Source organism: Mus caroli, unplaced genomic scaffold (genome assembly GCF_978045245.1).
Source record: "Mus caroli unplaced genomic scaffold, Mus_caroli_1 scaffold_15, whole genome shotgun sequence".
NCBI classification, from domain to species: Eukaryota; Metazoa; Chordata; class Mammalia; order Rodentia; family Muridae; genus Mus; species Mus caroli.
The window spans coordinates 82198627-82270715 of NW_028227270.1; the positions used below are offsets into that span (position 1 = coordinate 82198627).

General features: G+C 42.4%; 1 protein-coding gene across 9 annotated transcripts; it reads left to right on the plus strand.

The window, feature by feature from the left end:
- The first annotated feature begins 5058 nt into the window (after positions 1 to 5058).
- Positions 5059 to 34270, plus strand: Slc35b3 (solute carrier family 35 member B3). 9 transcript variants are annotated; one of them, XR_015045439.1, is made up of 10 exons: positions 5059 to 5205; positions 9823 to 10110; positions 11513 to 11634; positions 21287 to 21441; positions 22781 to 22888; positions 25988 to 26113; positions 28106 to 28198; positions 28590 to 28701; positions 31209 to 31278; positions 33659 to 33754. XR_015045439.1 is itself a non-coding variant. In XM_021180884.3 (10 exons), exons 1-10 carry the CDS (start codon positions 5161 to 5163, stop codon positions 33807 to 33809), a joined length of 1242 nt encoding a protein of 413 aa, XP_021036543.1. In that variant the 5' UTR covers positions 5059 to 5160; the 3' UTR covers positions 33810 to 34270. The 9 variants fall into 9 exon arrangements, 8 of the variants coding, with proteins under 8 accessions (XP_021036543.1, XP_085687285.1, XP_085687288.1 ...); XM_021180884.3 differs by having other exon boundaries at positions 25988 to 26085; positions 33659 to 34270; XM_085831162.1 differs by lacking the exon at positions 5059 to 5205 and adding an exon at positions 5287 to 5448 and having other exon boundaries at positions 25988 to 26085; positions 33659 to 34270.
- Positions 34271 to 72089: the final 37819 nt, after the last annotated feature.

Sequence of the window (72089 nt, forward strand, 5' to 3'; positions counted from 1 at the left end):
CACACCCGATGCTGCCATTCCTGTTTACTCCAAGCTATGTTGGTCCTAACAGCCTTTCTTTTCCCTAGAGGAATCCAACAGACTGATGTTATAAGAAGGCACATGAAGTAATATTTTCATGCAGTATCACAGAACCTAAGTGCCTAATGAGTACACACCATCCATAGCATTTCTAACATACACACTGGCTTGTGTTGTCACTAAGACCTAAAGCATATGAAAGTAATCACAACGTGGAGAGACAAATATACACATATACATACATATACATAAACTCATATATAGTTATACATACACATGCATACATGCACATAAACACACATATATATACACACACATAGATATACATAAACACATATACATACATATGCATAAACAAACATTCACACATATGCACATATACATAAACATATGTATACATATGCATATACATACACATAAACACACATATACATGCATACACATGTACATACACAAGTGTGTCTATATGCTTTCAGTGAGTGAGCTTTTGTTAAGGCGCTTAGCATTTCCCTTGCACTGAAGGTCTTGGCTTGACTAAGCATGGCTGGAGAGCCTTGTGTTGATTTGTGGATGGAGCAGCTGTAGCTGATCTTCTGGATTACTTGGGAGACAGGGCCTATGAACTCATAAGCCACAATCACTGCAGTGAGTGCACTGGTGCTGTGCATCTTCTAACCTCAAGGACTGAGGCTCATTAAGTGTTGGAGAAGCATTTGTAGAGGCCGGGATCATGTTTCCTCTAACGATGAGCCAGGGGGGTTGAAGAGTGTGGTGCAATGTGTGTCAAGTATGGGTGGGTTTTGTCTCTTCACTTGCTCAGTGGGGAGTGCACACAGTGGTAGGGATGTGCACTGGAGGAAAAAGAGGTGTTTCCCTAACTGGGGTGTAGGAAATGGTGGTTGGTGCTGGATACCCTGAAACCTCCAACATGCTTGTCCAGAATTAGTATATTGAGAAGCAGAAATGCATAGTAGAGAGGAGGGTTGGGAAACTTCAACCTATCCAGTCAGGACAAGTGCTGAGTGCCAAAAGTTTGCACAGGAGGAGGACGGACCACGGTCTTTTAACCTGTGTGTTGGGGGATGGGGGGTGGAGGGCACTGCACTTGTGCAGGAGAAGAATGAAGAACTCTAACCTGGCCAGCAGAGGTGAGCAGGGTTCAGCAGAACATGCAGCAGGGACTTGTCCAGGCAGGATGCTCATAGGGTGGAATATATGCTTGAGAGCTGGAGGGTCTGGAGACCTCTAACCTATCCAGGCGAGGGGCTTTGTGGGCAGCCTGATATGTTTCTGTTTCTCTGGTAGAACTGTTCTTCTCCAGAGTCCAGAACTTCCAATCTAGAGAAAGAGGCAACACAAATTCTGTTATTGTTGAGTTGCTGGAACTCACAATGCATGAGAAGGGCCATTCCTTTTCTAAGTTTTGAATCTCAGGCTGTGACTATTCTAGCTACTAGAGAGTACATGCTTCTGGCTCTCCAGGTATCTCAGACAACAGCATCTCCATCATGCTGAGATCTTTGTTCATGGTGAAGGGAGCATTGCTGGTGCTCTAAGAGGATGCTCATGAAGACCAATAACCTTCAGGTGTTACTGTATGGCAGAGCCAGTGCATCCCTCAGTCATATATGCCCCATTGTGTCATCTTCTTACCATGAATGTTTTCTGTGGTCAGTGGCGATCTGTCAGATAAGTGTGTAAGTCTATCAGATTGGAGCACAAGCAGAGGAACTGTGAACAGAGCAACTTCATTTCGAGAGTGCTAACAATTTCCTTTAAGGCAAACTACTGATCTTTATGGGAAATCCATTTGAGATTTCAGCCCTGATAAAATTGCACCCACTTCAAAGGGCAACAGCCTCTGTAATGAGATCTGGAATATCTTTCTTCCTATTGGTCTCGCCCTTATCTACCTTCTGTTAGCCTGCACACTTCTGTTTCAAGTCATTGGTTGAGATAAACCAAAGTAAGAATATGTCACAAGCACTCTCCACATCAGATGTCCACAATACTGGCAGACTCCAAACTCCAAGGTGGGTTTTCTTGCCCACCCTACTTCACATATACATCACATATACCTAGGCACATAGGTCTTGCCTCTTCTCTAGATCTAATTAGCATGTTGAGACTACAGAGAAACAAGGTGAGCTGCAACCCTTTATGTCAGGCAGGATTCCTGCAGGACTGGATCATACTCCAGTTATTTTCATGAAGGAGCCAACTGGTCTTGTTCTACCTCACCAATGGGGCATCTGCCAGACCAATAATCACATAAAAACATGCATTTTCATAAAAACTCACGTATTTGACAGTAGCTACCGTTGGAGTTACCTGGATAGGTTGACTAGAGCCCAGCAACTGCACATCGCGGTATGCCTGACTACTGCAGAGGACCAAACAACTCATGGCAACATCCCCTATATTTTTCAAGTCTTTGGTAGTAATGCTACCTCTGAAATTCTGAAGTGCAATTAGCATCTGATCTCAGAGTCTTATTTTGGGGACTTGGTAAAAGATTGACCAAAGGCGAACAATGCCTTCGGGAACTGTGAAAGAAGTTCCAGGGGAAAAAAGGCAGAAAGCCTTTTACAGCAGGTGAACTTTGACCCCTGGATTGTTACTGAACACAGTTTGGTGCCTCCTGTGACAAACATTTACATTCGATTTTTAAGACATGTTTATTCTTGTTGGATGTCAGATCATAGCTATAGAACCCAAGCTGGTCAGTGTACCCTGAATCTGGATATGGCTTCTGCCTTGCTTTCATGCTTTCCCAGATATAATCTATAATACATGCCAGGGAATTGTGTCTCAATTGCTCTCTGTCCTGAGAAAGGGCTGCTCTGTTAATATTTAGTATGTGCTTACTGGCATTGATTTACATGTTTTTCTGAACTGAAACAAACCTTACTTGGATTATTGCTTTCTTTGGTTACACTCATGTGCTTTTGTGCACTGAAACTGGTATATAAGATTGTCTGCAGCATTACACCATAGTCTGCCCCATCCTTTCAGGACCTCGGATCCCAGGTCCATCAGTCAAAATCTGCGCAGGTTGGTCAAAAAGTTGACAGGAGAAGAGAACACCTTCTGAACATTTTTCAAGTCTGTCTAGTAATGAAATCTCAGTTTCCTTGTATGTGCAATTAGTCTCTAATTTCCCACGTTGGACCCTAAAAGGTAGATTTTTTTTTTCAAGAGCTTCCATCAGCCCCTTCCTAGCATCAACAGCACAGATCAGAGAAGACCTTGTCTGTTGTTAAATACTCATTCTCTGAAGGACTTTACAGACTTCGGGGATGTCCTTGTGAGATAGATTATGGCCAGCATGCCTTTCACCACTAGGCCTCCATTTTGAGTCTTCAACATCAGTATCCACTCAGCATTTATGCGCAATGGCCCTTGGTGACTTGGTAATTTACTTTCCACGGAGTAAGTCCTTGTGCAAATGGCTTCAAGTGCTTTGGGAGATGGCCACTTAACTGAAACACAATGTTCTTCATCAAGAGTCAAGGGATCTGTTTCCCTCTCAAGGAAGGAGTTTGGGCATGAGGTTATCTTTTGTGGGAATAGTTCCTTGGTTCTTCTGTTTGTTCTGTGGTTAGTCAAAGCGATCAACATGCTGAGACTGCACTTGCGTCTTCACATTAAGAATATGCATTTCTCATGAGTCCACAGGCAATGGTAACCCTGTTTCTGCTCTAGCTTTGTGGCTGGCCATAACTGCAGTCTCCCTTGCTCCTATTGGCAAACAGGGCTGCTCTTACCTGCAACTCTCTCACTCACCTCATCCCTAATTCCATGGTAACAGTTGGTAAATGCTTCGTTTTCATTCCCAGTGGACATATCTGAGGGCAATGTGCCACACCAAAAGAATAGGAAAAGCAAAGCAAAGTGAGGCATGTCGTGCCTGATGGGGGTTAGATGAACTCTAAAATGCTGTCTGGATATGACCCATCAAGAACAAGTTGCAAACCACGGAGAGGGTTTTAGGTTTCAGTGAGATGGTAAAAGCCATTAAAGCATTATGAGCAAAACAGCATCAGATCCTGCTCTTGGGCAGAATTAGGCTGCAAGGAAGTAAAAGATAATAGAAGCTAGCTAGGCTACTGCGATTGCCTAGGCAAGAGTGGGTGGACCTTAACCCCTCTTGTATTCCAGATTTATATTACCATTTACCTTCTCACCTATGTCCTATAACTCCTTAAGGGCTGGAAGTCCATATAAGCTACTTATAAATTATGCATATGACCCTACACATATGCACATTCAACAGGTGTTTGATAAATAATGTTCCTTCTTGGCTAACAGTTGTTTTACTGCTACTATTTGCTATTGTTTAGCCATAGAATGACATCTCTAAAAGTCTAAATGGGCTTTGTTATTCTCTTTAGGATTTTTTTTCTTTCCTCCCCCCTTTTTTTAGGTTTCAACTTTCATACAAAACTGGCTTAGCAAGGCTGGTATTTTTAAAATGTCTAGCTGAACCTTTTCCCTCACCACTTCAAAGCTTCACTCCTAAGGCATAAATGCTTCCCTTTCTGCATAATTCTTGTGAAATTTTAAAACTTACACACAACTGATCGTATTGTAACGTTTCTGTTGACACTATTCACCCCTTTTCAAAGCAGACACTTGAATACTATTTCGGTTATGGTAATCGTAATAATCCTTATCGCCAAGCCCATCTTGGCATTTTCTTCATTGTATCTCAGTAACTGTAAGTGTAGTTCTCAATGTGGAATAGTTTATGATATTTGGTGATCAAATATCAGAGATTTTATAACATTTGTCAGACTCCAAGCCAGGGATTTACGTTTCAAGTAGTGAGTTGGCATGTCAACACAATCCTGGTTCATTTCTGGCCAATTACAAACCATCATCACTGTAAGGGCATGTGACGCAGGCTTCCTGTTTCTTCAGTCCACCTTGGCCAGAAGGGCAGGAGTGAGTCCGGAGAACTGGGACAGGAAAGTAGTTGAGAAGCAACTTCATCCCTTTGAATCAAAAGGCGGAGGCTGGGGAAAGGGAACCTCAGGCTGCTGAGATCCGGCTCAAGCATTCTAAACCTTGGCCTCCTTCACACGCCCCGGCTCACGATCGCAGATGTGAAGTCAACTGGGTCGTAGAAGCCACGAGATGGACAGGACCCATGCTCAGAGCACGCAGGAGCAGGGTAGAGAGGTAGAAACAGCCGAGGGGGTGGGGAAGGCGAAGGGGCGGGGCCGCGCGCCGGCGCACGCGCACAAAGACGCCTAGGCGGAAGTGGCGCGCAGGGTCCAGCGTGTGAAGACCTTCCGGGGAGGTGGCGGCCGAGGCGGCCGTCGCGGGAGCAGACCCGGAGGCGGAGACGGAGGAGGTGACAGCGGCGGAGCTGGGAGGTGGGGGGTCTTGCTGCGCGGCCAGGCGTTGTCAGGCAGGACTCAGGTGGGCGCCCACACCGTGTCGACAGAGAAGGTGGACGCAGCCGCCGTCGGGGTGGTCGGGGCGCGCGCTTCCGGGAAGAGCATCCTTCCCTGCTGGCCTGAGAACCTCCAGCCGGACCCCTCCTATACCCTGCTCTCTGTGCTCAGAGACTTGGTCTCTCGGATTCCCTTGGCTTGTTTTTGCAGTTCAGAGTCATTTCCGGGTCTGTGTCCGCTCTCTCCGTTACCCGGTGCCTGTTTGCCTTGCAGCGAGTTGGCTGTTCTTGCTGGGCTGCTAAGTTTATGTCAGCTGAAATCCCTGTACGTTCTTTCGGGCTTTACAGCTGAATTCTCTTCTCCTTTCTTTCTTCCTACCTTGTCTGCCTATCTTTTCGTGTCTTCCTTCTTTCCTCCTTCCTTTTCTCTTCTTTGGGAAAAACACTGAAAGATTTTGTTAGTTTCTATCACGAGTTGTTTGTTTTGAGTTTTTTTGTTTGGTTGTTTTTTTTGTGTTTGAATGAATTACATCTGAGTTACTTCTACAGTAGATTATCAGAATCCCGAATTTTAGTTAAACGTTTCTCTTACAAGTGAGTTGAGATAGTTTGAGACTTGGAGGGGAAAGACACTGACAACGTTTGAAAAATATTTTAGATAGCATTACTTCTGCTTAAAGTCTACTTTAAATTCTAATGTTAGCCCTTGAGGGGAATAGAGTTTCCGAAATCACCAGTCTCTCACCCTTTTGTGTGATAAGGTATGGGAGAAATCACAATCTTGTTTTTCTGCTCTTTAATCTTATCCCACACCTCGAACCCAGTTGTGAAGACATGGTTGTTACTAGAGCATTGCAAATTTCTGGCGAAGCTGGGACTTTTCCATGCTGTGCACATGATAAGTTTTCTTCGCATTCCAGCTTTGTAATAGAAAGCTTTCCTCCTTCACATTAAAAAAAGACTAGGTTAAGAGATAAGGTGAGGCCAGCAAGCTGGCGAGACAGGTAAGAGCACCTGAGGCCAAGCCTGTGGCCAAGCTCAGAACCAATAAGGTGAAATGACAGAGAACCAGTTCCCAGGAGTTGTCTTCTGACCCTCGATTGCCATCTGTGGCATAGACACACAGACTTGTATAAAGAAATAAGCTTTTATTTCAGTGTGTCATTGAAGGCAACATCACCTGTTTCTGATTGTGTGTGTGCACACACAGTGTGTGTTTACTCTAAGCACTTCTTTGACCTCCATTTTAGCGGTTATGTCTCCCTGCAATGTGCCAAGTGTCTGTTGAGCTTTAAGAAGAAACCCAAGGCAGCAGTCCACTTCCACAACTTCTTTCTGTTCTAGTTTCAGAGGGTATTGTGAATTTCTAAAGCAAAGCAAGATGTTGGCTATTTGATTTGAAAACTTTTAATCCTGTTCTTGAGCATTTGTTTGTTTGTTTGGAGACAAGATCTCTGTAGCCCAGCCTTGTGTTAAATTCTCTATGTAGTTCAGGCTTTCCCTCCCTGTACCATAAGGACTTTGTCCCTGTTTGTTTGTTCGTTTGTATAAGATTTATTTGCATTATTTGTGTGTGTGTGTGTGTGTACATGAATGTACTTGTGGATATATGCATGAGAGGGTTCTGATGGGAATCTGAGGGTAGAGTTATAGTCAATTGCAAACCTTCTAACACCAGTGCTGGGAACTAAACTTCGGTCTTCTGCAAGAGGAATAAACATTCTTAACCACCACGCCATCTCTGCAGTCCTGGCTCTGATTCTTTAGATAACAATATCAATTATTAACAATAGAAACAGAAGTGAGACTGCAAGCATCGGAGATCAGAGTTTGAGAGTAGCAGAGGCCTTCCTCAACCTTGCTTTCTGACCAGCGATACTCTGATCAGGAGTGTAGTGTAAAGCTGCACACTGAATGCCAGACTTTTACAGGGCAGGTTTGGTGGTAATGAGATGTCATGTTAGCAGTGACAGTGGCTCCATTTCCTTGTTAGCACAAGTGCTCTTGGGAGAGAACTCAGGAGAGCTGAGTGTTCTGTTGAGCTTTAAGCCAAGAGGGCTTTAAAGAGGGTAGTGCTGAAGGTCTTTACCTACACATGCAGCCTAGAGCTGCGTCTCATAAGGCTTCCAGGAAGTGTGTAGGAGAGTTAAAGTGGAGGAGAGTGGAGTGGAGTAATGTTGGTCACATGTTTAACAGAGCACAAGAGAATCTCTTTTTCTAATAGTGGATGACGGAAGGGACATTTGTAGTGAAGGCTAGGTGGGAAATCCAGATCCCGGTGTCCTACTCCATGTCAGGAGGATGAGTCAGCTAAAGCACACCAGTCCTCTTCAGCAGTGTTTCTGAAAAGCTGGATAATAAAAACTACCACACTTGGGATGCCATACTGTGTGCTGTGCTCTTTTGTCTCACAGATTCCGCAAAGATTCTTTAATCCTTACATTTTACTTTGCCCAGTAGAGATACAGAACCCGAGACTCGGAGAGATTACTTTGCCCAAGCTTCCTCAGGTGGTTCCATAGCTCAGACCTCAAAGTTCCAAGTCATGGGGTGCTTTCTTCCACTGTTGGCTGTAGTTAAGTTGGCATTTTATTTAACTCTAAACATCTCAGAAGAGAGCAACGTTAGGAAAGAGTTGCCTTCTGGATCAATACTCCGATGCCAGTAAAAGTGGGGAAGGGATTTTATGAGGCTCGCTCTGTGTGTGCGTTTGCCTACCTGGAGCATCAGTATCTCATTCTCCTCCCTGTTCGTATCTACTGTGCATTCTCATTCTTGCTAAACAAGTTTGCCAACATCATGGTCCTTTCAAAACCGTGTCCGAGCGACTGGTGCTGTGAGCTGGACTTTGAGAGTGGCTGTCATAGGTGTGCCAGTTTATTTGTTCTCTGGTATGGATAAAAAATATATGTCAGATACCAAGGAGCAGCAACTAGTAAGGTTTGCTCTTGGCTGTGTCTTCTTCTAACCAGAGGCATTAATGCTTGATGTCACAGCAGAGAGGGGGTGTCGACACTGAACTTAAATCTGACCCAAAGAAAGAAGACATCAAACAGAAGGGATAGCATGAGCAGGGGGCTTTTGGAAATCTGCTGTACTCAGGAGCAGATGAGTAATGTAGGCCTTTCATTGAAAGAACTCAGGGAAGAGCAGCTCAGAACCTGTGCTCTGTCGAGGTGGACGTAGAAAGCAGCCCAGAGCATTTCCCCCCCTCAGTATTGAAACACAGGACAATGGGAGGTGGGCAATTTAAAACATAGCTTATCATGAAAATTCTACTTCAGGGATGTCCTACAATATGACATATAAAAACAGTTACAGAAATACAAATGATTGAGACACAGCAAGGGAAGGCAGAATAAAGAATAAAAAGACATAGGAAATAAAAGTATTTATAAAGTTCAGACATAGGGCATGTGTCCCACAGATAAATGTTTTGGTGTTTATATATTACTAGTTTGATTGTACACAGAACCTTGCCCCCATTGGTATGACTAATGAGTTCTCCTTAATGTCAGCAGCTCAGCTAACTAGAAGCAACCACCAAGAGGTGGCTCTAGTTCTTGTCACTTCAAACTATCACATGACAGTTTCTTTTATATTTTTTAAGTGAAGCCTCCTGCCAAAATTGTTCTCTCCTCCCCTCAGATTTGTGCTCCTGAAATGCCAGCAGTGAGTCCTTCCTTCCAGTGTGTGCTCTATGATTCCGCACTTCCCTTAGTGTTTACATAGAAGTCATTATTTTTCCACTTATATAAATGCAGAGAGAACTGACAGTCATCGGTGGTGCCTTCACAATTTTTTTTGTGTGTGTGACAAAAAAAGTGACACATTTTCTGTCTTTTACATTCCAAAGGTGTTATAGTAGAATAAATTCCTTCATAGGGTAAGACTTCTTAGTCATGATGATGGCTCGTGCTTTTAATCATAGTGCTCAAGACACTAAGACAGGAGGACTGTCACTCTCTCACCAGCCTGGGCTATGCACATTTTTTTTTCTTTCAGCCTAAGGAATGTTGTTGCTGAATCTCACACTTTATTTTAAAACTTCAATAGCAAATATACTGTAAGTCAGCCCTTAAACATCACTCTTTATTCTCTTACAAGGTTGGCTATAATTTAAAAGTATGTTACATTTTATTAGAATTAGATATATACTAGATGATATAGGCATGCTACCACATATGCTAGTCCCAGTTTTGGTTGCTATGGAGATGAATGTGATGCTGTCCAGTGCTGCATGAGTGTATGGAATGGGGTCTTGTATTCGTTTGTTTGGGAGCTGGGGTGTGGGTGGTAACAGTAGATACCAGAAAGTAAATTTTAAATCCGTAAATTTTAAAGTGTGCTTTGGATTATTGTTTGAATCTTCTTACCATAACTGCTATTCCCTTCTCTAGGCCCAGCCAGCAGAGGAAAGACAGGACGAAGCATTGGAAAAGAGCAGAGACCAGGTTGCAGGCCTTGAATGTGGCAGAGCAGAAACAATGGACCTCAAGTTCAACAACTCCAGGAAGTATGTCTCCATCTCTGTGCCCTCCAAAACGCAGGCCATGTCGCCGCACATCAAGTCAGTTGAGGACGTCGTGGTGCTGGGCGTGAACCTCAGCAAGTTTAGCAAGCTCACACAGTTTCTCATCTGTGTGGCTGGAGTTTTTGTATTTTACCTAATTTATGGATACTTACAGGTAAAAAGTAGTCATTTGTTAATGGAAATGTTCGCAATTTTAGCACTTAATGTGCATGTTGGTTTTGAGTACTTCACCGTGATATGGTTATTTACGAGCTACCGGGTGACCCTTGGCTTGAGATGTTTACAGAACAACAGCCTCCTAAGAGGAAAGATCAGAATCTGCAAATTAAATATCTTAAGTAGGAAAGAAATTTTATGAAGTTAAAATTAGGAAAGTAAACTTGTAAATATTTAAGGAAACATGCATAATTGTAGCTGTGTGTTCATATCTTTAAAAACGTATTCATTTACTTTATGTGTCTGAGTATTTTACTTGCGTATATGTAAGTGTACCACAGTTGTGTTTGTTGCCCTAGGAACCCAGAGGAGGGCCTTGCATGCTCTGGAATTGGGATGAAAGGAGGTTTTGAGCTGCATAGGTGATAGGAAGTGCACCTGGACAGCTGCAGGAGCAGCAGGCACTTTTAACCTCTGAGCCACCTCTCTCCGTCTCTGTGTGTGTGTGTGTGTGTGTGTGTGTGTGTGTGTATCTGTCTCTGTGTCTGTGTCTGTCTCTCTCTCTCTCTCTCTCACACACACATACGCACACACACACATTGATTTTTAAAAAGACAATGAGTTAGGCATTGGTTAATGACTGCTTATTGACTTGGTCAAATGGCCAATTAGTAACTAACATGCATGTTTTTTCACAATATGATATTGTATTTAAGAGCTGGGAATTTAGCTCTTTTCATAGAGTGTTTGCCTAGTGTTCACTAAGCCCTGAGCTCATTTCTCAACTCTTCATAAACAGAATGGTGGCGCACACTTAGAATCTTAATGCTGTGGACATAGAGGCAGGCAGATCAGAAGGTCAGGACCATTGTAGGTTAAGTAGTGAGTTTGAGGTTAGCCTGCGTACATGAGCCCCTGCCTCAAAAAAGAAAAGGAAAGGAAAGAAAGAAATGCACACACATTGTTTAGGGAAATTAAACATCTCCTATGCAAGGAAGATTTTTATAAAATCTGATACATAATTTTGAAAATGCTAAAGTGTGAGCCGTGTTCCTATAGAAAAGCAGCGCGTAGATCCCTGGCTTTAGGGAAATGAGCTTTCCTGTGGGTTCTTGAATTGGCCCAGTTTTGTTTGAGGGAACTTTAATTTTGTTTTATTTATTTTTTTTTATTTATTTTAAACATTTATTTTTATTTAAAAACACTTTTTAATGTAGAGGCATGAGGAAATGTTACGTTGTAGTTACTTCTCTGTTGTTTTTTATGCACGTGCTATCTTATGAAGCCTTGTGATTTGGTGGGAGTTGGGAGTATGGCTTAGTTTCTTTTAAATTGAGCTTCTAATAATTGATTGGAAGTCCTCTCGGCCTCAGACCTAACAAACGCATTGTCTTCAACAGGAGCTGATCTTTTCAGTGGAAGGCTTTAAGCCTTATGGCTGGTACCTTACCTTAGTGCAGTTTGCCTTTTACTCCGTATTTGGCCTAATCGAGCTGCAGCTCACTCAGGACAGAAGGAGAAGGTATGCGGTGGGCTTGGCACTCTGGGGAGTGAGCAGTACTCTCATCAGTTGAATCTGGAAAAACTAAGTCAGCTTGCTAAACGTGCATGAACTCTGTTTTCTGCTAACATCTAATCCAGAGTCTTTATCACTATCAACTACTACTGACTTAAAATCATAAATCTGTTTATTTTGTGCACTGGATAAAAAGTTTGAAGTGCAGTGTCACATTAGCGCTCAGGTCAATTCATGGTTGAGCACACTCCCTCAGACACAGTGCTCAGATCCAGATTGTCATAACTTGACCAAAGAAGGTGTATGCTTAGTGAAAGGTTTAAAATGTCCTAGCATCACAGTGGTTAATGAAAGCCAGGACTGAGTTTTCCAGTAGTTTTTGAAGTGTGAAGGTAATGTTTTATGGGCTGTGTCCTGCTGACATTGTGGTGAAGTGCCTAGTCATTGAAATCTGTGTTCTTCTTTTCATTTTTTAATTAGCTAATAGTAAGGGTTTCATTCTGGCTTTCTCATGTACATGTGTCCTCATGTGTTGTTCTCGTCCATCCCATCCCCCACTGCGTCCCACATCTTCCTGTCCCGCTCTTGCCCCTCCCTCCCTTCCTCTCCTTCCTTTCTGTCACGGGTGTTTGATGACCCTGTCAGTGTCCTCCTCGCCCCACCTAAGATCTCTTCCTCCATCCTCATTGTCCCTGTCTACTCTCAGGTGCCCCCTTCCCCTGTACATCAACTCAGGTACCTGTGTGGGGGAGAGCATATGGCTGTGTCCTCGTGAGTCCCCTACATGAATTCTAGCTCCATCCATTCTAGCAGATGTCACTCTGTAGACACACCTGACTTGTTTTCTGGTCTTGTAGGGTGGTCGGTGTCTAGGCTAGCTCTCCTAGCTGGCTGTGAGGTTAGCCAGGATGACATGGGTGTGCACATGACATGGAGACCAAGGACTTGTGTAGCATGGCATCCTTTGAGTACATTAGGAGCGGCAGAGCTGGGTGGGATATTATTCTTAGGTTTTCTGTTTTTAGAAAACCCTTTACTGATTACCATCGTGGTGGCCCCAGTTCATATTCCCATCAACAGTGTATAAACATTCCTCTTTCCCCGCATCTTCTCCAGCACTTAGTGCCCTGTGTTTTCTTTCCCATTCTGACTGGGTTGAGGGTGACTCTCAGAGCAGATTGAATTTTCATTTCTTTGATGGCTAAGGATAGTGACCTGTTTTCAGATATCTCCTGGCCATTTGCATTGTCTTGAGGATCGTGTATGCAGTGTCTTAGCCCACTTCCTGACTGTGTGATTTGTCTCACGGTGCTTAGGGTTTATGGTGCTTAACTGAGGGGGAGGAAAGAGTAATGTGTTCTCAGTATTAATCCCCTATCTGGTACATAGTTAACACAGATTCCGCCCCCCCCCCCCACCCCTCTCCTCTCTTTCTCTGTAGGCTGTCTCTTTACTCTGGTGGCTGTTGTCTTTGCTGGGCAAAAAGGTTTTTAATTTTATGTGATACAGTTTATCTGCTCGTGAGAGTCTGTCCTGCATGGCTAATGTCACTGCCCACACTTGTATCTTGAAGTGCTTTCCCTTAACAGTTCTTATATTAATATAAGCACCAGGTCTTAGGTCTTCGATCTACTTTTAATTCATTTGTATGCACTGTGAGTGTATGGTTAAGGGGTCCAAGTCTGCCCCGGCTCAGCTGCTCAGGGAGGCAAGACTTGAGAGTTTTGAGCACGCTTACCCCACGCTGTCGCTGGGCGGGTGTCTGGCTGTAGGGCAGCCCCTGGACAACGCTCGGGGGTGGGGAAGCGCAATCTGAGGTGCAGGACCACTGGAGCTGGCTCTGGGGTCCCAGGGCTGCAAGGAGGCTGGGGCTGTCTGGTTCTCAGACTCTCAGACACCCCGGCTAGATGCCGCAGAAGAGCTGAGAATGGAGTGAGGGCCCATAGGCTGGATGTGACCCCGGGCATGGGGGCACGGGGGAGCTCCAGCTAGTCCCATAGGGAGAATCTTTGGCTTGTCTGCAGTAGGCTTGAGCTTGGCTTGGTGGCTGCCATGGCTGGAAGCACAGAGAGGCCTTCTACAGGATTGTGACTCTGTAGGTGAAGGCCTTCTCTGTGACTCCCCACCGCGGATCCTGATGAAAAGAGGCAGTCCATGCTTTTAAGACATTTATTGCCATGGCAGAAAGTGGATGTGAGTAAAACCATACCCCACTTCTCAGGGCGGGCCTGAGGGTAAATACCTTTTACAGGGAATAGTGTCTGAGAAGGAAAGCTAAAATATTGGCTAAGCCCTCCAGGCCTTTAAGTACCTCATTAAAATGGAGATCTGCTTTGAGCCTAGTGACCACAGGACATGTCCTCTACTTCTGGAGGGGTTTAGGGTGTTCCCCTTACATAACTGATGTCCACAAATCTATGGAGAGTTGCAGCTAGTAACGGGCCTGGTGCCCGGGAATCAGGCAAAGTGCCTACTATCACTTTCAGGGTCACCGAGGCCTTAGCTTATCCAGTTTCCTAGCACCATTTGTTGCAAGGGGTTGTCTTTTTCCCATTGTGTGTTTGACACCTTTGTCAAAAATGAGTTGGTGTAGTTGTGTGTTTCTTTTCATCTCTCCTGTTCTGTGTTCTATATCTGGTTGGGGATCTACTGTCATCCCTTTTTATCAATAAGGCCTTATAATACAACTTACTGTGATGCCTTCTGCATTGTATTTTCTGTTAGAAGGAGTGCTTTGAGGTCTGTTACACCGATGAATGATTTTTAGGATTATCTTAACTAATTGTGTAAAAAAATGCATTTGAATTATAATAGGACCATGTTGAATCTGTAGATCAGTTTTAATAATGCACTTATTTTCTCATTAATTTTGCCAATCCAGTGTCACCTTCAGTGTCTTTCTTTGGTGTCTACAAGTATCGTTGGAGCAGTCTTTCAGGAACTCCTTGGGTTATTACATTTATTCCTAGGCTAGTTGTTTCTTTTTGTTGTTTTCGTTTGTTTTTTCTAAACAGTTGTTAAGTAGGATTTTCTTCATTTCTTCCTTAGCATAGTTGGTTTGGGTTTATAAAATTCATATGAAGAATCATCTGGTGGAGTCTTTAAGTTCTTTAAATCTAGGATCATGTTTTATACAAATGAGGATGGTTTGACTTCTCTTCTTTGTGTTGTCAGCCCTTGCAGCAGGTGACTTTATCCACTCAGCCATCTTGCTGGCCCTCTAGCTAAGATTTTGAGAACTTTGAGTATAACATTGGCCATACGTTTGTCATATAGAGCCTTGGTTTTGTTGATGGGTCTTCTGTTCTTATCATCTTAAAGGGTTTTAATCAGGAAGGACTATTGAATTTTGTCCATGATCTTTTCTATTTTCTACATCTTTTGAAATAATCTTGTGATTTCTGTTCTTAAGGTTATTTATATGGTATATTACATTAATTTGTGTCTACTGAGCCGGCTTCATCTCTGAAATAAAGCTAATATATCTGCTAAATCCATTTGAGCAGTGGTATAGCTTAAAGTTTCCTTGTAGATTTTTAATTTGAATGACTTGTGTAGAGATGAAAACTGACAATAGAATCTCCCACTATGTTGCACTTACACCCATGTGACTTGTAAATGCCTGTTCATGTCTGTATGAAGTCATGAGCCACAGTGTTTGCTGCATGTTTATTCACAGTAGTTGCAGCTGCTCTTCAGTTGTTCCCTTTATTACAATATGCTGACCTTCTTTTTGTTTGTTCTAATTTAATTTCAGGTTATCAGCTATCAAAATACTATGCCTTGTATTTGGTTTCCATTTGTTTGGCATGCTGACTTCCATCTTTTGACTCTCAGTGTGGGTATCCTCTAGAGAGATGCTTCTTGGATACATTAGTTTGAGGTCATCTGTTCCTAGAAACTGTGTACTAACCACTATAATTCTGTTGCTTAGACTCTTGTTCTTTTCCCTCCTGCCAGGGGTTTTCTGGTGTATTGCATCAGACATGATGGATTCCTTCTGAGCTCACCTTTGTTTGCTACTCTGTGAAAGTCTTACTCCCTTATTCTCTCATGATTGAGAGTGTTTTTGCATCTTCCTCTGTGTATAATATTCCTTTAACTATCTTCTGTAATGCTAAGTTGGTGGTCATGAACTGCCTTAATTTGTGCTTATCTTCAAATATTCGTATTTCTTTATCAGTTTTGAAAGATAATACTGCTGAGTATAGCAACTGGGTCAGCACACTTGAGCTCTCTCGTTCCATGATTTCCCAACTGAAGTGACGGATGAGAGGCTGATGTTCCTCTGATGGTTATGTCTCTGTAGGTAAGCTGATGGGTTCCTCTCATGGCTTTTAACCTTGTTTCTTTGTATTCCTGTTGTCCTGGCTGTTATGTGCCATGGACACATTGTTATCTGCTCATGTCTGTTTGGCATTCTGTGCCATGGACACATTGTTATCCACTCTTGTCTGCTTGGCATTCTGTGCCATGGAGACATTGTTATCCGCTCATGTCTGTCTGGCATTCTGCATGAGCTTTTGTGTTTTGATGTCCATTTCATTCTCTAGATCTGTGAAATTTTCTGCTAAGGTTTTATGGGCTGCATGCCTGCCATTCTTACCTAAGTTTCTACCCACGGTTCTTAGGTTGGATTGCAGAGTTCTTGGGCTTTAAGGTAAAAACCCTTTATTGTTTTCTTTATGGGTATTGGAATGCAGGGTTTGTCTTTTGTGCTCTCCAGCCCTGAAACTCTTTCTTCCTCTTGGTCAGATTTCTTGGCAATTGGATTGCCAAAAAGTGGATTGCTTTCCACTGTTTCTTTATTTGATTCGTTGAGTTTATTTCTAAGTTTCTTTTTTTCAAAACCTCAATTTCCTTATTGATTTTCCCCCTTACCCATATTTTTCATCCATATTACTGAGAGTCAGTCTCTCTCTCTCACACACACACACATGCACACTTTTTTCAATTTTTTTTTACATTTCTGACTTCATTCCAAGTCCTGCTTTTTAATCCTACAGCTTGTTTGCATATTCTTTAAGGTCACTTATTATTTTGACTAATACACTCTTGAAGTCTCATCTGACACTTTACCATTTCAGTAATATCATTGAATTCAATAATTGAGTTGGGGTCTTTTGAAATCACACTGTGTGCTCACTCTTTCTCTCCCTCTGTCTCTGTCTCTGTCTCTGTGCGTGTGTGTGTGTGTGTTTTCTTTGAAGCAGTTTAACACGTCTCTTGGTTTGACTATTCCTTCACTCCTATCATCTTATTGAGCAGCCTTTTCTTGAAGGCTCCGTCCCTACCTAGTTCCACTCAGAAAGGGGAACAAGCAAACCGCATCACAGAGGATAGAACACACTTAAAATCAGTACAGCTCACACTTCACCAAGGACATAAAACAGAAAATGGCAAAACCCAGTGGCGGATTGCTGTCGTGTTAGGAAGGATTGTGCTAAATGTGGAAATAGTGAATGAATGAGATGAAAAGGAAGGACAATAGAAAGAAGCAAGGGTAAATAGAGGAAAGGCAAGAGGAGGAGAGGGTTACAGAACAAAAGAGAAAAAGGCAAAAGATTTCAAAACCAATAAACAAAAGATTTTCCAATAATGAGAAACTTCAAAAGCAAAATTAGATAAATGTTAGGAAAGAGACTTTTTAAAAAGGATAGGTTTATTTGTTTCCTAAAATAAGGGTAAAGTGTTGCTAAAAGGATTGGAAGAAAAACATAGGAAGTATAAAGAGAAAAAGAAAATAGAAATGCTTGCTTAGTAATGAAAAATGGCTAAATAGAATTAGATGAGTGTAAGAAAGAAAAACATGTAACTATTTTAAATACAGTAAAATAAAAATACTACTAAGTGTTCCCAAGAAAGAAAAGCTTGGGGGTCAGAAGGATGCAGCCATAGCCACCTCTCTGTAGGTCCTGCGGTTTCTTGTCGGCAAAGGCAGGTGGCCTTGTGGCCTTTTGTCTTTGCTGTGGTTTGTGTGGTGGTGAACAAGTGCCTATGTTCAGTTTAGATCTTGTCTTTGTAGCAGAATCCCTGTAGTTTGTGGAGTAGTCAGACCCTCACCCCCTGTGACTCCTTACCTAGAGCCTCTTGGTGTCACTGAAATTCTGCTTGGAAGGAGTCATCTCTTGTGTGTGCTGGGAGTGCGGCACACACAGAGCTTTGAGATCTGTGCAGACAAAGCAATCTGTTTATCCTTTGCAGCCCTCTTGAGTGTTGATCTCCCTCTTGGAGGAATACAGCTGTGAATGTCAAGCAGCAGGGTTCTCGGCTCCCACAGCAGGCTCTCTTACTTGTTCCCTGTTTTAAGGCCACCCCATATAGATAAGGTTTGAATAGTGGGCTTCCTCAGGGCAGTGCCAAGCCCCTGCCCTCTGGGTGGGATTCCTCTCCAACACTGACCTGTCTGCCTGAAACACCAATCTCATCAAAACCCACCACTGAATCAGAGTTTTTTTCCTGGCCTGTCTCCAGGATAGAGCTGCCTGCATCTTCACCAGGACTGACTTCCTTTTGGATGAGGCTCCTCTACCACCCCAACTCCCAACAGTAGTCAGAGCTGTTTGGCTTGGCCTCATGCTTGGTATACCCACTATGTTGAAATAGAAACTTTTTTATACTGCTGTTTCTTCACCAAGTCAGGAAGAGCTGGCAGCTAGGACTGAAAGTCCAAGATTTCTATCCTTTTCACTGCTGTTTGTCCTTTGGCACGTGTGTGTGTGTGTGTGTGTGTGTGTGTGTCCCTCCCTCTTTTCCCTCCCATCCCTATGAGCATCCCTTCTCCCTACAAGCCCATTTCCCACATTCTTGTCTTGGTTTAGAGACCTGTATTCCTAAATACTAAAGAGACACATTTCTTTTTGTTAAATCCAGAACTCTTATTTGAAAATATTTTCAATCAGTAATCATATAGATTTGAAAAACTACTTTGGTTTATCTTTAATGGCATATAAAACAAAGAACAGTAATCCTGTGACCATAAACAGAAGGTGGTTAGGAATGTGGGCATGCAATCTGGGAGGTAATGAAGCGTGTTCATCCTTTCATCGAGTCTAGGATGCGTATATTCATGTGTCTGTGGGACAGTTAAAAGATAATAAAGACAGTACTGACATCCCATCTTTTCTATAAATGTTTAGTGCCTTAAAAACATCGTAGCTTTTTTAATTTCCTACATGTAATTGTTTTGAAGTATATACTTAGGTAACTATTTAATTTTAGCATTTATTCAAGATTCTTACTGGAAGAATCTAACAAATTTCTTTATAGATTTTATTTCCCAAATTGTATTGCTGGTAAATTGTTACAGCAGCTGTAGTTAGGTCCTCAAGTGCGAGAATATCTGTACTGCTTTCATGCTCTAAAACTCCAAGATAACACTCGGTGATAGACTAGAAAGGAAATAAATAGAATTCCCAGAACTACTAGTGAGGGGCTGATGATGCATTAGCTCTTGGAAAGACGGCTCCTGCCTGCTGAGGGTGAGAAGGAAGTGCCTCCCTATAAAGCCAGCCAGATGAGATATGGTGAGGGCTAGATTTACCTCAGCTTTCTAGCCATGTGACCATAAAGTATCTGAAAATAGAATAACTTGCATTTGACTTGAACATAGACAGACTTTGTGGGATACATTTCTAGACTTGAAGCCAATACGGTTGTGAACTGAGGCTGTTTCTTCAGAGGCCTGTTGTCTTGTCTTGTCTCTTGTAAAGCAGAGGTGCTTTACAGCCTCTCTCTCAGCCTCAGGGCTCCTTGTCTTTGGTGTCCTTGTTTCTGCACTTCCTTGCCTGTTGCTCTTTAGCCTTTGACCCACACTCTGCTTGCTTGTTTCCTCTTCCTAGGTCTGTAAGGTCATGAATGAGACATTAGCAGAGAACAGGATCTAAAATGTAAGGATCGTGGGTTTGCCCACTGCCTCTCCTCAGCTCTGTCAAGGCCTGTGGAGTCTCTGAGCTCTGCGCCTGCCTGAGTGTTTTAGGAGGAGCATCACAGCTCCCCGTGTTTGAGACATGGTGCTGCCATTGCTTACCAAATAACTTTTTAGCCATTGCCTTTCCTCATCACCTGGAGCAGGGCTGACAGTTTTATAAGGTCATGTAGCAAGTTCATCTGGGGCTTAGAGCTTCTGCCTGAGCCCCTGAGCCTTAGGCAACCCCTTTCTACCTGTAGTCTACTTTTGTAACCTTTCCTCATAAGATTGCTGACTGGAATTTTTGCTTTCTGACCACCATTGTTCACAGTTTATCTTGGAGGAAATGTATGGGTTTTTTTTGTTTTGTTTTGTTTTGTTTTGTTTTCTGGTTTTTATCCTTAGCTGGGAGAGTGATGTTTCCTCCTTTGCTGATAAGGACAGCAATTGGCCAGACTCCAGGGTCTGAGGAAATACAGTTGTAGAAACCGAAGGTTACCCTATGGGTGGGCCAATTCTTTGCACTGGATTTTTAATGTTTACTCCTGCAGGAGTACTTAAATGTGAAAAAGTCAAAGTTCAAAGGGTAAATAATATGTTTCACTTGAATTTTTCTAATACACTATTTTAGTGTGTGTGTACCCATATAAAGATGAGTAGCGTTTGGGTCTGGCTCACTGGGTGCAGTTTTTGCTTGCCATGCTTAAAGCTCTGGGTTCAGTCACTGGCACCATAAAAGCCAGGCTGCGGGGCATACACCTGGTATCCCGGAGCACAGGCAGTCCATCAGAAGAAGCGAAGGTTCTCCTCTTACATAAGGAATTTGAGGCCAACCTGGGTTAGAGAACCTGTCTCAAAAAAGGAGGAAGAGAAAAAATGGAGGAAGTATGACTTTGTGTTTGATTTAAATGCCAGTGTAAATGCCTAAATATAGGTTACCTCACAGCATAAGCAAATTACGTGAATAATTCTTTTTTATGTTCACCACACCAGTATGCCAGATTATTATTTTAAACTATTAATAAGTATTCAGAGTGAGCATATGCCCATACCAATGACTTAAAGTTCTAAAGATGGCAAATTCAGATTCTCCTTCAGGAAACCCTGGTAGAGCCAACGCTAAAAAAAGTAGAGGTTACAAAAACAGCATCAGAAACTTTATCTGAAGCTGATTACTGTAATGCGGAAAATAGAAGAGTGATTTGTAAGACACTGGAGCAGCCTCGTGCATGGAGCTGTCAGGCCAGGACCTTGTCCTTGAGAAGGCCTCTGACTTTCCTGGTGGTCAGGGTTTTCCTAATGCTGGATGGAAGAGTTAGGAAACAGCAGCAGTTTAAACGTTAGTTTACAACAGTAGTGACTGGTGACTTTCACCACTGTAGAGGCCTATATGTTTTAAATCATCTTTGTTTTTATGAATTGAATCAAGATAGTTTTTATCTATACCTAGAGCTACTATAAAAACAAAATCTTTGATCAACATTTATCCATGAGTTAGAATCTCAGGAAATATCTTACTATTACAACACATGGTTGAGATTCCTCAGTGATGATTCAATAAAAGTTTATCGTGATTTTTATCAATATCATGACAAATAAGCAGTGTTACAACTTGAAAAGAATGACATTTTAAACGTATACTTCCAGAAACATTAGCCAGAGATCAGGGAAGCGCATTGTAAGCCATCATCTTTAAAGTACTATGAAACTGGGTCCCACAATGAAGGTTTTAAAAATTGTCTCTTCCAGAATACCAGGAAAAACCTACATGATAATAGCTTTTCTAACTGTGGGTACTATGGGCTTATCAAACACTTCCTTGGGCTACCTGAATTATCCAACCCAAGTCATCTTCAAGTGCTGCAAACTGATTCCTGTTATGCTAGGAGGAGTTTTTATTCAAGGTACAGTAATAATGCATTTTATACTGTTTGAAGCACACAACAATGTTGTGGCATCTGGCATTAGGAAAAACAATTAAATGTCCACAGCTGAGTTCTTGAGCATTCTAGATATTGTAATAGTACAATATCTGGTAAAAATATGGTGTCATAAAAACATTGATATTTCTCTGAATATTGATTTGAGGTTCATAATTTGGATGTAAGAGAGAATAGCCAGCATTTTGTTTTTTTTTTTTATCTTGGAATTTAGTGCATCCACACAGTGCTATATTTGCATAGTGAGGCATGTCTGAATGGACCCACTTCTTCCCTGACTGACTGTACCAGCTCTCTGATGACTTAGAACCCATCTGGGTCAAGCTGGATAGAAAGAGGAGGCAGTTAGAGCAGCAAGCGTTGGGCCAAGTTGTTGCCTGGTCCCTGTCTTGAAGCTGTTCCCATCACTGAAGGGCTTAGGCAGCCTGCTCTCAGTTTGTGCATCAAGATGCCTTCCCAGAGACCACCTTTTACAGTGGAAATGTACCAGCCACCTCCCTGGACATTAAAGATAGTGGTTTGTTCATATGGAACAAATACCTCAGTCTCTACTAAAACTTCTGACTAGGCACATACATTTCCTTAGAATCTTTACCAAAGGTTAGAATACGTGTCATTTTGTAAAGAGAGGCAAAGGAAAATGAGTAAATTCTCCCCTGTCTAATGGTCTTCACATTGGTATTTATAAGCTGAAACAGTGTTTAAAATAGCCAGACCCATTACTTTCTTCCCTCAGTAGACTTAAGCTTACAAACTGCAAGAACATACACAGCCTTTTAATAAATAAAAGATATACTCATTTCTATCAATAGTTAAAATTGAGGGGTATCCTTTATTTTTTCCAGTCTTCCCAAATTGCAGTCATGCACTGTATAAGGAAACCTGTTCACCAGTAGACTGGGATTATGAAAGTACTCCCCTGAGATAAATTTGCCCAATGACATCACGTCCATCTCAGTCTGTGTGAGTGCCCTGACGATGTCACAACAAAATCCCCTCAGGTGCATTCTCAGGCCATATACTCTGAATAAGCGGTCGGTGCATGTGAGTGGTTTTGATTCTTGTTTTCCTGTCATAATAACTAAAATAGGATCCCATTTCTGTCTTACAAGAACACGCAGTGCCTGGTTGAAACTAAAACCTCCTAGGATTGTTGTACGCTCTATCTGAGTGTTCCTTATGCTTTGGGCATTAGGCATGAACAGCACAACGATCCATATTCTGCTTGGTGAGGCACTGTGAGTGGACGGCAGGCCAGGCAACTATTTGCATAATGAGCCCATCTTCCTCTTGTCTCACATAGGAAAGCGGTACAACCTTGCAGATGTGTCTGCCGCAGTGTGCATGAGCCTTGGCCTGATCTGGTTTACCCTCGCTGACAGCACAATTGTACCAAACTTTAATCTGACAGGTGAGGAATGGATTTGTATCCCTAAGTTGAATTTTATTTTGAATAAGAATTTGTAAGATTTCTTGAGGACTCTAAATGATGTTATAATGTCCGTGCGTCCCACACTTAACAAGGCTCTCACTCGGACTTTCCAATGATAGTAAAAGTATCACAGCTCTAGCGCTGTGACGTGGAGGTGCGTGACTAGCGGTTCCAGGTACATCAATAGCTGCCAGACATGAGAGTCGGCATGTGTGTGCTGACCTGTACCTGCATACAGAAGTTGTGGGGAAATCACGATGATATAAATTAGAATTATTTGTGTGTGATTTAAGTTTCCTCCAAGGTGTGCTATACTAACTTTTGTCAATTAAAATTTATATTTTTCAAAAGCCAAATAAGTCTTTCAATATGTCCAGGGATAAAAATAAATACTAGAATCTTGTCTTTATTTTAATAATCATTCAGATAAGTTGTTTGTGGGTATGTGGGACATTTATTGCATGTACAGAATACTTACTAAGTTTTACTAAGAACACAGTGTCATACCATCATTTATCTTGACTAAAATTACACTTAAAGTTTCCACATCAGAAAAACAAAAACAAAAAAACACAAGAGACCAAGCAGAAAGGCAGTATTGGAATACCAGCAAGCTCACTGTGTAAGCTAATTATCTCCATAATGAAAATACCGGTTACATTAGAGCCACACTTGTTTTCACCAATCAGACCAGTTATCAGTCAGTCTTCCTAGCCTTAGTTACCAGCCTGTGCTCCAAGTTTAAATAGAATGAGTTGGGCCTGGGGGCAGCCCTCTAGCAGCCACAGTCCTGGGGGCTTGGGGTCTCATCTTTCATCGGAACCTCCCTGCATATACAGAGAGTTCTCACAGTCACACCTCTCGCCATCAAGAGTCAAGAATTTTCAAGAAATCTTTATTTTTACATCACAGACTTTCATTTCAAGAGGTTGCCTGAAACAGACACCATCGGCTCTTCTAGTTGAAAAACAAAGTTAGAAAAGGCACGAATTTGCAGTGAGTGAAATTAAATTTAGTAAAAATATAACCAAGAATTTCTGGGTGGCTTGCAGTCCCTTTATTAATCTCCTTCTGTAGCATGGAGAGAACACTGCCTCCTACGGAGCTGGTGGGCGGAGAGGAGGAGATGGCAGAAGGTGTGGAAACCATTTTTCATGCTGTTTGAAGCTTGTAAATAACACACTCTCCTAACCTGTGACCAGGCTAACGGTGTGCTTGAGGTGACTGATAACTGCGTACTCGTTCTGTGTATAAACTGTATCCTAGTCCTGTTTAAATTTAACCTTTACGAAAAACAGTGAAATCAACCTCTCTATGTTTTGGACTCTGCTGTACAGTATTCACTACTTCTTGGTGACCCATTTATGCTCCTGACTCTACAGTGTGTGTGTGTGTGTGTGTGTGTGCATAAGGTTGAGTGTGACTAGATGGAAAATGATTCTCTGGAAACTAGGAAGTGTTTAAAGCAACACTTGGCTATAGAATGATAACATCTGGGTGTGGCAGGGTGTGCTGTTCCAAGTCAATAGAGTCAGAAAAGCACTCTCCAAAAGATTAAGACAAACCTTACCCACTCTGTGTACTCACTCCCTTTCAATAGTCCATTTGCTGTGCTCTTTAGTAATTAAGAACGATGGTCTTGGTTTGAAAGAAGAGATTGTATCAACAGATATCAGAACTCTCCAGAACAAATCAGGCCCACTCTTCGGGCAAAGAGCACCAAGGGTCAGTCGATTTTGTCTTGACTTTATGTGGCATCACCTCAGGGCTGAGAAAACACAAACACACACACAGCAGTGAGAGGGCAGCAGAGGGGCGGACGGGACAGCCAAGGAAGGTGTACTTCAGGCACAGAGAGCTTCTGGGTCCTGAGTTCCATGGCTACATTTGGGAGAAATACAACCCAGCACACTTCATGAAAGAAAGTGGTGGGCACTGGTGCCCTCTGTTTTTAGAGCAGCGGTTCACAGCTGACCTTTTGGGGATTGAATGGCCCTTCCACAGGAGTCACGTCGCAGATACCTTGCATGTCAGAGATTTGCATTGCCATTCATAACATCAAAATTACACTTAGGAAGTAGAAATGAAAATAATTGTATGCTTGGGGGTCACTACGAATGAGAACTTGTATTAAAGGGTCACAGCTTTAGGAAGGTGAGAGCCACTGGCTTACACATTCAGCCTGTGAGGCCCATGAAACCCACAGAGAGAACTGTGACTCCCTTTCCTTCCTATGCCAGGCTCAGGGATGACCAGGTTGTTCGTTCTCATGCACACCTGCGTGCTGCTTCCTAGGAGTGAGTGCTATCACCCAAACTATGCTATTCAGTGCGTGATAACTTAATACTGTTCACATTCTCCTCAGGGACATGAAAGAAAGGGACGCTTGCTTATGTGACCAGCTACTGGGACAGTTTGACTGGCAGGCTAACAAAGTCACTGTTGCATTAGATGCAGCTGAGACACCTGCGGAATCGAGGGCAGATCCTGAGCTGTAGCTGCACTTGTCAACTGCGCTCCCTGGAAAGCGTGGGTCAGGGAACATGAGAACGACTTCTAGAGGAGACAGTGTAGAGTTCCAGGCAGGAGCCATGCCCCAGAAGTGACCTTGGCAAATGCCTGTGTGTTCCTTTTAAATTGAATGTTTTAGAAAGACACTGTGTGTGTGTGTGTGTGTGTGTGTGTGTGTGTGTGTGTGTGTGTGTGTGAGAGAGAGATTTTCCTCTAAATATTTGGTGTTTCTTTTTTCCCCTTCTGATCTTTTGTGCAGCTCCCAGTCCCAGTAGATCGAAGAGTTTCTCCTATACTTGTTCTTCCATCACACCATCCTTGCTAAAAGGAGAACTGTGATGAGTGTGGTCCTGATGGCAGTATTAATCAGTTTGGTAGTGTCCGTCTTTTTTATGTTACTATCATCACTGTGTGCCTACCAAAGCAAGCTACAGATCAGAGTAGGCAGCATTCCAGCCAAATGGGAGTGACAGCATGCTTTTGATTTTTTTTAGCCCAGTTAGATTTCTGGTCGACCTTGCTTCCCGTCCGTGTGTTTAAAGAGGATCGTTCTCTTATTCCTTGAAGGTGTGATGCTCATCTCCCTGGCGCTGTGTGCAGATGCTGTCATTGGGAACGTTCAGGAGAAAGCTATGAAACTGCACAATGCTTCCAACTCGGAGATGGTGAGGACCCCAGCACTTCCGCGAGTCTGTAAGGCGCACTGCTGCTTTTATGAAATAGCTACAGTGCCAAAGACTTAATGTGCATTTTAATCTACTTGATCACTGATGTGAACATAACGCTAAGAATACTGTGGAAGGTCAGAAAAAAGCCTGTCACTGCTAGGAGCTCATTGTATAACTAATCAATATTTTTCTCATTAATTTCTGTAATCTTTTATCTGTTTACAAAAACCTCTGTGACATTGTTTTTCTTCTGTTTGTGTTCCTCTTTGGGTTATACTCAGTGTGGAAGTTTATAATTCTTATTGATGGTTTCTGGCTACATGTCAAAGCCTTTTCCAACTCAAGATTTTAAATTTTTCATCTATGTTACTTACTAGTTTTATATTTTCCAATTTTTATTACAGTTTCTGCTAAAACCCAATTCTGTATATTACACATCCCACCCTTCCCACTTGTTTTAGATGCCTTTTAAAAAAAGATCTCACATCCTCACAGAAGCGTCTGAACTGAATTCTCTAACCTTGATATCTGCCTCCACCCACAGAAACATGAGCAGCTTCATTCATTCCCCATCATTAGGATGAGTTACTAGAAGCCTCCCATAAACTAGAGATTCCACTGAGATTGTGATTGGTGGGACATTGACTTCTAAGTTAATTTAGGGACATGACATCTGTACGTAATTCAGTATAAGACCAAGGTCTTTCCTTCTATTCACATGTCTTTTAAAAATATTTTTATTTTTAACTGTATAATATTAGAGGGAGCAAGTGTGTGTGTGTGTGTGTGTGTGTGTGTGTGTGTGTGTGTGTGTGTGTGTGTGCATGCTAGTGCGTGAAGGTAGATACCAGCAGAGGTCAGCTCCCCTTAGAGTTGGAGTGTGGGCCGCCCAACGTGAACACTAACAACCTGACCTCGCAGTCCACACTCTTAATCCCTAAGCTGTTTCCCCAGGCTTCTAAACTGCGTCCTTTAGATGTCTGCTGGACTTTACAGTATTCTAAAGATAAAAACATCTTCTGCTTTTGTCTTTATATAGGAAAATGTGTTTGTGTGTGTTGGTTTGTGTGTGTGTGTCTGTGTGTGTGTGTGTGAGAGAGAGACAGAGAGAGACAGAGAGAGACGGACACACAGAGAGAGACAGACACAGAGAGAGAGAGACAGACAGCAAGAGCACACTTGCTTTGCTGTTCAGATGGAACACACTACATTAAAGCAGCTCTGTTTCCTGTTGCTGTCTGGGGCATCATAAGTGACATCTCCAGAACAGGAACCTGAGCTTTGGTAGGCATTTTCGTGATCACTGTCACTAATCCTCATGGCTGGGGTAAAGATGGCCTCACAAGTAAGACCAGGCAGGTCACCTGGAAACTCAAGGTAGCCAAGAGGTCCACAGGCTTTAAACTGAAGTCTTGGTTCCTATCCTAGGATACTTCTGGCTCTCCTTTGGGGCGGTTACAATCTGAAGCTTCAGTGTGTTCATTTGAAAGTCAAAGTTTTACTCGTGAGAAGTCCACACATGTGGGGTAGCATAGCTGACCTGTAGCAGGCATATCAGTTACACGGTGTTTGACACACCGCTCGGTGAGGAGGCTAAGAAGCTGGAGTGAGAGTGGCTGGGGAAATTACAGTGATGATTCTCATATCTTTTACACCCTCCAATGTTCAGGGTATTTTTTCATATCTTATAAGTGGCTTTAAGGATTTTGTTGTGTTTATGCTTTTAGAATGATAAAATCTGCTTCAATAAGTAAAATGTAAGAGTATATGGAAGGGTTCATATGCCATGGATTTTTCATTATGTAATGCTATATATGCATTTAGATATTGGTTCATGGGCCACTAGAATCAGCCATTATTTCTAGAAACTTAAGCCATAGGGCAGTGATAATAATGTTGCTGTAGAAATGTTTTATTCGTAGCACGGATTTTGAGTAGGTTAACTATGCTGTGTGTGCATACCCCTGCATTTCCCGTTTCAGTGTGGTAGTCATTTTCCTGCTTGTGCCTCTGCCAGGTTTTGTATTCCTACTCAATCGGGTTTGTGTACATTTTGCTGGGACTGTCATGCACTAGTGGATTGGGCCCTGCAGTGGCATTTTGTTCAAAGGTAAGCACTCCTTGCATTTTAAAAAATAAACATCTTACATTTAATAATTTTCTCTGTCCTGTTTTTTTGCCTAGTTCAAAAATGGCTACTGTTGATATAAATTGGTAACCCTTTGAATACAACATTACAGATTCTCAGAAATGATTGATATTTAATTTTTTATTCATTCTCTACCCTGTAAGTTAATTTTTAAGAAATTTGTAATGTACCAGTCAAGGATTTCTCATATCGTCAATATTTTCCCATTAAATACAAACTAAATATTGTTTGCTTGACTGCATTGTGCAGTGACTTATTGCCACTCAGGAGGCTGATTAAAATCTGTGCTTGACTGTGTGTGATACCTCAGGGTTTGCATTGTACTTTTCTAACAGGCCATCTTTCCTTGCAGAACCCTGTTCGGACTTATGGCTATGCCTTCCTGTTTTCCCTCACTGGATACTTTGGAATCTCCTTTGTTCTGGCCCTCATTAAAATCTTTGGTGCTCTTCTGGCTGTAACAGGTAGGAGACTGGCTTAGACTGTGAAGTAAATGTTTCCATTGAAGTAAAAGTTAACATTGCTTCTGATACTGTTTTGTGAATGGAAGAGCAGGATCTGGTCCCTAGAAATAGTGCTTGTCTCCAGCTTAAACTCCAGTAGCTTGTGTGGAGTTCTAAAGGAAATGGGTTTTGGTCTTGATTTCCTGTTTTGAAGACTTCATCTTTCTCCCCATTTCTGCATTACTGGGGAAAACCCTGGGCCCTCAGCATGCTGGGCACACATTCTGCCACTGAGCTGCATCCCTGGCCCTGAAGGCTTCATTTTTATGTCATGTATATACATTTTCATGAAAAACATTAAGTACACTAGAAAAAAAATTCTGTAAAACTATAATGGAATGAAACCCCTTAAGGGAAATACTACTTTCATATACTTTTAATTGATCACTGAAATTCCAGTCTTCCTTACACTTAAAGTATGGCGGATGCATTTTACATTTTTCAAGCCTTTGACGTGGATGTTTCCTGACACCACCCCCAGATCTGTGTCTTTCTTCAGCAGTGATGAGTGTGTCCATGTCCACACTGTAGAGGACTGAAGGTTGCCTTTGAGATATTTGGAGAAATGGGGGGCTGAGTGAGGGGAGCCAGTGGCCACTGCATCATTTTCCAGAGCTCTTAATGCACACCTGTCCATGATAGAGGCAGAAAGTTTTTACTGTCAAAAGGCAAAGGAAGGACTAGTAACAGCTAACATGGAGCCCTTCCTGTGTACTAGACACCATTTTGAGTGAGTCCCAACCAGCAGGCACTATAAACTCAGATAATGTGAGTGTGAGAGGTTAAGTGGCTCACGTGACAGCCTGCTAGAGTCAGGACTCCAGCAAAGCCCTGGCTCCCCAGCTGCTGCCTTCACCATGGTTGGTCCTCAGTACCCTCCCTACCATCGGCTTCTTGCAAGGCGGCTGCCTGGAGGCTGAGAATTTACAAGACGTATGGTCCTCTAGAAATAACACATCTACCCACATTTTCCTCCGCCACAGCCTGTCACACAACCACACCTAAGTTAGGGAAGACAGGAACACATGCCCAGCTAAAATAGATGCCCTAAAAACCAGCCATTGATGCTTGGGCCTTGACATGTGTTCCCAAAGCAAGGTCTTGAGTCACTCACCACTCACGCTTGAATGTCAAGTGCCAGGAACAGGACTCTGAGACAAGATCTGGGACAGAGAGCAGCAGTGTGAGGGCAGAATGCCAACAAGGAGAACTCTGTGCCCCCTTTTCTGCTTGCGCTTAGTCGGACAGTCTCGGGCCTTCAGCAGAGGCTGATGAGGAATACCCAGAGTGGGAAGCGGTGTTAATACATATGTGTAGACACGAGGACTGTCGGAACTACTGTCCCAGCCACAGAGGTCTCCAGGCCTAAGTAAGCCATTGTGCATGCAGTGCATGCCTTGAATCCAGTGGGTTGGAGGCTGGAGCAGGATGAACAAGACATGGCAGGACCTGTCTCAAAAACAAACAATGCCCAATACTGATGAACCTTACACTATGTTAGGAGGATAACTGTAGACAGAATTTTTGCAACCTATTTTTAATAAGGATCAGCCTCTCCTCTAGCCCATCACCCAGCGGAGGTAGTGGAAGAGAGAAGTTAGTAGGATGAGGGAACTGGACCTGCTCAGTAGTTCCTGGGGGTGAGCTCAGTCATCTTGGGCAGCAGTGCAGTCCTGTAAGAAACACCAAATAAGATCCAGCAGCTGCAGAGCAGTCTGTTCAGCACGCCAACACTGGTATGAACCGGCCTGTACAGTCCAGTCCTTTAAGTAAGCAGACACCAGGCAGCTATAGTTCAATTCTTAAGAAACCACCAGGCTCGCCAACCTGCCTGAGGTGGGCTGCAGCAGCGGCAAGCTGCCACAAGAACCTTATGAGCAGTTCTTGGGCGAGTTTCTCCCAATGGTAGCGTTATCACAGTTTGAGCTCAACAATGCTATGGAAGGCAAACCAATACATGTGTGTCCTTAGTGAAGAGAGGCGGGACAAAGAAAACCAAGCTCAGTGCTCATCTCCCACTGTCTGCGGGGTTATATCTGTACTCCCTCATCAAGGGTCCTTCCACCTGTGTCTGCTTCAGGAAAACAGTCTCTCACGTGTTTGCTCTAGCAAGACATCCTTTCACATGAGTGCCCCAGCAAACTATTGTTTGACCTAACTCGCTTTCCAATGAAACTAGAAGTTTCCACTTCAGATAACCCTTGCTCTACCCAATACTTTCTTACACTGAAAGCCTCTCATTATGGCTCCAGTGTGCTGTGGCAGCTGATGAACAGTTATGACAGTTGTACTTAGACATTGGATTTGATCAGTGCCATGGCTCCAGACCTTTACCTCTGTATGAAGTTGGTTGTGTTGTTTCTGGGATCTTAGTGATTCTGGCAGACACAGACCTATAAATATTTGTACAGAAATGAGTTCCAAATATTACCATGACAGTAAGATGCATCTAACTCTTTTCCCTACAGTGACAACAGGAAGGAAAGCAATGACTATTGTCCTGTCCTTCCTGTTCTTTGCTAAGCCGTTCACTTTTCAGTAAGTACTTTATGTATAAGGGTTTCAAAGTTAGATACTGGACTTCATATTTCACCTTAAACAGCAGTGTTTTTCTAACTTTTACTTTGTAAAATTTATGTTAACATGTGTTAGCCTGTTGTCCTCCACAAAGAATTCTTTTCATCCCAGTCTCTTATCTATTAAGTGCTTTTTCCTATTTTAGGAATCTGTGCATGTCATTTTATATATTTTAGTTACCCAGCTAAGCCCAGTGGAAATGTGGTCTCCTTACCATGGGACTGCATGAAAGGGGAGTGTATGACGGACACAGAGTGACTGACTGGGTGAAGGGTACACACCAGTGTAACTGACTGTTACTGGGGTGTGCGCACCAGTGTGACAGAGTGGGAGCAAGATATATGTTCCAGTCTGGCCAACTGTTTGTGGCGTGTCAGTGTGCCGATGAGAGTGGAGTATGCCATGCACAATGACTGAGTGCATATTTCTCAGGATAGCACGAGTGTAACACATGTGCTGAGTAAGCGACTGTTCTTTCCCACTTGTATATATGTAAAGGATATGTTTAAAATTCATGTGTGTCAAATTTTTTTTAGTGCAATTTTTCTTTTTCTCTTTCTTTATTTTTTCTTTTTTTTAATTGGGTATTTATTTCATTTACATTTCCAATACTACCCCAAAAGTCCCCCACACGCTCCCCCACCCACCCACTCCCACTTCTTGGCCCTGTCGTTCCCCTGTACTGGGGCATATAAAGTTTGCAAGTCCAATGAGCCTCTCTTTCCACTGATGGCCGACTAGGCCATCTTCTGATTCATATGCAGCTAGAGTCAAGAGCTCCGGGAGTTCTGGTTAGTTCATATTGTTGTTCCACCTATAGGGTTGCAGATCCCTTTAGCTCCTTGGGTACTTTCTCTAGCTCCTCCATTGGGGGCCCTGTGATCCATCCACTAGCTGACTGTGAGCATCCACTTCTGTGTTTGCTAGGCCCCGGCATAGCTTCACAAGAGACAGCTATATCAGGGTTCTTTCATCAGTTACAGAGACAAAGTGTAAAATTTTTATTTATAGCTTTCTTGCACAACAATAAGTGATAGAAAAATATTCTGTAAATTGTATCCTAATGATTTTGTTGTGGGTTTTGTGAAAGTGTTCAGCAGTCTTTTTACTATCATGTGTTTGAAAGTAATTCATGTGAATATTATAGGTCATTAATACAAACCTAGTTTACAAATAGGTAATTTTAAATAAAATTGTAAAATAAATACCCATCAATATATTACAAGTTGTATGTTGTTTATAGATAACCTTTCTTTATATGCTATCATACTTTAGTAATTAAATTACAGTGAGCCTTTGCTTCCTGCAGACTGTGTCCTTTTTTGTGATCTATGTTCCACTTTACTGGGACAACCAGTTGAGTATTGGGTTGAATATACAGTGTAGCCTTTGATAGACAGGAAGCTGGTATTTTAAATATAGTCTTAAGTCTTTTGGTAAGTGTTAGACTTTGAATATGCCAATAACCTCAAAGTTTAAATTACTCTCACTTTGTAAAACTTTTCCTGTATGTAATCAACCTAGTTTTTAAGGCTTCTTCTGTACATGTAGACAATGAATTTTGAATCAAATCCACCTCCTACTCTCTCCTCTTTAAACTGCTCCTGGCCTCCCCTCCTGACGTTTCTGTCACAACTGAATTATTGTATCTTTCATTAACTACTGAGTCTAATTGGTGCTGCTAGTCTGTGAGTGGATGTAGGGTAACACACAGCATATGTGACCAACCTGGGGCTGCATCCCTGAAGAAAATTGATACTCCCTCCCTTGGCATCCATCATCTGCTAGTACCGTCGCTAGGGGGAGGCTTCTTGGTGTTTATATTTTATGTCAACTGGACACAGTCAGGAGTCTGCTTATAAGAGGGAACCTAAATTAAGAAAGTCTCCATCAGATTTGCCTGTAGGCAAGCCTATGGGCGTTTTCTTATGACGAATATGTGAGGACTCACCTCACTGTGCACAGTGCCATCCCTGGGCAGGTGCTCCTGGGGTCTATGCGAAAGCTACCTATGCAGGCCAGAAAGATGAAACGGGTAAGCCATGTTCCTCCATGGTCTCTGCTTCTGTCCTACCTTAACCTCCCTCTGTAGAAAGGGACTTGGGATGGGTAAGCCAGACAAAGCCATTCTTCCTTGAGTTGCTTTTGGTTATGGTCGTTAGCCAAACAGTGGGAACCAAACTGGACCAGGCTTCATGAACCCCTCCCGTCTCTATCCAACATACGATTCTAATACAATTATTTAGACCTCTAATATCGAGTTTTTATGTGATTAAAGTAATTATGGGCTAACCACTCTATGCCTTAATTGCTAATATCCACTTTTTCATTTCTTTTTTAGGTATATATGGTCTGGCTTGTTAGTTGTCCTTGGCATATTTCTCAATGTTTACAGCAAAAATATGGATAAAATAAGATTGCCATCGGTGTACAACATGATAAAGAAAGCTATGGACATGAAAAAGTCAAGGACGTTGGCACAGACTGTGTAGAACTGCGTTCTCCTATTTAAAATAAAGCTCTGTGGGAACAACCATTAATCAATTCACTTTCCAAAAGCTTGTGATACAAACCAAAGGATCTGAAGGCTGCTGTCAGATGAGCAGATTGTACACCCGGTGGTTCCTTGGCATCTGCCTCTACAGAATACAGGCTTTTGATCAACTCCAAATGATCAAGAGCCCACACCTAGGACATGTTGCAATAAAGTCAGTATGAAGGAAAGTGCTTCCTAGCAATGTTCTGAACATTTCACTGGAAATGGACCGTGTTGTAAGACTGATTGGAAATCCTCCCAGCCTGCAGTGCGGTACTGTGAGTGCCACTGTGTCTCCATTCCGTTTTGCTGGTGTTATTTAAATTCTTCTCTGTTATAAGAGTGAACTGATGATTTGAAGTGTAGAGAAAATACCATTCATTTATAAATAAAATTATCCTGTGATTTTTTTTTAAATGGTGTTTTAATAGAATTTGTTATGGTGGAGAATGGAGATGGGATGAAGGGCTAATGTATACTTTAAAACTTGGGTTTTTAAAGTTTTGAGAAAATAACATTCACTTAAATAAAATTATCCTGTCATTTTTTTAAAAAAAACAATGTGCTAATAAAATTTGTTATTGAAGAAAATCAAGGTGGGAAGAAGACTTACATACACTTTAAAACTTGGGTTTTCACTCAGAATGTAAAAATATTGTGAAAGCGTCCTCATCTCTCCACAGGAGGAAGCGCTTCAAGGAAATGCGCTGGGTTTTAGAATGCCACGGTGGCCAGCTTTACCTTGGGTTTTTTAATTGGAGGACTGAAGTGAACATCTTAAGTTATATGGAATTATCCTAGCTCTTTGTATAAGGGTGAAATTTGATTTCAAGGTTCAGATGAAGTGGGATAGTTTAAGAAACACAGGTATATTTCTTAACCTAAGCAGCACTGCTTCTCAGATGCTAATGAAATCTCACAGTCTAGCTGGGCAGTGGTGGTGCACGCCTTTAATCCCAGCACTCGGGAGGCAGAGGCAGGCGGATTTCTGAGTTCGAGGCAAGCCTGGTCTACAGAGTGAGTTCCAGGACTGAGGCTACACAGAGAAACCCTATCCTGAAAGAGAGAGAGAGAGAGAGAGGGAGAGAGGGAGGGAGAGAGAGAGAGAGAGAGAGAGAGAGAGAGAGAGAGAGAGAGAGAGGAGAGAGAAAAAGAAAGAAAGAAAGAAAGAAAGAAAGAAAGAAAGAAAGAAAGAAAGAAAGAAAGAAAGAAAGAAAGAAAAAGAAAGAAAGCAAGCTAGATAGCTTTCTTTCCAACAGTTCTGGATGCTAGGAACCCCACACTGAAGGTGCTAACAAACCTGCAAGGGCGGCCTCCTGCTTTCTAGATGGCTTTTCTTGCTGTGTCCACAGGTATTGAGTTCTAATCCCATTATGAGGACCGCGCCCTCCTAACTCCGTCTCCTAATGCTGCCTCTGGGAAGGTGGGACTTTACAGGTGAATATGGGGTACATAGACATAGCCTGTTACTTCAGAACATGACCATACTACTTGGGTAGGTTTGAGTCTAAACTTCTGAGGTTTGGTGCCTTTCAGTAGGAATTTGTATAATTGCTGTATGCATCTGCTCACTGTGTGTGTGTGTTACATTCACACATAGCTGAATGTGTGTATAAGAGCTGTTACTCCTTATTTGCTATAATCAATATGATTAAATAAATCCCTTAGTGTTTATGCTAACAGTGACCGTCACATTTTGTGATGGTTACTCTTAAGACTCCATTATACCTAATGGATACTTAAGCTGTTCTCTGCTGTGTGGGTCCTGCCGAGCCTGCGGTAAGGAGTTCTTGGATTTCCTTCATCGGATACTCTGCTGGTTGTTTTATAGTTCCCTTATCCTATATGGGAAGCATTTCCAATCAGTTTCATTGTGCTGCCTTGAGATGCTAAGCAGTTGTGCTCATTAGCTTTCCCCAGTCCTCGAGAACCCAAGCATCCTTCTGCCCTCGTACTTTCCTTGGATTGTTCCCTTGGCCTGTTGCCTGCTCATCATCCCAGCCTTGGTTTTAAGTCGCCACTTGTCACCTGTCACTATCACATCGCTTTGCTTCCTCACCCGTCAGATGGAGACACACTTCACCATCTCTATGCATAACAGTGAAGTAATCGAACAAGTCTTGTTAAGATGATATTGAGTGTATATTTTGAGCCAGGTTTTGTAGCATCTTTCAGTTACACTGTTTTATTCCGAACACTGAAATCAGAATTAAAAATACAATTGTAGAGGTTTCTGTGTGTATCAGGTGCCGGGGACTATTACATGTGATAGTTTATGTTCTCTCAACTACATCACTGAGCATAAATACCATCCTTCTCCAAGTGAGGAAGCTGTGCTGGGATGCTTGATGCTCCTGAACATGGCAGGTTAGTATAACAGCTGTCTTCAAGGCAGTCTGGTCAATGTCATGTGTCACCTAAGTAGATGAGATTATGCTTGCTCATATTTTCACAGCTGTGAAGGCTAACTTAGTACTGAGTAGCTCTAGATCACACACTGCTGCAGGGCCTTGAATGAGTTTTCAGAGCCAGTTTTTATACTCCAAAGTATTTTTCAGTCCATTGTTCTCCACTCTGAATATTTAAGTCCCCACATTTAATACGAGTGCTATGACAGAAGTTTGTCCCCTCTCAACATATTGGATTCTGGCTTCCAGAGCAATGATCCAGGAGGTGGAACCTTTGGAAAGGGTTTAAACTACAGAGAACACTCACGAATGAGACTATTGTATCTTTGTTACAAGACCTCAGAAAACCTCCCCTTGTTTCATCACAGTTTATTGCATTGGAGGTGCAATAAACTGGCAAACTGAAGCCCAGAAGAATGCCCTTAGCAGACCTTGGATATCAGCCTCCAGAGTGGGAGAGAAATTTCTGCCATGATGTTTCAAGATAGCCGTAACTGATAAAATACTAAGTGAAGAATTTGTAAGAAAGGCTGGAACCATTCAAAACATATACATACAGATTATAGATGTATTTGTTTGAAGCATGTGGATACAGATTATTCCTTTACCTGTGTCCATATTTACCTTTGTCTTATATAAACAGTCAATAACTGTCTCATACAAGAGTAACCAAAGAACATTAACATTAAACCAAAAACACTGAAAATTTGAGACTTTTGCTATGTTGTATTCCTCCCCCCCCTACTTAATATGGAAAAATAACAAAATCTTTCTAAGAACTTTCAAGCATGTTAGTAATATGTAGACAAGTTAGAATTCTCAGGAAGACCTTGTCTACTAAGGATTGGATTAGTCATTATCCTCCATGCCTGGCAGGGAGCCTCTAAATCCCTAAACTTTACTAAGTGATGGGAGTGCCTTTCAACCCTCCCAAACCTACCAATAGGTTTATTTTACTGGCTGAGCTGTCTCTCCCCAACTTGTGAGCCTTGTATTCTGAACCGTTGTCGTACTAAGTTGCTTAGAAATGACCACGAACATGTTTATCCCAAAAAAGTATTGAAATTGTGATTCTCTTACTTCAGCCTCCCTTATAGATGGGACTGCTGGCCTGGGGCCCTAAGCCCAGCCTCAGGACCTTGTTGCTAAGGTCCTTGTTGGCATATTTATAGGGCTTAAGGAGAGTTGGATTTAAGCTTGAGATTCTACCCCCACAAACTGCTGTGCAGCATTGATGCTGCTGGACCACAGACCACCTGAGTTACAGGTCCAAGCTTCAGATGGTGCCCAGCGTCTGAATACCTTATTTGAGTCATTCTCACCTGTTTTTCTCCATTTCTCCATGGCCCAATTCTATATAAGCTCTCTCAGAGTCTGCTGAAAGTAAAATAAGACGTTAGCATCTAGTGGCGGTAAAAGGTTCTTTGATCATAACAGATGGTTGAGACGTTAATATTCATAACGTCTCCATGAAAATGACTCTTCCAGCCTTTACCAAAGTAAGATTAAGCCCTTAATCCCCTCCCAGTCGAGATTCACTGTTTTAATGTCATGAAAGTCAGTTTAAATAAGTTTTTGTGGTAGCGACATGAAAATACTTCAGTGGTTTGCTGCTCTTGCAGGGTGAACCACACATTACAGGAATAGGAGACATAGTCTTAGCACTTAGGGGGCTCTTAAGAATGTCAGTCACGAAATATCTTATTAACCATCTCATCCTGTAATACTCCCAGTCTCTAAAGCATTGTAGGCCATTGCGGATAATAACCGGACTCCCCAGACTCAAGTCCAATGATCACAGATCACAGCCAAGGTTTCTTCTTTCTCTCCTAATTCACTGAAAAGAATTAAGCAGGAGACGAAGCTCGCCCTCCTTCCTGTATCAGCAGTACATAAGCACATAAAAATTTAACTATTTGGAAAGGAATTTTTCATCCTCTCTGGAATAATCCATTGCTGATCTATATCCTAAGTGCAAGATTTATTTTTGTATGTGATGAGAGAAGTTCATGAGAGCACATAATCATCTTTGGCTTCCAGTTATATTCTGTTCATCATGCCGGCCTCAATATCTGTGCTGAGCAACGCAAGCCTGTAAAATCTCAGCACCGTTTGGATGTGTGAGCACCTGCCATGGAGCCGCGGGAAACAACCCAGTGGCATAGAGATGTCGGTCTTAAACAGGTAGGAGTTATCGATGGATTCAGGCAAAGCAGGAAGGGACCAGTGCATCCCAGCAGCCAGGCAAGCAGTGGATAGGACCCAGCTAAGGCTGCATCAGGGAGGGAGGGAGGGAGGAAGGAGGGAGGGAGGGAGGGAGGGAGGGAGGGAGGGAGGGAGGGAGGGAGGGAGGGAGGGAGGAAGGGAGGGAGGGATGGACAGATGGACGGACGGACGGACGGACGGAGGGACAGAGGGACGGAGGGAAGGAGGGAGGGAAGGAAAAGCCACACACTGAAATCCTACCTCTCGGCATCCCCATGACCTATGACTTAACCCATTTTCTTAATCAGCTTGCTACTCAGAAATGCCTATCATTGTTGGGTTTTTTGGGGTGTATTTGTTATGACCCCAAGGACTTGTCTGTTTACAAAGGTTTTAAGAATATTTAACAAGTTGCTCTTCACTTGACCTGTCTTCTGACCCTGAGCTGCCCTTCATAGTTTCCAGCCTGATGCTCCTTGCTGATGCTCTTTAGTCTGGCCTGCAGCCTACTTTGTTCTTCATCTGTACAGTCATTCCAATGCAGGCGCTTCTAACACCTGCTGTGCACCCATCCCCCATACAGATGTTTCTGATGCCTGCTCTGCACCCATTCCCCAGACAGATGTTTCTGGCACTTCTGCTGTGCACCCATCCCTCATGTAGAAAACTTCCCACACCATCACTGTTATACATTCAGACCTTATATCTCCATTTGGACTTTTTAATTTGTTCTCTTAGCATGTTTTATGTTACCAGTGTTTTAACCTGTACCCTTGTTTCTTGGATCAGTTTAAAGTCCTGGGATTGTTCTTCTAATCATTCTGCTTCCAATGGCAGAATTTTCTCCCCAGTTAGTTGTGTTCCCTGATATTACACACTTTACTATTGGCAGCTTCTCTCCATCCTCTCTTCTCAGTGTCTCTGGCAGATCATGCAGCTCACCCTCAGTGTCTCCAGGACTTCTTTCTCTGAAGTACTGTTTTGGTTTGTCCTGGGATACATAGACACGCCCGACTCTGAGTTTTACCAGTCTCTCTCCTACACTCCATTTTTCCCTATCTCCCTCTGTGCTGGTTGATCCTCATCAACTTGACACAAATTAGTGTTCCCATTTCCCAGCAAGACAGAATACTGACTGAGGAATTGGCTCTATCAGATTGACCTGGGAGTATATCTGGGGGCATTTTGATGAATGATGTCTGTTGGAGGGCCCAGCTCACAGTGGGTGCTGCTTCCCCTAGGCAGGTAGTCCTAGGTTATATAAGAAAGCAGGCTGAGCAAGCCACGAACAAACCAGAAAGCACCTTTACCCTATGGGCTCTGCTTCAGTTCCTGCCTTCCAGGTTCCTGCCCTACTGAGTCCTTGCCTCAGCTTCCTTCAGTGGTAGACTATGATTAGGACACTGTAAGCCAGGTAAATCCTTTCCACTTTAGGGGGCTGGTTGTCTTAGTTAGGGTGTTACTGCTGTGAACAGACACCATGACCAAGGCAACTCTTATAAGGAGTACAATTGGGGCTGGCTTACAGGTTCAGAGGTTCAGTCCATTATCATCAAGGCAGGGGAATATGGCAACATCCAGGCAGGAGCTGAGAGTTCTACATCTTCATCTGAAGGCTGTGATCAGAATACTGACTTCTAGGGAGGTAAGATGAAGGTCTTAAAGCCCACACCCACAGTGACACACCTACTCCAACAAGACTACACCTTCTAATAGTGCCACTCCCTGGGCCAAGCATATATGAACTATCACACTGGTAGTATTTATCACAGGAACAGGAACTGAGCTAAAATCCCTCCTCCTTTCACTTTCCCCTCCCCTCTCCCTCCTTGACTCGTTTCCTTTCTCCTGTGTCTGATTCTAGCTCTCGCTCTTCCCCTGCTCTCTAACTCTTGCTCAGCATCCTCTTCCTATCTCTCCCTCCGACGTAGTTTCTCCTGGTGATTTTTGGAACTAGAACATCTGAATCTTCCTCTCGAAAAGATTTATACTCATGTTTTTCAGGTTTCCCGTTGTGATGCCTATAAATAAGAGAGTTTCTTGGCTGCTGTCTTTGGTTCTCTTTACTTCTGAGATGTTTCATTTGCCAATGTAATTTGGTAGAATTTAAATGTAAGCAGTATTTTTAATGTTTATGATTTAAATAAGGACTTCAAATTGGAGAGAAAAAAATTAAGTGATAGAAATATAAGCTATTCTCTCCTAACAATAAACAGAAGTTGATGTTCACATTATAGCTAACTAGGGAAGATTGTTTTAATATTTATCTCTAATTGGTAGAGTTTAAAAAATGCTCCTTTATCATAAAGCTCTGACACAAATTCATACACCTTGTGAGAGTCCCCAGATCTACAATCATCTGGTGTAAATCATCGGCACAAAGTCCAGTGAATAAGACCTCAGAGAAATCAGTTGCATTTCTCAGACATTAGTTATGGGTCTCAGGCTGATAAGCACATGTGTAAGGCTCACATACAATAGGTGACAGAAAAAAGCTGAGGTAGTCTAAGTGAAAAATGTCTCTCTGAGGCTCTTGAATTTTAAAACTTGGTCCCCCACATGGTGGGTCTGTTTAGAGAGGTTATGGAACCTCTAGGAGGCGGAGCCTTGCAGGAGGAAGTGTGTCAACATGGTGGCAGGGCAGGTGAAGGTTTGAAGTCTCATCCCTCCTCCAGGTGTTCTCACTGCTCCTTGGTTTGAGGTTAATATGTGACTTTTCAGTTTCCTACCATTTGCTGCCATGGCCTCTGTGGCACCGTGATGGGCTCTCCTCTCTCTGGAGGCCTTTTCATCGGAAAGTTGCTTTGGCTCATGCTAACTGCACAGCAACAGAAAGATCACTAATGCAGGACCTGAAATTTTTGAGCCTGCATCTGGCAATCCTCTCTACAGAAGCCCTTTCCACTTCCCACCACTATGCACAGGTAATGACTGACACAGGCCAAGTTGCTTGTTCTCACAGAGACCCTAAGGCTGTCATCTCTGACACACTTAAACTGGGTGAGACTCTTTCCAGGGACATGTAGACAACCAATTCACATACCAATTAAGAAACAGAAAGAATTTGTCTCCTTGTCAGGCCCTGTGAGATAGACACAGCAGTAATGAGAGATATCTTCCTCCTATCAGTCCTCAAACAGCTAGATCCACCTGTGTGTGCAGGGATGGTTTGTGTTTCAGGTAGACACCTTGAGTAATCAGCTGGCTGCTGAAGCACACAGAGATGCTTAAAATACTGGGAGAAAGGGCAGAGTCAGTGGACCAATTTACCAACAGAAGGCACTGAGCATGGTAAGATGTCAAGACAGGAGACACCACTGGAAATAACCAGGCAAATGCATAATCATGGAGAGTGTGGGCTCCAAGGTCAGAAAAGGGATGAAGAAATCTGGTTAGAGAGCTCCAAGACAAAAGGCATCTTCTTAGCAATGGGCCCAGTGAGATTAAGCCTAACAAGAGGGCAGGAATAATAGAAGAGGGGGCAAAAAAAATGGGGATGGAAGAGACAGATTGGAGTTCTACTTAATGATTTCATGGGACTCTCCTGAAAGCTGCAAACATTGTTACCGTAATAAATTATGAATCTGAATTGCTGTCAGTAATGAAATAGGAGTTAGCATAAACTGCCATATGTGGTTCATTTACCATGAGGCCAAAGAGGCAACTAAAACTAAAAACAACTCTGGGGCTGGAGAGATGGCTTAGAGGTGAGAGGTTCTTGCCACTGTTGCAGAGAACCTAAGTTTGGTTCCCAGCACCCAAACCAAAGCAGCTTAGAAATTCCTGTAAACCCAGCTCCAGGGAATCTGATGCCTGTTGGCCTCCATGGGTACCAGCCCACATGTGAACACAACAAATTTAAAGAGAATAAACATTATGTATGTATGAATATATATATATGTGTGTGTGTATATATGTATATACACACATATACATATATGGAATATATATTTTATATATTATATGTTACAAAACATTTTATATATTATGTATATTTTATATAAATACACACATATATGTGTGCATATATATAGTACAAACATAACATATATGTGCATGTGTAAATAATATCTATACATGAGATGTGTAATATATAGATATATGCATATCTTCTCATCAAACTAAATTATCTTCTTATGATAGTCTTATTAAATGAAAATTATGATATTCCAAACTCAAACTACACAATCCTATGCATTTCTAGGCAGACAATTTCAGTATTATGGTTTGTCTGTCATCCCAAGTCTGTATGACTATTAAAATGAAGTGGCTGTAAAGTCAAATGGCTTTATTATAGCCCTGTGGCAAGAGACCCCTCAGATGCGTAGTCCCATCCTAACTGACATTTGAAAACAGTGACAACCCAGGGATCTAAACCACAGAAAAGGCTTAAGTCACCCTCAACAGTCAACCACTGAGAAGGTAAGCCACTTCTTTGCAGCACCCACAGTGAAGCCCGTGGTAGAGAATTTGGAAGGCTCTTAGGAAGTAAATGGTGACATAGGAAGAGGACTGGGCACATTAAAGCCAAGCCTTAGGAACTGCTAAACAAGCAGCTCTGAGGGCCACACGTTTTCCTCCATGACAATAATCAATGTTCCAAGCCAAGGCAAATTTGCCTTCTCTAAACTGTACTGAAGACTCTTTCGAAGTGTAGACTGCCTATATGTGGAGACTGGATTGAATCGTAGCTTCACAACCCTGGGGAAATGATGTGCCTCGTTTTCATCAGGCAATGCAGAATTAGCATGTCTTCTTCCCAAAGTGATTGTGAAAAGCAAAATGGCACGTAGAACAGCATTTTACATATGTAATTGTTACTTTAAGCACCATTTTAGAGAAGATATGCAATAAGTAAAGCCTAATATACAATGGGTATGCAAAAAGAATGGGCAAGTTAAATTGTAAATTAAAATGTAGAGTACAGATAGAAAAATGGGTATTTGAAAAGACTGTGCTTTAAAATTCTCTTAGCTGATCAACAAATTAGATAAAATGACCAGTATCTTAAGTGAAAAGGGATGATCTTAAAAATCCTACAAAGAACTAAAATAAAATGTCACTGTTAAGCACTTTCTGTTTACAAATTTAAAAATGTAGATGAGACCAACCAATTCCTACTTTAACACACTTTACCTAGAAGATACAGGAAAACAGAAAATCTGACTAGCTCTTCATCTTCTTTTAAGGATAAATTACTTGTAATTAAGAGCTGTCCCTCAGAGGAACTTCACTGAACCTTTAAAAACAGCCATCACTCTTAAGAAAACATTCTCAAATACTGCTAGCAGCAGACCTGTCCCACTTCTCCCTTTAGGCCAGGATGATCCTGGGAGGGAAGCCTCCTCAGGGAAAGAGAATTTCCTGACCAGTGCTCAGTGCACACATGAACCCAGCAGGAAGAGCCTAAGAGTATGCAAACCACATTCATGAGAATGCTAACAGGGTGATACCTCATCCTTCAAGAATCCAGCTGTTGCATCATTTGAAAACCAGTGCTGTCGACTACATTAATAGAAAGAAAAAAGAAACCTCAATTATGTGTTAAAACTACTGAATGGAATTCAATATCAACTCATGATACATATTAGCAATATAGCTAATAAAGTATTATCTACAGGAAAAAAAAAAACAACAACCCTACTTGAGTAGGGTGCTTTTTGTCAATTGCTAGAAGCATTCTCTCTGATTTCAGGAATGAAGGGCATTTCTGTAATGGGGGAAGTATTTAATGTTTTACTGCTATTCATTCCATGATATAAAAAGCAAGAAAAGGAAATAAAATTACAACAAAAATATTTTATTGACAAATGATACAACCATGAACATACAAAAATGCATGTGAAACATCAGATAATATATTAAGTTTAAAAAGTGGACTTGGCAAACCCTAAACCCAAGGTTAACATGCACAAAGATTATATTGTAGAGAGCAGCAGTTGGGGAGTTTTAAATCGAATTTTAACTTTTATTTACATTAGAATAAGACACCATGAAATTATTTGGAAAATTTACAAAAGATAAATGTAAGGTCTCTACCAGAAAATAGAAGTTGTTGAGAGTAGTCAAAGAAGATATGTGTAAATTAAAAAATACAAGTGGCCATGCATGAAAAAGTATCCTGAGATAAATGATCATTTCTTAAGGAATCTATTCAGTTCAAACCCGTGAGATTGAGAGAAAGAAAAAGAAAAGTAACGGTGGAAAGAAAGAAGGAAGGAGGGGAGAGAAAAGGAAGGAAAAGAAAGGAAGGAAAGAATATATATATAAATATATGAGCTGTGGAGGCTGTCACCAAGATTATAAAAAAAAAAAGAAAAGAAAAGAAAAAAAAAAGGCTAGGAGACCAGGTGTGGTATGGGAGCATCAGAGTCCCTGCAGATAGCTCTTGGGAGGATGGTATATGATACCACTGTTGCCATGGAAATCCTACTAAGGACTCTAGAACACCTGCGGGGGGGGGGGGGCTAGGGGGAGAGGATCTGCAAGATGCAAGCAGAGCAAGTTCAAAAGAGTATCCCAGTGGACTCCAGAGAACAGACAAAAGGTGAGGCTGTCCAAGTCCTAGCATCCTCAGATCATGCCAGCCTGTGCTTCATGCACCTCTGAGTCAACAAGTTCTCTGTTAATTACTTGGTCTTGCTTTGGTCTGGTTCTTCAGTATTACTTCCCTGTTCCTCTCTTTTAGAGTGGAAATGTTTACCCCATGTCATTGGGTCTTGGACATGTAAATGCTTTTGTATCTAAGTTTGCCAGGAGTCTCCAAAGAGATTTGAGATTGGATTTTCAGTCGTGCTGAAACACTGAGGACATTTTTTTTAATTAGGTATTTTCTTCATTTACATTTCAAATGCTATCCCAAAAGTCCCCCAGACCCTCCCCCACACCTCCTCACCCCACCCCACCCCCCCTGCACTCCCCTACCCACCCACTCCCACTTCTTGGCCCTGGTGTTCCCCATACTGAGGCATATAAAGTTTGCAAGAACAAGGGGCCTCTCTTCCCAATGATGGCAAACTAGGCCATCTTCTGATACATATTCAGCTAGAGACAGGAGCTCCGGGGGGTACTGGTTAGTTCATATTGTTGTTCCACCTATAGGGTTGCAGACCCCTTTAGCTCCTTGGGTACTTTCTCTAGCTCCTCCATTGGGGGCCCTGTGTTCCATCCAATAGCTGACTGTGAGCATCCACTTCTGTGTTTGCCAGGTCCCAGCATAGCCTCACAAGAGACAACTATATCAGGGTCCTTTCAGCAAAATCTTGCTGGTGTATGCAATGGTGTCAGCATTTGGAGGCTGATTATGGGATGGATCCCCGGGTATGGCAGTCTCTAGATGGTCCATCCTTTCTTCTCAGCTCCAAACTTTGTCTCTGTAACTCCTTCCATGGGTGTTTTGTTCCCAATTCTAAGAAGGGGCAAAGTGTCCACACTTTGATCTTTATTCTTCTTGAGTTTCATGTGTTTTGCAAATTGTATCTTGTATCTTGGGTATTCTAAGTTTATGGGCTAATATCCACTTATCAGTGAGAACATATCATGTGAGTTCCTTTGTGATTGTGTTACCTCACTCAGGATGATACCCTCCAGGTCCATCCATTTGCCTAGAAATTTCATAAATTCATTCTTTTTAATATCTGAGTAGTACTCCATTGTGTAAATGTACCACATTTTCTGTATCCATTCCTCTGTTGAGGGACACCTGGGTTCTTTCCAGCTTCTGGCTATTATAAATAAGGCTGCTATGAGCATAGTGGAGCATGTGACCTTCTTACCAGTTGGAACATCTTCTGGATATATGCCCAGGAGAGGTATTGTGGGATCCTCTGGTAGTACTATGTCCAATTTTCTGAGGAACCGCCAGACTGATTTCCAGAGTGGTTGTACAAGCTTGCAATCCCACCAACAATGGAGGAGTGTTCCTCTTTCTCCACATTCTTGCCAGCATCTGCTGTCACCTGAATTTTTGATCTTAGCCATTCTGACTGGTGTGAGGTGAAATCTCAGGGTTGTTTTGATTTGCATTTCCCTGATGATTAAGGATGCTGAACATTTTTTCAGGTGCTTCTCAGCCATTTGGTATTTCTCAGGTGAGAATTCTTTGTTTAGCTCTGAGCCTCATCTTTTAATGGGGTTATTAGATTTTCTGGAGTCCGAAAGCTGTACTCCAGAGCAATTGTGATAAAAACTGCATGGTACTGGTATAGCAACAGACAAGTAGACCAATGGAATAGAATTGAAGACCCAGAAATGAACCCACACATCTATGGCCACTTGATCTTTGACAAGGGAGCTAAAACCATCCAGTGGGAAAAAGACAGCATTTTCAACAAATGGTGCTGGCACAACTGGCAGTTATCATGTAGAAGAATGCGAGTTAATCCATTCCTATCTCCTTGTACTAAGGTCAAATCTAAGTGGATCAAGGAACTCCACATAAAACCGAGACACTGAAACTTATAGAGGAGAAAGTGGGGAAAAGTCTCAAAGATATGGGCACAGGGGGAAAATTCCTGAATAGAACATCAATGGCTTGTGCTGTAAGATCGAGAATCGACAAATGGGACCTCATAAAATTACTGAGGACATTTTGAACTGTGCACTGATTATAGTTTCACTTTCGTGGGACCTGAGATTTGAAGGACGACCAAGGAGAAAATGCTAAAGGAAGGTTTGACCTCAAGTCTCTGCACCTCCAAAAGCTCACTTGTTAGGTCTCGGTTATACTATTAGGGAAAATGGCAGAATCTTAAGGTGGGACTAGATAGCTGGCTGGAGTGTACCCTCGAAAGGGATACTCTGAGCCACAGACCAACTGTCCCATGAGCTCTCTCTGCCCAGTTTTTTTTTTATTTCCTGGCCTCTGTGAAAGCTAGCCATCCTCCACCACATAATCTCTCCATAAGGCACAATGCTGACACCAGCCCGAAGCAAGGGTCAAAAATACTGGCTTGGATTTGATACCAAATCATCTAAAACCATGAGCCCTGCCCCCCACCAAAAAAAAAATCTCTGAAGCTGATTCTTTTGTCTCAGTAATGAATATCTGACTAACACAGTGCAGTTGCCAGAGAGTATACTGATTTCCAATAAGGTAGAGTTTTCTAACAAGGGGAAATAGAAAACATTTTAAAAGATGGCTTTAAAAAAATAAATAATAAAACCAAAGACTCGAACTAGTAACTAGCCTATGGTATTTCTTCATCTTAGATCTTGTTTTCTTTATCAGAGAAAGCATCCTTTAAGATGGCATGGGGGTATTTTAATAGAATATGACTTTTTCTTATCACCAGACTTTCTCTTCTTCTTAGCCACACTGAATGTGTACACTAAAACAGTTGCTCTTTGGTTAACGACAGCAGTGACAATTTATATAACTACACAGAAATCTCCCTTTCAAATCCTTCCGTCACAGTCTCTGTGACTGCCCGATGTGCACTGCATCAGATACGCCAGCATCGTCGCAGGCTGCCTTGAACGCTGTCCATTTAGAAGACAGATCAGAAGTACCAGCCCTGCCATTCTTAGGTTTGCAATTTAAGTGTAAAATCTCACCAGAGTGGCAATCCGTTGAAACAAAACAGTCCTGGAAATTAAGCACTAATTTCCCTTCAAATGGCCATTTCTGGTTCTCTCCTTTCTAATTACCATTATAATGAAGTGGCCCTGAATTATGGGAGGAAGCGATTTCAAAGGCAGCAATCTCTTATTATGAATCATACACTTGATTTTCTACCCTAATGGGAATCAGCCTTAGCTATAAAACATGCACGTGCAAACCCCCTCTCCACTGAGACTGCCATGGTCCCAGAACTGCAAATCCTTCTTTCACTAATTGTTGGCTCAGAGAATGGATAGGCTTGTAAGCTTTGCACTATAGCAAAGCTGGGGACAGCCACCCTGATCTTCATGACAGCATCGTTTGCAATCCTTCCTATTTGTTGCTCCTAACGACAGTTTTGGTACCTTAAAACACTATTGTATTAATACAATAAAACCTGCTTGTCTCAGAAAACCAAGGGCTTTGGTCTGACCACACCCTTCCCGACCACACCCCTCAGTCCTTCCTACTTTAACATGGGTACCTCCCTTTTTATATTACCTGCCAAAGTGAACTATCTGCTTCCATCAATTTAAATGGAATTTCTCTTTCACTTTGACTGTATCTCCACATGAACAGAAATTCTGGTCCTGTGTCTCCCTAAGTTTATCTTAAATTAAACTCTTCTCAATATGCCACTGTTCTTGGTCTATGTATTGCAGGATAGTGGTCTTAGACATCTTATTAAACTGATATTACAATGATTTATTCCAGTGAAATAACGATAAATGTGCACCCAACTGCTTGGTATCAGTGATGTCAAATATAATAGGAATGGTATCACAAACAAGCTCAGACATCGGTGTGCTGAGTCTGCAGTTTAAAATGCTAGGGAACTCCTAAACAGCAAACCGTAGAAAGTTTTGTCCGTGGCAATTGCTCCTTTGTGCAGTGGGGGATCTCATAAAGTTGGCTGTAGGAAACAGACAACACTAGCCTGCTAGAAGCACTCATACTATTGAGAACTGGTGGTAGTCAGTCTCTTTTCCCTGGGCAGTCCTATGTCTGTTAGAACTTGAATGTGTTTTCTATGGTCATTCTTCGGTCCACAGCATGGCTTGATTGGAGATGCATTTCCTGCAGCTTCATGGGGGGAGAAAATGCAATGTGTACCTTGTTTTTGTTACGTTTTTATTTAAGCAAGGCAGAGGTTCTTGGAGGCACAAGACATTTAAGTACAATCCCTGCTGCTTAACAGTTGAAGGGGGATTGTTAATTTTTATTTTTATTTTTTTTTTTTTTTGAGATCCGGCAGGGAGATGGAGAATTTTGGGATTAAATGTGTTAAGTGTATATAAATCTTTACATCTTGTAGTCACTGCATATGTCCACACAAATGTTTGTTGATAGTCAGGAGATTCACTAATATTTTACCCCAATACCTGATGATAGGCATCACACAGGTCCTTCGTTTCTGGTCAAGGTTCTGGCACCAATGTGAGCCAAAGGCAGTTGGCTGAGGGCTTCCCAGCATCACATAGAGTGAAGCCATTGGAGCGGGGCTTAGGATTCTTTTGTCTTCGTCAACTTAAAAGTTTTACTTGACTTAAAGCTCTGCTGGATATTTTTCTTGCAGACTCAGAACGATGACAGTTCTAGAAGGTTCTTTCAGGTCCCGAGTTTACTCGAAATGCGAAACTGTGGTGATGATCCTCCCTCCTCTCTTACTAAGGAGAAAAGCTTATATGGCACGCATACAGAATTTAACAGCTTGACACATGGAGGCCATATGCAAGGATATAATTTGATTTTATATATTGCCCCGAAATCAGCAGAGTGTATCTTTCAGTGTTTGGTAAGTGAGCTCACTTCATATTTTTCTCTCCCTACTCATTTTTATTACTTGTATTTCTTGAGATTATAATATAATAACTTCCTTCTTCTTTACCCCCCCCCATACTCCCTTACAGTTCTCTTTCAAATCCATGGTTCTGTTTTCATCGTTATTACATGCATATGTGACGACAGATATACCTATTGTAGTGGTTTGAGTGAGAATGGCCTCCATAGGCTCATATATTAGCTTGTTTGGTCTCCAGTTCATGGAACTATTTGAGAAGGATGAAGAGGTCTGGCTTTGTTGCAGGTGTGGTCTTGTTGGATGAGGTATGTTGTTGGGATCAACTTTGAGATTTCAAAAGTCCATGCCTAGCCCAGTCTCTCCCTCAACGCCACCCCTATCCCCTTCTCTCTCCCTCTCCTTTCCCCCTCCCTCCTCTCTCTCTCTCTCTCTTCTCTCTCTCTCTCTCTTCTCTCTCTCTTCTCTCTCTTCCTATCTCTCCTCTCTCTCTTCTCTTTCTCTTCTCTCTCTTCCTCTCTCCCTTCTCTCTCTCTCCCTCCCTCCCTCCCTTTCTCTCTCTTCCTCTCTCCCTTCTCTCTCTTCCCCCTCTCTCTCCCCTCTTCTCTCTTCTCTCTCTCTTCCTCTCTCTCTCCTCTCTCTGTTCCTCTCTTCTCTCTTCTCTCTCTCTTCTCTCTCTCTCTCTCTCTCTCTCTCTCTCTCTCTCTCTCTTCCTCTCTCTCTCCTCTCTCTGTTCCTCTCTTCTCTCTTCTCTCTCTCTTCTCTCTCTCTCTCTCTCTCTCTCTCTCTCTCTCTCTCTCTCTTTCTCTCTCTGTACACTATGACTTTCAGGCAAGAGTCTACTACTGAGTTATATCTCTGGCCCCTGACTTCATTTTCTTAATGCCTTTTCAAGAGCAGGAGCCTTTTTTTTTTTAATGTAGTCTAATTTACCTTCTTTTGTGGAGCTTGGTCTGTTGAGTTCTAAGACATACTCGCCTTACTTTTGGTCAGTAGAATGAGTTCTACTATATATTCGCATAGCTAATAATTCCATATAACATGAAGTATAGCTCAACCTTCATTGATGCTCATGTACCCATTCAACTGTTTCAGTACCATTTGCTGGAGAGATGTGCTTTTCTCCATTAAAGTCCTCAATGGATTATCCCTGCCTCCACCGGTGTTCTGTGTGCATTCTGACCGTGTAAGTCAGTACTATCCTGTAGCTTTGTAAGTCTTAAAATGATCTGATAGACCCTGCACATTTGTTCTGCTCTGCTGGCCTTTTCAGGATATTTGAGTTTGTGTTTCTTTGTATATTGTAGAATTGCCTTTTCAATTTCTATAAAAAAAATAAATAAAACGAAGAAATGTTGCTATGATTTTGATTGGGATTGAGTGGAAATGTTAAGGACAATGTAGACCTTGGCACTAATTAACTTTCTGTTCCTTGCTATTGTCTGTCTCTCTACCTATTCATGCCTTCTTCAATTTCATCCGCGTTTCTTTGCTTTCATCATGTGTGCACTCACTGTACGTGTCATTAGATTTAGACCCAACTGTGGCTTTAAAAGCTACTCTAAGTTGCACTTCATACTAACTTGAATTTCTTCACAGGCATTGTTGGGATATAGAAACACATTTTTCCTATATTAATAAGAATTTTATTTTCAATTATAAAATTTCCACTGACCATCATACACATGCTAAAATAATGGTCTCTTCAGCATCACCTAAAGAATTACTTACAGATTCCCAGACCTCATATAGACAGGTTCTTTACCCACAGCTCTGGATGGCTAAGGAATCTGTGTTTACAAAGCTTCCCTGGTCCTCCGTGAGGTTTGTGAATCACTGTTAGGCGTTTGTGGGTATCAATTATTCAACAGATATGACAAATAACTGATTCACTCGCCCCACAGATGTGACTAGCCTGCACTCACTCAGCATTTTAATTAGATGTCTGGTGATGGATTTGCAGTGAAAATATATTTTCTGAACCAGTCCTTCACTTTTAACCAACCGCACATGTAGGAAACTGAGCCAGATCATTTGCTGAGGTTAGACATTCATTAAAGTTCAATCTGTGGCCGGATTTGGCTGGAATAGCACATATTGCTAATTATTCAAGTGAATTATACAGACTTGCTTTGGAGAGGGAGCAGATGAAGAGATGCTGGATGAAAAAAAAAAACCACTAAAACTTTAAAATTGGCTAAATTCTAAAATGGTTGGTTGAGCTAAAAAAAAAAAAATGTGCAGAGAAAGGAATGGTGGTACCAAGTCACATTAAAGTAGCTTTGAGAAGTGGCAGGCGGAGTTATCACCAGAACACTGAATTCTACAGAGGAATCCAAGACAAGGAATTTCAAGCTTGTTCCCCAGGGTATCAGAAAAGCTCTTTCTTCAGATTAGATCAGCTTATCATTAAGTGAGCAACTGTGATGGCTAATCTTCATGGTCAACTTGACTAGATTTAGAATTACCCTTGGGTGTATCTATGAGAGTATTTCCAGAAAGTTTTAGCTAGAGAAAGAAGACACACCCTGAACGTGCATGACACCATTCAGTGGACTCGGATCTTGTGTTAAATGAAAGCAATGAGCAAGAGCTGAAATGCAGAGGTCACCTCTCTACCCACTGACTGCAGAAGTGATAGGACCAGCTGCCTCACACTCCTGCGGAGCCTTCCCCACCATAATTAAGTATCCCCTTCAACTGGGAGCTAAAATAAACTCTTTTTCCCTCAAGGTGTTTCTGTCAGGTGTTTGCTCACAAAACGATAAAAGTAACGGAGACTCGGTATGAGCCAGGTACTCCTCTAATCGCAGTATTTGGAAGACGGAGTCAAGCAGATCTCTTGGAGTTGGAGGCCAGCCTTGTTTACATAGGAAGTTCTGGGACAGTCTGCACCACACAGAGAGACTCTATTAGAAAAACAAACAAACAAACAAACAAACAGGGTGGGGAGAGAGGGAGGGAGGGAGGGAGGGAGGGAGGGAGGGAAGGAGAGAGAGAGAGAGAGAGAGAGAGAGAGAGAGAGAGAGAGAGAGAGAGAGAGAGAGAGAGAGAGACTAAGAGAAACAAACAACAGAGAGCTGGGTCTGATGAAGTTTTAGGGAACACTAGTGGGAACTGGGTCATTGGTGTGATATTTTGGTGAGAAGTCTGGCTGTGTCCTGCTGCTGTCTTGAGAGTTTGACCCAGTTTTGGGTCTTCCAGGCTGTGGTGTAGCTATTGTGGGCTCTCCGAATTCATACACAACACAAGTTAAAAGCTACAGACAAGAAGGTGAAATGGCAGCTGTAATTGTTAAATAGATTATCCCCACCCCCATTAAAGGGAAACCTAGTGTTCTGTGCTGGGACAATAGAAAAAAAAATGTCCTCAGGGAAAGATCCATCCATCAAAGGCTCCAACCAGTGAAAATGCAAATTCACTTGAAAGAGGGGAGTCACTGTTGAGAAGACACCCCCCAACCCCTCCCCAGGGACTAGTTTTCCCAGGGCTGGCCTCAAAGGCACACAAAGGTAGCAACAACTGTTGTCCTAAAAGGACAGCAGAATCTGGCAGCATCGCCTGTGAGGGCTGGTTCTTTTTTAGGAATGAAAGATGTAAAAACTAGAAGGGTGGAGCTTCCCAAAGCTATGGCCTAGATGATGCATCATGAGCCCCAAATTTCAGATATGGATTTGTAGAGTTTTCTATCTTTTTTGCTGGATTTTAGCCTCACTTCAGTAGGTTTTTTTTTTTTTTTTTTTTTGGTTTTGGTTTTGGTTTTGGTTTTGGTTTTGGTTTTTTGGTTTTTTGGTTTTTCTGAGAGAGTTTCTCTGTATAGCTCTAGCTGTCCTGGAACCCAGGCTGGTCTCGAACTCAGAAATCTGCCTGCCTCTGCCTCCCAAGTGCTGAGATTAAAGGCGTGCACCACCACTGCCCAGTGTCAGTAGTATTTTTCTTAGCATCCCCCTCATCCCTCCCTTTTGGATTGGGAATGGTCACTCATTTTTTGCCACTGGCTATTGGAAGTAACTTGTGGTTTGTTTGTTTGTTTTGTTTTGTTTTTTGGTTGTTGTTTGATTGTTTCTTATTTACAGAGAATTGGAGTTAGGAAATTATCTGGAGACTTTGGACTTTTAAACTTTATTGGAACTTTTTAGACCGTGCGGACTTTTAGAGATGGAGTAAATATGTCTGTACATTATAGGGTGAAAATGAAACTTTAGTGGCCAAGAGTGTAATCTTAGAATGTAAATTAGTACGTCTGAGTGTCCTGTTGACAAGACGTAGATTTTTGATGGCCAATCTTCAATGTTAACTTGATTCAATTTAGAAACCCCACAGAAAGAAATCCCCGGACGTTAAGGGTATCCTTAAGGGTATTAAAGAATTTACTGAAAGGAGTAGACCCATCCTGAAGGTTGGTGGCACCATCCCATAGTCTATAGTCCTGAATTCCCAAAAGGAGAAAGCCAGATGAGAACCAGGATTTGTCTTTCCTGTGCTGTGATGTGGACATCTACCTCACATTCCTGATGTTCAGCATCCCTGTTGTGATGGACTGTACCCTCAAACTGCAAGCCAAAACAAATCCTTTCTTAAGTTACTCTTAGGTGTTTGGTCACAGCAGTAAGAAAAGTAATTTAATAATAAAGCACCCTTTATAATGACTGGCGGAGACTGTGGGAAACCCTGGGGGGGTGGAGAAAGGATTCTTCAAAAATAAATTGGAGTAAGGTGTTTAATTTGATGAATTTCGTCCGTAAACACAATCTCCTTTCTTAAACATGAATGATGGCCATGTGTTCCTGCCCTATAGTTTTGTGAGCACACCAGTGTGTTTATTACATACGTGTACACATTTTGAATTGTCTAATAAGCTAAAAGCAGCATTTGCTAAATAAAACTCTGAGTTAGTAAAGAAAACATCCTGTCTTAAACACATAAACTTAGATTTAGTCCATTCTTTGAACTCTAGCTTTACGCAAACCATTATTAGGGTAATTAGAGCTAAATGACTTCTAAATAAAGGATTTCTAACGACGTGATGGCATTGGGGGAAATAAGGGCATTGGCTGAGTGTTGTGTGATGTTTTTCTTTCTTACTATTTCTCAAATTATAGTGGCTTCCAGATTGGACCTCAGAATTTAATGATTTTGGGGGTAAGGCTTGGCTTTATAGACCCACCGGTATCTGAGAGGGGATGGATGGCTTTCCTGGGTTGTTTATGAACTATTCTAGAGAAATAAACGTAGCATATGCCTTCTCTCACAGAGGTAGTGCAGTCCCCAGAATCAGGCCGGCTAGGGGAGAGTGCCTCATGGTGAGCTCATCTTGCTTTATCAAAGAAGGAATGAGGACGTGGAGAATTATGTCTTGCCTAAACTCTTAATGTAATCTTAGAGTAGTGACCTGGAAGAGAATCTGGCTCCTCTGTTCTCTACACTAAGCTGTCTCCTGCGAATCCACAGTTCTCCACCTCCAAGCCCTAAGTATTGAAAACTTAATCAACAGTGAGCTTCTTTAGGCCAACTCTCGTGTTCTCATTGAAGAAACATCTCTACAGGCTTTCCTCCACTCTCGCCCTGTTGTTTCCAAACTGTCTCCTGCTGTCTGGGATTCTGACAGCGAGGCTTCTTGCCCGCTGCTGTAGTAGAATGAACGTTTCTTTCATTCCACAGGTCCGGTGGTGCATCTTAGCATTACTCAGTTGTACACACTGGTCCTACATTTTCAGACTGAAGCCTTGTATAAGAACTCCATGAAACAAGTCACATATATGTGAAGATCTAACACTAGAGCCGATTCTCCTTGGTGGGGTGGTTCTCAGCTTGTGGATTGCCACCCCCTTAGGGGTAACATATCAAATATCCTGCATATCAGATATCTACATCAAATTCATAACTCTAGCACAATGACAACTATGAAGTAGCAATGTATGGTTGGGGGGATCACCACAACATAAGTGTCCACTGTATTAAAGGGTCATAGTTTTAGGAAAGTTGAGAACTACTCCCCTGGTGGCTTAGAAAGGTTTAATAACTAAAGCTGTGATTGGTGAGCCACAGAATTACCTCTGCTCACAGTTGATGCTGATGAGTGTTCTGGACTGAACGTGCCATGCACATCCTCTGACATTTATATGCCCCACCCCCAGTGTGGTCTGTTTCTGGATATGCAGGTGATCAAAGGATGTGAGCTTCTAAAGCAGTGATGCCAGTATCCATATAGGAGAATAAAGGGCAGCAAAGGGCTCTTTCCACCTCTACTCAGAGGAGCAAACTTGTAAAGACAGTACCGACACAGGGACCTTCGAGAGAGGCCTTGCCAGTACCCAAAGCTGGCTCCTTGATCTTAGGCTGATGCCTTCCAGAACTGTGGAAAAATAAAAGGCTGCTGGCTCAGACAGAGTTGCTGGTACTGTATTGTGGCCACCTGGCAGAGTGATGTAATGAGCAAGATGGCACAGCGTGTTGTTTGATGGCGAACAGGAATCCAGAGATTAGTGAGAGAGGCAGCAAAGGCACCCTGAGAGCGTACTAAGCTCTAAGGCCTGTCGTCATTCCCTTGTTTCTGCACTTTTATTTTCTTTTTAGTTGTTTATTTTTTTTCAGTTTTGCAATGCTAGAGATTGAACCCAAGCCCCTGTGCACACTGGGCAAGTGGCAAGCGTCTCACCAAAAAAATCTATACCACCCAAAAGTTCTCAACCTGTGGGACTCCCCTTAGGGGTCAAGTGACTCTTTCACAGAGGTGGCCTAAGACCATGAGAAAATAGATATTTATGTTACAATTCATAGCAGTAGAAAAATGACAGTTATGAAGTAGTAATAAAATAATGTTAGGGAGTCACCACAGCGTGAGGAACTGTATTAGCGGGTCACAGCTTTAGGAAGGTGGGGAACCACTGGTCTATACCTTTAGGTATTAATAACGTGTTTGTCTGTAGATAGTTCTACAGTAAAACTTTTTGTTCAATTGCTCTTAACAGTCTAGAGCAGTTTGGATATTTTGACTCCTTACATTTACTTCAGGTATACCATTTACTAAATGTATTCTCAACGGCTTACCTTTCATAGTGTGTGTGTGTATGTGTGTGAGTGGTGTATGCCTGCATGCCTGTACATGAGGAGGTACTGTGCATATGTGTGTGCATGCAGGCCTATGGAGCCAGAGATTGATGCTGGATATTTTCTTTGATTCTTCTCTGCTTCAGTCCTGGAGCAGGTTCTCTTGCCGAGATCAGAGCTCACTGCTAGCCTAGCTCACTACCCTGCTCCTGGGAAAATCTCCAGGCTCTGTTTCACAAGCCAAAGATTAAGGCTAGCAGCCACACCCACCAGGTTTTTATGTGGATGCTGGGAATCCGAACTCTGGTCCTCACAGTTGTGAAGTAATGTCTTTACCCATGGGACAACCTCCCAAACAGCTCATCCAATTTTCCGCCCAGTTTCGTGGCACTGTATCTACTTCTCCAAAATATTCAAATATTTTGTTAAACTTTATTAATAGGTACACTTAATAACTGTTATTGAAATACTCTAAAAATATTTAAAATGTCGGTCTTATATATTCTATTGTATACAATTTTAGATGGTGTAATTTCCATTGATACTTAAGGTACCCTGAAAATAAGCTATTACTTACTGACTGTCTCGTGGCCCTGATAAAGAGCTGCTTCCATCATCCCCACACCCCACTCCCAGCGAATACAGATACCCAGTAGGATAATGTCACCCTTTTGTTTTTAGAGATAAGATCTCACTAAGCCTCCCAGGCTGTTGAACTTGCAGCAAGTCTCTTGCCTCTACCTCTTGAGTGCTGGGATAGTGGCTACGTACTAGCACACTGGACTCCCACGCAGGCACTTCTTTTCTGATCCTTGGAATCCTCCAGAGCTCAAAATGCCAGTATATTCCATTTCACCAATCAATCCTGATGTAATATGGGAAATTGACATTAGTTACAGTGTAACCGTTACGCCATCCATCCCAAGCAAGTTTCTAACAGAGAGCTTTAGGGGATAATTTCATAGTAAACTGCATGGCAAGATGGTGTGGTTTTATTCAGAATCATGTGAAGAGAGCATGCATTAGTGATGTTGCTATTGCTGTGATTAAACACCGAGACCAAGCAGCTTAGAGAAGCTCACTTAGGCCCACAGGTCCAGAATATTAAAGTCCACGATGGCAGAGTGAAAAATGGTGGCAGGAGGCAGAAGCTGAGGACTCCCATTCTGCACCACAACTGTAAAGCAAAGAAAGAGGCTGAAATGCAGATAGGGAAAGGCTTCGAAACCTCAATTCGTAGTTGATGTTCTTCCTCCTCAGGGTCACATCTCCTAAAAGCTTCCAAGAAGTGCCACCAGTTGGGTAGCAAGTTTTCATACATCAGAAAATATGGGGGACACTTCTCTTCAAACCATTACTGACCCCAATGAAATCGTTCATGCAGTCTCTCCTAAGTAGTTCCATTGTCCACCATTTTTTTTTTCGATAAGATTTGAATCAATGAAGGAAGACAATATCTACAAGTTTGGGGTTTGTTGTTGTTGTTGTTTTGTTTTGGTTTGTTTTGTTTTGGTTTGGTTTGGTTTTACAATTATAACATGGTCTACGCAAATGCAATTTGTTGAGGTTTTTAAATAGGTTCAAATTTTGAGAAAAAAAGTCTTTATAGAGTTCAGATTTGTTTGAGCACACACACACAAATGCTAAATGGTGCAATGGAAACTAAACACGCTGGAAAACAGACAAAGTTAGTTATCTGAGGAAGTGTGCCCTTAACTAGTATAGTCAAGCATTGCACTCACTTTCTAGGTCTTGTGTGTTACTGGCCAACTTGGGGCTGGTGGGTTTGATGGCCCTGTTCCTGCAACCTGATTTGGTCATCGGACCACATGGCATCATACACAGGAGACTCGCATCACCTGAGCCTCACAACAAGAATGCCAGAACAGGACCATGGACTCTGATGGCCTTCCAGATCAGCACCAATGTCTTGAGAAGGTACAGAGAATCCGGGTGACTTCCCTTTCTTCTCCTCACCCTGCTGCCTTCCAGTCCCTCCTCACAAACCTACACTCTCTTCAATCCCTTCCTCCATATCCTGTAGAATATCTATGTCCTGTCGCCATCGATGTCAGAATCCCCTACTACGGTGGACCAGCGCGCCTCTGACTTGGCTCCAGCCTGCGCCTTCATACATCACTCTCATTGTTTCCAGCACACAAGACTCGCTGTAACTAAAGGAAGATGCTCGCTCGTTCAAAAAGTCCCCTTTTACTAATGGCTATCTTAATTACGGAAAACCACAGGATAGGGTGTAATAATTTGATACACGGGTCTAGTATGTAATAGAAGCAAGTGAGTTAGTCACTTCTCCAGCTCCTTAAACTTTTGTTTAAATCGATGAATGTGGTAATCGTTCATTTTATGAAGGACGATACAGTATTCCTTTCTTCTTTCCCTCACCAAATGATTCCAATCACCTAGAGTGTCAGTTCCAATCAAATTCTACGCGATTCCTTCTTGTCTTAGCATTTCTCTTGTAAGATTCCTGGTAAACAAAACAACTACAAGAAACTTTTTCTCCTCAGGCTTCGCCCCAGCGGAGTCACGTGACCTCCCTTGGCTCACAGGTAAGATACGAAGTGTGCCTGCTTTAGCCTGGCACCCACCACACATATTAAAATAGTTTCCTTAGAGTCACTTCCATCTTGAACTTCATAGCAGGAACCATGCCATTTATCTTTGTGACTCTACCTCATGGATGGGTGTGAGTGGAACCGTAAACGTTTATCAAACCCGGAAACCAAATTCTGCCTTCCTTAACCCGCCTCGCCCCCCGCCCCCCCCAGAAGTCTTCAGTCCAGCCTTCCTACACTTCACTCTTAACTAAACTCCACTTAACTCTATCCCTCTGTGATTCCTTTTCCGAATCTTTCCCTGGAGCATGCGATTCATATCTTTCAACCTTATTTCCTGAAAGTATGCTATGTCCAAACCAGAGTAGCAAGCCGGCTGCGGAGAAGCTGCACCTTAACATCTTCACACAGCCTCACGCTGGGCACACAGAAGCTTCCAGTATTTATAGTTTGATGTTCTCGAGTGGGATGGGGTGGGGTGGCACAGTCTAGAAAGAGGGTACAGACTAAGTCCTCCAAAAGGTGACCATCTTCGCAAGCCCCAACACCATTTTCTAAATAAAACACTTCCTTTTGTTTAACAGAAGCACTCCCGTGGTCCTTATCCCCACCCCTGTTATTATTATTATCAGTTGCCAAATAAAACGCATCTATCCTGCAGCTAAGAAAGGCAATAAGAACGGGAGGCATGCCTTGAGTGCGTTTATTAGTCAGAGCACCCGTCCTTTACATGCACGGGTCTTTAATATGCATGAAACAGTGTTCTCAGATGCAACAGATGATTAAAGAAATATATTAAAGCATCCATTCTGAATGAAAATACACGGACAAGGTAATTCCCACGGCTCAGGGCAGCGACATGGAGTAATGTCAGCTGAAGTAGGTCATTTCTCCTGAGAGAGACTCTATGGAGATTGCTTTCCATCTCTCGCACTGCTGTTAAATCCAAGAAGTTGCAGCACGGCAAGACAGAAAAATAAGTTTCTTGCACGTTCATAGGCGAGATCTGGTGGTTTTGGTGCTCCGGTCTTCTTCTGTCCTCCCTTTGTTTTCTACTTTAATGGTGGATGAGATGATGTCATCACGGGGCTGGCTCATTGCTAAAGCCCCAGACGCTCTCTTTGCTCTTCTGGACTCCAGCTCTTCATGGTAGTTGCAGAAGTCTCTCAACCTTTCCTTTCTTCTTAGTGAAAACTAAATGTTGCCCATATTTATCACATCCATCATGATATTTTGAAATAAGTGGATATTATAAAATAGTTAAACACAACTAGCTAACATATGAATAGCCTAGTGTGTCCCCCCTCCTCCTCCTCTCCCTCCTCCTCTCCCTCCTCTTCCTCCTCTCCCTCCTCTTCCTCCTCCTCTCCCTCCTCCTCCTCCTCCTGTCCTCTACCACCTCTCCCCTTTCCTCCTGTTCTTTCTTCTTTTTTTAAATATATTTTTTATTACATATTTTCCTCAATTACATTTCCAATGCTATCCCAAAAGTCCCCCATACCCTCCCCTCTACTTCCCTACCCACCCATTCCCATTTTTTGGCCCTTGTGTTCCCCTGTACTGGGGCATATAAAGTTTGCATGTCCAATGGGCCTCACTTTTTTGATACATATGCAGCTAGAGTCAAGAGTTCCGGGGTACTAGTTAGTTCATAATGTTGTTGCACCTACAGGGTTGCAGATCTCTTTAGCTCCTTGGGTACTTTCTCTAGCTCCTCCATTGGGGGCCCTGTGATCCATCCAATAGCTGACTGTGAGCATCCACTTCTGGGTTTGCTAGGCCCCGGCCTAGTCTCACAAGAGACAGCTATATCAGGGTCCTTTCAGCAAACGCTTGCTAGTGTATGCAATGGTGTCATCGTTTGGAGGCTAATTATGGGATGGATCCCTGGATATGGCAGTCTCTAGATGGTCCATCCTTTTGTCTCAGCTCCAATCTTTGTCTCTGTAACTCCTTCCATGGGTGATTGTTTCCAATTCTAAGCAGGGGCAAAGTGTCCTGGGCATATATCCAGAAGATGTCCCAACCGGTAAGAAGGACACATGCTCCACGATGTTCATAGCAGCCTTATTTATAATAGCCAGAAGCTGGAAAGAACCCAGATGCCCCTCAACAGAGGAATGGATACAAAAAATGTGGTACATTTACACAATGGAGTACTACTCAGCTATTAAAAAGAATGAATTTATGAAATTCCTAGGCAAATGGTTGGACCTGGAGGGCATCATGCTGAGTGAGGTAACACAATCACAAAAGAACTCAAATGATATGTACTCACTAATAAGTGGATATCAGCCCAGAAACTTAGTATACCCGAGATATAAGAGACAATTTGTAAAACACATGAAACTGAAGAAGAACGAAGACCAAACTGTTCTTTCTTCTTTCTTGAGCCAGAATCTTACTATGTAGCCCTGGCTCGCCTGGAATTGGCTCTGTAGACCAGGCTAGCCTGGGACACAACTTCTGTCTCTCAAATGCTGGTATTAAAGACATTTGCTGCCACACTGCATTCATTTTTATTTGTTTGCTTTACGGCCAGAACACTGCATACCTTTGCCCTCAGCATGTATAATGAATTGTGACTGTAAGCACGAAGGTCCTTCTTTGTATAAAATGTAAAACTGTGTTTATTCATTTATTTGGGGGCAGGGCATGTGAAGGTCAGATGACAACTTGTAAGGCCCTCTTCTCTGCTTCCTTCCATCATGCGTGCTCTGAAGGTTGAACTCAGGTTGTCAGGCTTGGTGACAAGTATTTTTCCCTGACTGATCAGTCTTAGTGGCTCTCTCCTGGCCTTTCCTAACCTTTGCTTTTCATCTTTCAAGTAGGAACCACAAAGTCTTTGCCTCACTTAGGTTGTTGTGGATAAAGTAAGAATGAGAGGCCAGGTAAAATAAGGAGTTCAAAACTTTCAAATTGGCAGATTAATTATCACTGAAGTGGCAAGACCAGGGCCAGCATGGCTCTGTACCAGGTCCTCTGTGTATCTATATGGCTGTTACCTTGGTGTTCCTGTGGGACTCCTAAAAGGAAGTGGGTGTGTCTCTAGCTCTTTTGCCTGCTCTTGTGACTCTTCTTCTCCTATCGGATTGCCTTGTCCAGCCTTGATATGAGAGTTTGTGCTTATTCTTATTATATCTTGTGTTGTCCTCTTTGGCTGTCTTTTCTTGGAGGCATGCTCCTTTGTGAAGAGGAAATGGAGAGGGAGTTGATCTTGAGGAGAGGACAGGTGGGTGGCAGGATCTGGAAGAAGTGGAGAGAGGGGAAACTGTTGGGATATATTATATGAGAGAAGAATCTAAGTACCCAAGGAGCTGAAGAGGTCTGCAACCCTATAGGTGGAACAACATTATGAACTGACCAGTACCCTCCAGAGCTCGTGTCTCTAACTGCATATATAGCAGAAGATGGCCTAGTCAGCCATCATTGGGAAGAGAGGCCCCTTGGTCTTGCAAACTTTATATACCCCAGTATAGGGGAATGCCAGGGCCAAGAAATGGAAGTGGGTAGATAGGGGAGCAGGGCAGGGGGAGAGTATAGGGGACTTTCTGGATAGCATTTGAAATGTAAATGAAGAAAATATCTAATAAAAAATTAAAAAACAATGCTTAAAAAAATAAAGCAGAAGAAAACAAACAAACAAAATTATCAAGACTTTCTTGATTCCACAGTGTAGGATCCCCCAAATTTGAATGGCATACTATTTCTATGTTAAGTCATGAGATCAGTCCCAACACATACATAGTATGGACTAAATGCAAACTTGGCTTTACTTAATCTAGAATCAGAAGGACAACCTTTGGACAAACTGGCACCTTTGAGATAGGGCTGTGAAGTCCCTAATGGTACTCTGCTTTTAAACAATTGATCCACAAAGAATTGTTGATTAGTGACAGCCACAGGCAGGAAGGGTGCACACAGGATACAATTTCCCAAGTGTCTGGAATTATAATGCAAATTTGATGTCCTGTGACTTGTGTCTGTGTCAAGCTCATCCACTGTGTATGTGCAGAGACAGGGCTAAGTCACTGCACATGGTCTGAAATGAGGAAAAGAAGGAAAGACAACACATCTCTTTCCCTACGATGCCTGAGCAATGCATTGCTGATGCAGGACTTGAACGGCAGCAGTTCATTCCCCCACAGTTCTAGAAGCTGAAGTCTGAGCTTAAAAAAGGGCTGATTTCTCTTAAGTCCTATTCCATACCTTGTAGTTACTGTCTTTCTCCGATGCTTCAACGATCTTTTGAGTGTGTGTGAATGTGTGTATAAATATGTGTGTGAGTGTGTTTATATGAGAGTATGTATGTGTGTAAATTGTGTATGAGTGTGTTTCTCTGTGTATGTATGTGTATTTGTACTTGTATGTGTGAGAGTGTTTATAAATATGTGTGATTGTATGTTTGTGGGTGTGAGTGTATGTATATATATATATATATATATATATATATATATATATATATATATGTAAGTATGAGTGTGTATAAGATGTCTGTCCATGTGTATGTGTGAGTGTATGTGAATGTGTGTATAAATATTTGAGTGTGGGTGGAGTGTTTATAAATATGTGATTGTGTGTGTTAATGTGTGTGAGGGAGTATGTGTATGTGTATATAAATATGCGTGTGAGAGATGTCTGCAAGTGTGTATGTGAGCATTGTGCTAGTTTGTGTGGAAGTTTGTATATGTGAGGACACGTTTGTGAAAATGTGTGATTGTGTGTGTATGAGTGTGTGTAAGTGTGTGAGTTTGTCTGAGTATGTATATATAAACATATATATATGCATAAATATATGTGTGTGAGAGTTGTCTGTGTGTGTTTCAGTTTGTGTTAGTGTGTTAGTGTGTGACCATGTAAATATTTGAGTGTGCGAGAGTGTTTGGATAAGGTGTGAGAGTGAGTGTGTGTGAGAGTGTGTATGCATGCATGTGTATGAGTGTATGTATGTGTGAGAGTGTGTACATATGAATGCGTATATGTGAGTGTGTGCTTGTGCACATGTACATGTGTGTGTGTGCCTATATCCTTTTTCCCCTATTTTCCCCTAAGTCAGTTTGGATTATGCCCCACTCTAAACAATTCATTAAATGGATTTTTCCCTTCCAGACTCAATATCAAAATACATGCGGCTTTGAGGTCATGTGGACTGGGACTTGTGGGGTGAATTTGGGATGGACACAAGTCAGCCCCGAGTAGACAGAAGCAGTTCAAAGATTAGAGGGAAAGTCGGGAAGATGGTCCAGGCAGAGGGAAGGAGGGATCAGGAGAAGGCAAGCATGTCATGCCAGCAGCAAATTCCTCAAACGAAAATGCACTTTTCAGTTACAGAGCACAGTGCTCTGGGTCACAGCAGACCCAGAGGAAGAGACTGTGCTTTACCGAGTAGGAACTGAAGTCTGGGTCTTGCCTCTTAACAGGGTTTTTACAACCCAGGACCTTCTGAGGGTACTGCCCACAGTGGGGTAGGCTTTCCTACACCAATTAATAATCACGACATTCCCCACCCCCCATAGACAAGCTTATACGCCAATTTGATGTAGGAAATCCCTCAACTGAGGCTGTTCTGTCAGATGACTGTTACCTGGGTTAAACTGACAATTAAAGCAAACCAAAATATTAGGATTAGACCAGAGCCTGTGCAGTGGCTTTTCTCCGTGATATTGATGTCTTTTAAGTGATATTGATGTCTCTGGTCCTTGCCTATGCTCTGAATAGCAAGGACACAGATGCAGGTAGACTCTATCAGGAAAAAAACCCTATATTTTAAAAAATTCTTATCGTTTGAGAATTTCATGCATACATCTAATGTGTCTTAATCAAAGCCATATCCCAATCTCCCCGATTCCTCCCCTGCCACACCCTTCACCACTTTTCCTGCCCAACTGCACACGCTTAGTTTGTAAACACACTGAGTCTCCTTAGAGCTTGTTCTATTGACATAGTGTAGGATCCTCTACTGGAGCGTGAGCTCTGGGACCACATTCGTGAAGAAACTGACCCACTCTGCCAGCAGCCATCAATTACTAGTAGCTCCTTAGCTAGGGGTGGGGCTTCCTAAGCCCTCCTCCCTTCCAGGCTGGGATTTGGGCTGATTTGATCATGTGGAGGACCCGAGCATGTAGTCACAGGTACTGTGCAATGACCCTGTCATGCCAAACACATACTGTTTCTCTGCACCTGTCCACGATGACCCTCTGAGTCTCACAATCTTTACACTCCTTTTGCAAAGATCTCTTAGGCTTAGAAGAAGATGTGATAAAGAATGAATCCTCCAGCCAGGCAGTGGTGGCGCACGTCTTTAATCCCAGCACTTGGGAGGCAGAGGCAGGCAGATTTCTGAGTTCAAGGTCAGCCTGGTCTACAGAGTGAGTTCCAGGACAGTCAGGACTACACAGAGAAACCCTGTCTCAAAAAAAAAAAAAAAAAAAAAAAAGAATGAATCCTCCAAAGTACAATAATGAGCAGACCTGGCCTGGCCTGGCCCACTGGTGTAATAGTGGTGCTAATGTTACGGGAGTAACCAAGCGTTTTCTAGCTGGATTTAAACCCACTTCTACGAGGTATATTTTTCAAAAGAATATGACCAGAGTAGGCTTTGAGATCTGAATAAACATTGGTGTTGTCACAGATCATGAATTAGATTAGACATCATCTTATAAAAATCAAACAAACAGTAGTGTTGGCTTATCCATTTATAGAAAAATAAATCATTGAATTCCGTTCTCTCAAGCTTTTCATTTAAAAGATTGCACTGCTCTCACACATAGTAGCATATACTTTTATTCCCAAAACTCAGAAGACAAAGGCAGATAGATTAGTGTGACTTTGAGACCAGCCTGGTCTACACATCAAGTTCCAGGCCAGACAAGGCTACCTCGTGAGATCCTATCTCAAAAATAATACACATTATACATTATTGAAAAATAAAATGTAACCGGAAAGTTTCTGAGAGACTGGAAATAAGCCAGGCATGCTAGAACACATCTGTAACCCCAGCACTTGAGAAATTAGAGACAAGGATCCAGAGGCTAACATCAGCCAGGGAGACACATTCCCACTATAGATTTTTTTTCCATTTTATGGCTTTTATATTGGAGGCAATATAAACATTTCCAGCTATACTATGATTTTCACTGTGTTTAATGGAATTTGATAGAAGATTATTAAATGGGATAAGTCAAACAATATCAAAAGTTCCAAATGAATCAGCTGGAGTTGACTCTATAGGAATGAGAATGGTTGATTTTTATGGACAAGGACCAGGGCATAAGTTGATGAAAATGATGTTTGGAAAGGTCAGGCATGGAGTCTTATACAGGATAGGCAAGAGGGAAAACAGGAGTGGAAGCAAGAGTCTGGTATGTTGCTAAGAAGCTATAAGCAAGGGCTGGAGAGATGACTCAGTGGTTAAGAGCACTGATTGCTCTTGTCAAGGTCCCAAGTTCAATTCCCAGCAACCACAGGGTGGCTCACAACCATCTGCAATGGAATCTGATGCCTTCTTCTGGCATGTCTCAAGACAGTGACAGTGTACCAGTGTGTGTGTGTGTGTGTATGTGTGTGTGTGTGTGCGCGCGTGCGTGTGTGTGTAATCTTTTTTAAAAAAGAAGAAGAAGCTCTGAGCAAGCATGGCAATATAGGGAAAAGGAAGGGAGACTAAATTATTCAGTTGGGGTGGGGAGTGTCTATTCTGACATCGGCATTCTATGCTTGTATTCCAGAAGCATGCCTTCCCATGCTTACCAGTAGGAAAGGATGGTGAAAGAGTAGTGTGATGCTTAGCGCTCAACAGAGAGGCTTCTTTTTGTAGTGGGCTGTAATCAGTATAGAGACTCAACACTCATCAAAACACAGAGACTGACTGTGGAGTGCTCAGGACTAAATTGGAGCCTTATAGCATAATCTTCTCCCTCCCCCACGCCCACCACCCCCAACCAGGCAACAGCAGAGAAGAGGAGGAAACAGCCAGAGGTCAGGAAGTGCTGCTGCGGTGGACAAGACAGGGCTGTGATACTCATGAACTCATATCAGCTGTGGTTCCCTACACAAGACCTGTACAAGATTAAGCCAGTCAGCATGCAAGCAGGGACAGGGCAGTGGCTCTTGAGGACCCATCCCTAGCTGGGGAGCTAATGACAGCTGGTGGCTACAGGTGAGGGCAGGCTCAGTTTTCTTTAGGAGTGTGGCCACTGCAAAACTCTTTTCCATATCACTGTTTCTCTACTTGTCCTCAGAGTTCACAGAAGAGGCAGGAGGCAGGTTAAAAATCAACCTTGGCCAATTGGGCTTGAAACATGCAAGACACAAATGCTTATTTCAGAGACCTGCAGCCTGTTTTTTTTTTCCTGTATTCTATGTGTCTGCATTCATCTATAACAATAAGATACTCATAATAGAGACTATGGCCTGGAGGCACAGGGTATATTTTATTTGCCTCTTTATAGTAAAAGTCTTTGGCCTGGTTGTAATCCTAGCTGAGGCAAGCAGATTTTTTGTGGTTGAAGCAAGCCTTGTCTAGGAAGTTGCAGATTGGCCAAACCAAGGATACATTGTGAGAACCTGTCTCCAAAAGTAAAATATATATATATATAATATATATATGTTAACAACTTTATAACATACCGTGGAAACCAGAAACCACCTTTGTTTAGATGATAAGTGTTCCCCTTGGTGTTGAAGACTTACCTGCCTGGGTTCTGCTATTTGAGAGGTGGTAGGTCTTAAAGAGGTGATCTTGATTGCCACTGCATCATGGGAGCATGACCTAAAAGGAGTCATGGGGACTCTTAGCTCTTCCTCTCCCTGTGTCTGTGCAATGGGGTTGCAGCTTCACAATAGTCTCTCCTGGGATCCCTTCAGAGTTGCAGACCCTGCCACATGGACCAAGCCTCAACTTCTCTCCGTGAACTCCTCAAGTCTCTGGTTTCTATTTCAACTGAGGCTGCACGTCCACCAGTGGCTTCTGGCTTCTCACTGTGCTGAGCCTCAGCTGCTCTCCATGACCCCTTCATGCCTTCAAAGCCTGCACAAGATACACAGTATCAGCCCCTTCTCAATACACCCAATGTAGACATAGTGAAGGCAATCTTGTGATCTCACTGTCATTTAATTTATGTTTTACTTTAGCTAGAAAAACCCAGAGGGACTGGCACTGGAGCACGGGCTGATTTAGATTAGTCTAGGCAATGAATTCAGAGTACATCTAACCATGGATAAAGTTACACAGCTACATATACGTAAAGTTACATGGATCAAGGTTGGCACAGACACAGTCTCCACTCTCCGACAGCTCACAGTCCACCTAAGAGTCAAGTCCAAGCCTCTGACCCAGTCTTCAGCAGCTTTCCACAGAGTCTGATGTGCCACACACATCCCCAACGCTGAGTGCACAGGGGTATGATTTGCAGAGCATCTGATGGTAAAACTGCCTGTCAATAGATTCCACTGTCTAGACTGTTTTAATTAGATGGTAATAATGGCAAGTTAAGCACTAAATTCCAACTCACCATGGTTGTTTTAAAACACACCCTTTGTGTGTGAGGGTGATCTGGCTGTGATGTGGGTTCATTAGACTGATCCAGCTGGCTAGGTGAGTGTCTCCTTTCTCCCTTCCATGTCCTGAAGCTGAACACTCAGTTAAAGGGGACTACCCTTCCTGGACAGAGAAAGACCCAGACTCCAATCAAGGGTATATAAGCAGCTGTGCTCCCTATGAGGACGATTAGACAAGCTCTCAAGGCTACGCCATTGGCCTAAACCACCCTCTTTCCTACCCTGACCTCTCCACTGACATTTATGTCTGCCTACTCCTCCAAATTTAAACTGAAAATAGAATTGTGAAGTAAGCCTAGCTGTAGTGAGCTTTCTGATTTATAAATACATGTGTATGAATTTGTAATATTTGTATTTTGTAATATATACAGTATACTTAATTACATATTAAAAATATAGATCTGCCCAAAAATATCACATCTAACAAATAAAGGAAGCATAGACATTCTCAATATGAACAAAATAAAACAGAAAATCATTTAAACATTACAGTATAATGATATGTTGTTTCCAGTTAATCAAAGACATGCATTTTTTTTTCTCTCAGTGAAAAAATAAATACATTATTTTATTTTTAAGCAAGTAGTTTTAGGAACACTGTAACTCAGATGGAAAATACCTTTGCTTTGGGCACATCCATTGTGTATGATAATCAAAACCATTGCATGCTCAGTTGACAACCCTCTGGGTCTTCCCAGACCAAAGAGGAACATGATAAATTAAATACAGATGAGATCAGAATGCAGCTTTTTAATTTTTGTGGAGGCCTCCTGAGATGCTGCTGGTGGTAACTTCTGAACTGTGTTTTATTGATGTTGGAAGATCTCGCTTGTATTATAGCTAGATTGATATCTGAGCAGGAAAAAAAAAATGATCACGTGGGGGTGGTGAGGTGGATGCTGATGGTGGTGGTAGTGGTGATACAGATGGTGGGGGTGATGATGACAGTTGTGGCAGTAGTACGGTGTGGCTTTCGAAATGGCAAGCGTGCCAGCATCCCCCTCCTGGTGCTGGGTTAAAAGGCAGCTGCTCTGTGTTTGTGTTTTTGCTGTAAGAGCTCTGGCTCCTATTTTGGTCAGCTGCTCTGTCAGTTACACACACACACACACACACACACACACACATGAAAAATGGGCTCCCCACCCTTCATTCATGTCAGAACTCAACAGTTTGAGTAGCACAAATATTCTGCAGTCACTCATGAAAAGAAATTTTTAATAATAAATATCTAACAATTAATGGGCTGGTAGCCGCGATTGTCTGCGGGGCATAATATCTAATTTCCCTGCAATGTTTCATATCCCCAGTTTTCACGCTGCAACAGTCTATCATTAAAACCAAATGCAGGTTTCTATCACTTTTATTTATTTTTCAAATCAACTTATAAATCATTGCCAGGCCTTGTTATAGATGAGTTCTAATAAATTATCGGCTGTGGACAAATTCTGAATGTTAAACACTTCCTTTTACTTCCTCTGGCCCCGGGTCTCTGTCTGTTTCTTGCTATTGTTCTCTCTCTCTCTCTCTCTCTCTCTCTCTCTCTCTCTCTCTCTCTCTCTCTCTCTCTCTCTCTCTCTCTGTCTCTCTACCATGTCTATCTACAGCCCTCTAGGCCTAGATACCCCACTGCCTGTCCCCTGGGTACAAAGAAGACAGAGCCCTTGGTGCTTAATTATGTTCTATTTAAATAATGCAAAAACACATTTATTTTTCAGAGGAAAATACCAATATAGGAGACAAGAGTCATTTTATAGTCCTTGAGAAATTTACCTTCCTGGATTTCCAAAGAGAAGCATTTTCGTTAGAGCTGTCCTTGCTTTCCCCCACAAGCTGGAGAGTGAACACACTGAGTCTGTCCTTCACATCTGTCAGGTGAGGTGCCCTGTCCTCATTTCTGAAACTACTGTGACACATCTCTGAAGTCCTTCCACTTGTCTTGACAGCTGCCGGTGCCCTGTAAGGGTATGGAGTTAGTGTCAGGCACTGCTCCCTCTGAACAGGGTTAGCAGAGCCCATGAGAGACAGAATGCTCCCTACTCTACAGGGGCGACCCAAGGGACAAATATTCTTAAGGGTCCCCATCTTCACAAGAACCTTAAATAAAAATAAGGAAATAACCACATATCAGTGGTACAACACACACATAGATATTTTGGTATATATACCAAAGCAAGCAGAATTAGAATCATCATGGAAGAAACATGACTTAGGCTTATTGAGTAATAGAAATAACTATGACAAACTTCATTGAGAATTATGCTTCAGGCATTGTACCAAGCTCTTTTGTAACCATTAGCTCCAGGAGGTAGGTGTTGTCATTAACCTTCACTGTTTGACGGTTGAAGGACTTAGTCGTTAATTTAAGAAGTTTGGGGTTACAGAATAGGCCATTATGACTGTTTCTTTGTTTTGTCTTTGTTTCTTAATGTAGACACTAAGGATGCAAAGTTAGGTCACTTTACCAACAAATCCATCTCCTCATTTTGAAGGAAGTCTTAAGATTCCCCTTAAGCATCTCTAAAAGAAAAGGGAATTTAAAATGCTCAAGTAAACTTAATGTAAGACTATTGGCTGAGCTGGCTGTTGTAGGTCAGTTCTTTGTAACGTTACAGGAGCAGACCTATGCTTGTTGCAATCGGGTTACCAAAGTGGCATCAGGCAGAAGGATGGGGCTGAAGCACCTTTGCCATCCACTGTACCTGTGGTCAGTCATCCACTGTACCTGTGATCATCCACTGTACCTGTGGTCAGTCATCCACTGTACCTGTGGTCAGTCATCCACTGTACCTGTGCTCAGTCATCCACTGTACCTGTGCTCAGTCATCCACTGTACCTGTGCTCAGTCATCCACTGTACCTGTGATCATCCACTGTACCTGTGGTCATCCACTGTACCTGTGGTCAGTCATCCACTGTGCCTATGGTCAGTCATCCACTGTACCTGTGGTCAGTCATCCACTGTACCTGTGGTCAGTCATCCACTGTACCTGTGCTCAGTCATCCACTGTACCTGTGCTCAGTCATCCACTGTGCCTATGGTCAGT

Coding starts and splice junctions, on each gene's coding strand:
- Slc35b3 (XM_021180884.3), top strand. CDS start 5,161: ATGGACAGGACCCATGCTCAGAGCACGCAGGAGCAGGGTAGAGAG. Junction 5,206..9,822: donor CGCAGGAGCAGGGTAGAGAG/GTAGAAACAGCC, acceptor TCCCTTCTCTAG/GCCCAGCCAGCAGAGGAAAG. Junction 26,086..28,105: donor ATGCTTCCAACTCGGAGATG/GTGAGGACCCCA, acceptor TGCCTCTGCCAG/GTTTTGTATTCCTACTCAAT.